The sequence below is a fragment of the Lepisosteus oculatus genome, chromosome 27 (assembly GCF_040954835.1).
Source record: "Lepisosteus oculatus isolate fLepOcu1 chromosome 27, fLepOcu1.hap2, whole genome shotgun sequence".
NCBI lineage: Eukaryota > Metazoa > Chordata > Actinopteri > Semionotiformes > Lepisosteidae > Lepisosteus > Lepisosteus oculatus.
Window position 1 is genome coordinate 863019 of NC_090722.1, and position 72089 is coordinate 935107.

Genomic DNA, 72089 nt, shown 5'->3' on the forward strand with positions numbered 1-72089 from the left:
AGAACTGACTTAAGTTATTAACCCTTTTTACATCTTGTCTCTTACTTCATTCTCCCCTTATAAAATATGGCATACGTCAGGACTGCCTATTTTTACACATACAATGTCAGGGCAGATCTTTCCTTTTTAGATGTACAGGCATGCATTACCATGACATTGTGCGTTCCACGGTTACAACAAGATGTTATTGATGTTTTTGTACAAGTGATAGTTACAATTATACACATAAAACAATCCTAATCCTTCAAATACATAAAGTCCTACCCCAGGACCCAAACGCAGACCTCAGCCATGTGGAGATCTATCGTCAGGATCTTGGAGTAGCAATATTGACCCAATTCCGATTATAATTTTTCGGCTGATAGATATGCCAACAACCGGAATGTATTGATACCATATCCCCAGTAATGCTCCTCAGGCCTAACAAGCACACTGTTGGTCTTAGGAAGCATCAGACACAGAAACGGTAACAACATCCTTCTTTCTGTTCACTCAGTCTCTGGTGCCGTGGGTCGGTGAAAGTGCGATCCGCGGATCCAGCGATCTCATCCTCTCACTCAAATGGCACAATCAGTAGTTAGTGGCACTTGATATGGTCCTTCCCAGCAGGATTGCAACGTCTAGCAGGGTATCTCTTCTTCACCTACACCCACTCGCCAGGTATCCGGTCGTGTCTCCCCTCTACTGGAGGTCCCCAAGCGTCCGGCACCTGTTCACGAGCCCTGTGCACCGCTTCAGTTAACAAACCTACAATACTTTAATAGAGAGTTAGTAAATTCATCAGTGCGTTAGCCAAACTTGGCCTCCAGGGAGTTTCTTTGGCTGCCCGTGATGATCTCAAATGGGCTCAGTCTCACAGTTCTGTTTTCTCCAGCCCGCAAACCACACAGGACTGCAGGTAGAGCATCTACCCATGGTGTTCCTTCAGTTGATATTTCCTTAGTTGGTCTTTCAGACTGTGGGTGATGGGGTCAATGTGACTTCCAACTTACCCCTAGTGAGGCAATTACAGCCTGGCACACCTTCCCAGTGTAGTATGCCCCTAGATCAGTATCCAAGGGGCAGGGCATTCTGAACCACGGGATCATCTTTGTCATACACTTGGGTATGTGCCAGCCCACATCCCATCATCATACAACCCCACATTCTTTACACATTTGTTCTAACCACTATTAAACATCTATTAAAGGCCTCAACCTGAATTCTCCCTTTTCCCCAATAGAGGTTTCACAGGGGTCTCAAGACTCCCGCTCTCCCAGTGCCGCTCGTCTGGCATCTGCATCTGCATGGTTGTTACCTTGAGTTACTGGAATTCTTTATTTATTGTGTTATTTACACCTTACTCAAGCTGCTTCTGTCGGCAGCTGTAAAACTACAAATCAGTTCAGAGACAAGCCCAGTATTCTTAACTGGAGTCCCTGCCGTTGTGGGAGAATCCTATTTCTTCTTAGCCATCCAGAATTGTGGCCTACATGCAACAAATACATACATTATATACATATACAGTAACCCTTTAACATCTTTCTTTTTACAATCTTCCATCAGTGCTCTTATCTGGCTTGCTGCGCTGAGGCAGTGGAGGGGCATTTTTCCGATTGTTAGCACCTTGAATTCTGTTGTAACAGCTCAGCCTGTTCTCTGTTCTCCCTCATGCATCAGAGAGGACTCGGTAAACAGTTTTACATTTTCTTCAAATTTTCACGGTCCCCCACCTTTTGGCTACAGCATCTAATGGTATAATAGTGCCTACCTCCATGCTCCTGCATCAGCACAGCTGCCCAGAACCCTTTTTCCACACTTGTATACAAAGGAATGGTTGATCCATCTGAGGAAACCCCAGTCTCAGCACCTGTAAGAGAGCTTGTTTCAAATTATTACAGGCGACTTTTGCTGCTTGAACCAAGGCAATCTTGTCCTTGTACTGCACTCCCCCCTTAAGCAGATCTGTTAAGAGTTGTGCTCACCCCGTAAAAACATTGCACCCAGGCCCTGTTAAAATTTCACAATGCTAGACACAAAAGGGCCTCACATAACTGCTTCTATTAGACACTCTAAAGCTGAAGCAACTCAGACTTGTGGGTTTCCTCGTGAGGGGAAGCACTCAGAATACCATCAACATACTGAGTGATCACAGTCAGTTGAAGCCACGTGATACCCTGTTCTGGATAGTCATTCTTTGTAATGCATAATATTCCAACCCAATAGATCTGGGATAAAACCACCCATTAAAATCTGGTACTAGGCAAGTAAAACTTGCTGCCCCAATACTCCTGTGGCTTCCTGCTGTCTCCCCATATACATTACTCTATAGCACACTGTTGAACAGAGGAGTGAAACAAGCATGACAGTAGTGCTCCAGTATCCCCTAACAGAGAAACCAATACTCCATTAACAGTACATTTTTATCCATTGGACTGGGACAGACTTAGGGAGGCTACAAGGGATTTACAGGATCTAATCGTTAGGTAAACAGATCTTCTCACAAGACTATTTATTCTCCCCAGTCTCGATTCTAAACCTACAGCGTTTCAGCATGTCTGTTTTCGAGACATTCGAATAAATCCAAATTGTTTCCACTATTACAACTAATTGTATATACATACAAAAACTGTTTATCTAACTCCTTTTACGTCCACCTGTACTGTACTTATACGTTTCAGATGCTCTTATATTTTCCAATCTCCTTAAGTTGATTTTCATCGTCTTTTTAGTTACGTCTCTAGCCAGTCCCGCTGGCTAAACACACTCACACCGTCATTTCGTATACCAAAACTCACAGTTACACACATACATGCCGGCACACAAATTCATAAAACACACATACACATCGAGAATATATTTTTCTCTTCGTACTACAATGTGCTGTATTCTTGTTTTACTTCTACATGAATCCTTTAAATTCCTGAAGCGCACTCCGGGTTCGCTGCGTTCCTAATTTCGGGTGCGGTACTTTAGCCCACCGGTCAATATCTTCCGGTTTTGGTTTTGATCGTATGGGGGAATCAGGGAAGGTAGGTGCGAGTGCAGACCCCCTCAACGGGGTGCGAGACACTTAGAGTGACGCTGTCATCAACAGCGCCAGCCCCCGCTACATCAGGCCCTCTCCCACTTAGGGTGAGAGTACAGGTCTGCAGGCGCCCACTGTTTAAGAAGGGAGTTCCTGTTCCGTCTCTATCACACTCGTACCAGGTGTCATCCCACTCAGACCCCCTGTCTCCATATGGTCACTGTGGGAATTGATCCCAATTATTTTCATTTCCTGCCTGTCTGTTCCCCTATGGGAGAGCAGGATATAACACATTAACTAGTGCAGTGCGACCAGGAACTAATTCTTCCTTTAGTTTCTGATTCTCCTGCACTGCTTCTTTTCGCTTTTGTTCATACTCTTTCGTAGCGAGTAAAGTATCTTTTCTTCTGGGTTTTTGTTTTCCCTGTAAACACACTTTTAAGAAGTCACATCCCAATTTTTTTTTCTCTCATGTATCTGCCACCACTGGTGCCGGCCGTGCACCAGGGTGGGAGCTACATGCTTGTGCTTTTGCCAATCAATACGCATATGCTTTCTTTACAGGCGTCTTCGCCCCAAACTCCCTCTGACAAACTCAGCTTTTCCCGTATTTTTCTCCTCCTTTTCCGTCAACTTACACTTTTCCGATATATAAACGGACCCTTCCACCACTTTCTCAAACCATCAGTTTGTACACATGTTCGGTCTCTTTTACTTTTGTCGTGTGTGAGGTAACAGCTCATACAGTAGGGGGATGCTTTCACTTGAAAAACCTGTGCATTCCTGCACTCATTCAGCTAGGGGTGTCTGTTACCTCCAGATCTAAATGCCTCTCAGAGACTTTAGAGAGGACTTACACCGCACTGTTCACAGGTAAAGAACAAGACCTTGAAAACCCCCTTTCTTGATCAGTAATTCACCATCCCCAGAACGCCAGCATCGCTGCTTTTGCCCCAGGGTGGACTTACACACTGAGCTCAATCAGGGTGATTCTCGGGTCTCAACGTCCTTTAAATCCTGCTACTTAATGCTTTGCTCTTTTATTATGAGGTGTGTTTATGTTAGTGTCGTGCGTGTGTATATGTATTCACAAACAAGGAAAACACGAAAAACATACAGGTATATATCTTCTACTTCTGTTTCCTTTAAAACAAAAAACCACGCCATGCCAATCCGTGCATGATCAAGGCGTAGCTAATCTCAGGACCCCGGGCGCAATTAAGGCCCACACCAATCCTGGATTATACGTGCATTTAATGCACCACTCAGCTCCAGAACCTCGGGCGCAATTAAGGCCCACACCGATCCTGAGTCTCAGAACTCCGGGTGCAATTAAGGCCAACACCAGTCCTGAACTTCAGAACTCCGGGCGCAATTAAGGCCCACACCAGCTTCGAACGCCTGTACACAATACCGCGGACCACCTGCCAGACCAAATTCTGGGTTTACATCACACCTCCCATGACATACACCGGTGTCTTCCCCGGGTCAGAGGAATTCAGGAACTCACGTTTACTCTGTCATCTCGGGCGATTCTCGCAGGGAGTAGAGACTTCCCAATCGGTCAGAGAGAGTCGGGATTTTTTTTTTTTTAAAAAGAGGAGTCCTTACCTCTTAGTAATGTGAGCGCTGACCGTCTCTCCTGCCGATGGGAAGTTCTGTGCCTTCTGGACCATCCGCTGACTACGCCAAATTTGTTGTAACAGAAAGAATAAGGTTCTGGATCCCAAGATGAAGTAAAACAGATGAGTTTATTGCATGCAAGGAACAATAAAGCCGAAGTCTTGTTTCCCGCAAGAAACAACAAAACCGAAGTATTGTTCGATGTGCCGGTACAAACTTTTAGGTTATATAGTCCTTCCTTGCTGCTTCGGACGTCATACGGTGTTATGGTAAGGGGGGGGGCGGGTCATGGTATTTGGCCAGTTAAGAGGCCCTGGCCAAATGGTCAGTTTAAGATTATGCCCCCAGGGGGTTCCTTGCTCGCATCTGGAATCCTTATCAGTTAACCCCCTTTCCTGCCATAAACCCCTGTTGCTTAGAAGTCTAATTTTCAGGCAGAACTGACTTAAGTTATTAACTCTTTTTACATCTTGTCTCTTACTTCATACCCAACACTGATTGTACCCATCTGTCATGCTAATAAAGCACCTTGTATTGAATTGAGAGAGAGAGGGGGTGAGGGCGAGCGAGCGAGAGAGCACAGCCAGGACAGACAGGCAAATAAGATACACTCCACAGACATTCACAACAGCGACATATAATAAAACATTTGTACATATAGTTAAATTATTATTTGTTTTTCAGGAAGTTAAAAAAACACTTGAATTACTTATCCAGTCTCTCAAAATAAAATTATTTTTCAAGCAATGCAACTAACGTCGGGCAACGTGTTTTTTTTTAATCCAACATTGACAGCCACATCTTAAATCTTGTCAGTCAGCTCTTTTTTCTCTATTTGAATTGTGGCGATTCAAACAACTTGGGATAACAAGTGGTCTCAAAGTCACCGAGCTCACAGAGCTTCAAGAACAGATGACAATTCACTTAGTCCTTCCTTAGTCTTCCTGAAATTGTCAAATTATGAGTGAATGAAAGCATTTTATTAAAAACTTAATAAAAAATATTTTTTTAATTATTTGTTTAATTTAAAAACTCCCTTGCTTTTAACAGAGCATTTCATAATTTCTAAGTATGAAAATTATTTAAACTGCGACACTCATCATTCAACCAGAGCTCGAAATATCACAAGGATCCTCTAGAGCACAGCAAAGACTGTATCAAAAGTATTACGCCCAGGTTTTAGCTCTCTCTCTGCTGAATGAATAAAAGCATTTTATTAAAAATGCGTTTGCGTTTGTCTGGGTATTTACTTTGTAATCTGTGGTTTACATCTACTGTATTGCTTTGAGATGCCACTTTTAAAGGTGATATGTAAAATAAAGTTTTTTATTATTGTAATAGAGAAACATTATCAGATTTTCCCTGGTTCAGAAAAAAGACGATTAAAATCTGTAATCTTTCCACTTGTATGTCATCGGAAAATACAAGACGTTTCTGCTTTGTGTAAGGATGGTATCAAAAAGTAATCTAAGTGGTGAGAAATGGGCTCCTCAAAGCGCTTTACAGGATAAAAACAATAACAACAATACTGTTTGGCTGGGCAAACGATTATTTTATAGAAATACAAAATGAGATATAATGATGTGTTCCGGCTAAGACATTAACGAGTACAACCCCCCTCTCTGCGGGAGTGCTGGCTGTGACGAATTAAACCGGTTTCACGGGTATTTTCAAAGTAGAAATGGGCGAGATTTCCAGCGAAAGACACCTCCCCCCTCCAAAACCAAGGAAGGACAGTACTTACTAGTTAAGAAAGCTAGGCTCCTCAATGAAATCGCTTTAACATGCTAATGCCTTGGTGTAACAGTCTGGGCGTGGCAAGCTTCTAATGTCAACTTGACTACGGTGAAAGGAACCCTTCTTTCATTGGAAGACAATGAACATATTCTAGCCCTAAATGAATTAATAGCAAACATGGTTTACATAAAAGATTTTTCCAAGAAAGTTTAGCCTTTGTCACTAATGAAACCACTAAATAAAGACATAAATATAGAAATCTTATGATTTTTAAAATACATGCCTTTGCTAAAATTTATTTACAAATAAAAACGATTACAAACGCCAGGGGAGAGAGAGAGAACAGGGGAGGGATGAGGTCTATTTGGGATTGTGGAGTTACATGTTCTGGCTGTTTGTGAATAACCGTTGTTGAGTATAGAGTGTTGAGGTATTGATTTTGTGTAATGCTTTATGTTAAAAATTGAGCTGGATTTTATTTATGATAAAGAGGATAAACTGGGATGGGAGGAGGGTTTGGTTTTGCATAAGGGGCGGAATTATGATAATTGGAGGAATTTGAGAGAGTTTTTGGTTTGTATTACGAATAATTCGTACAAGATATTGAGATTTCTTGTTGTTTTGTTGAGATTTAATGCCGCAAGTCAGAGTTCTTGTGTCCGTCCTATCCGAACCAGAAAGTATTACAATATGTATCTTTATAGCAGGTAGTGTACAGCTTTTTAGTATAGATTACACTTTTCTAAAATGTATTTAAAAATAAAAACGATTACAATCTAATCTTTCCACGTTTGATCCCAAGATCCCAAGAAAAATAAATCTAAACGGGGAGAAAGCTATGCTGAAAGTTTATTAAGATACTTAGAAGACAAAGATATCAATTTATGTTGCATTTGTCTGATTGTGAATCAAAAAACACATATATTTAAACCCGCGTTTGCGATTTAAATCAAAACGCGGTTTAAATCAATATAAATGTTTATATTGTAACGCCTAAGTGACTATTCATTGTTATTAAAATGACTTAAATTCGATCATGTTGTGATATTTAGAAATATAAATTTGTTTGGTGCGAGTGAGGTTTTATTTAATCTCTGACCAAGGGAAACGTTTCATTTTTTCAAAGAAATATTTGTTAAAACAAAGGAGTCATGGCTCCAGTGGGATTCGATCACAGACTGTGTGAGGTGGGACTCAGGAACCTAACCCACAGCACCACCGGCAAGGTCACATGCAGAGTGCTGAAAAAGCACTACAGAAACATTATCAACAGACAATGTACAGCGTGTACTATTCTTGTGTTGCGGTACTTGAATATAATTATATCATTATTAATTTCTTTAGATACGCGATTCCATATTATATTCCCTTTTAATCAAATTCTAAAAGTATGCTTGTTGTCTCCGGTATCACGTTAGTTAAAGACTTCGATGCTTAATGTTTAGGGAGAAATGGATTACTGGTGTGTATGTTTTCTTTAAAGTACCGAGACCAGCCATATACTGTATGTTTCAAAAATTCCAAAATTCCAAGTTCCAAAATTAATATAGTTTATGGCCTTCACACGCGTTACAGTATGCTCCTATTCCTTTTATGCTCAGGTACTAAGATTTCCCTTCAGTGGTAAAATTCCATATGAATATTCAATGCTAAAACGGGCACAGTAAAGACATTTACTGTAAATCTTTCTACGACCGACCAACGGACCATGAGTGCCCCTGTCGGTCAACCAATCACGTACCGCGGTATTTTGCGTCACAATGCGCGACGCCGTAGCCAATTACATCCAGTACGTGTCTGTACCGTGCACTTTGAATAGCTGCATCTGTACCTGAGCAGTTGGTATGAGTAGTGGCACATGGATTCTTTGTTCTCTGGCACAGTTTTGGCTGAAAAGAGTAATATATCAGGCACACTTGTTTAGACAAATATTTATTAACAAAGAGAATACACACTCTAAATTACACAAACATTAACATACAACACACAAGTACAAATGTGCACTATGTACAAATTTACAAAGAAGGCATCCCAGAGGCCAACATCCTAGCTAACCAGAAAATCAAGTATTCAGATTCTATATAATACCTACAAAGGCCCAAAGTCAGAGAAAGCTTCCTTCTAAACTAACCTGAATACAACATGTGGTTAAATTTCTCTCTCCCTGTGAATCTTGATGCCACAAATTAAATGTGGCTCTCTAAATGCTCTTCAACTCCTGATTGAAGGTATTAGGGAGAGAGAAAGGGTGTGCCCACTGTAACCCTATACTGACAGTCACATCTCTCTAGTCGGATGTCTAAGTTAGGATTGAGCTTGTTGCGTCCCTGTGTGGCTGTGTTTTGGTGTGTTTTCCGCTTCCTGTATTCAAGTACCCCCCCCCCATTGGTCCATGACGACACCATCATAACAGATGTGACATCATCATCAATCAACTCCCGATCAATCAGCAACTAGATCTACAGTTTAAATATCGAAGAAGTTCTGACCTTGAGAGCTTTTTCGGCTTCAGTCAGCTTTCGGCTGAACTTCGGTTAACTTTTCGGCTCGTGTTCGCATTTGCTCATTAGTGTTCGTGTTTGTTGGTTGTTAGCTTCGGCTTCGTTTGTTTGTTTTGATTACCTGTGTTTTGTATTACCTTGCCCGCACTTGTCACTTTCCTTTTTACCTTGCTTGTGCTCATTCGTTATCCTATTCCTTGCTTGTGTGTTTTCTTCGGTATTACATGTTTTCACATAATCGTGCAGTGAGTTCACTCGTGTCGTGTTATTGTTAACTGTGAACTTGTTGTACACCACTGGAAAGGTATAGGTAAAGTTGTTGGGTTACATTGTGCACATGTAGGTTTGTTTTGTTTAGACACACTAGGTTAGGGGTGTGTGCTACTCGTATATTTTGGTTCTGGTCAGTTGAGTGTAGGGAAGTTAGGGCGCATGAAGACGCCAAAGACCCCTTTGATTTTTGTTTGTTTGGGTTAGGGTTCGGGTTAGGTTAGACCTCACTGTATTAGCTATATCCGTTTGGTTTTGTTATTTTCTTTTCTTTGGAACCGCTCAAGTTCCTTTTCCCTGTATGTTATTGTGTCCTGTATATCTACCAGTCACTTATTCACTTTTTAAAAATAAATCACTTTTACACCAAACATTTGTGGTCATGCTTCCTAAGTCCCTCACCAGAAACCACCTGCATCCAAACCCATCCTAAATGTTACACCCCTTTACCCCTAGACACCTGGGTCGTAACAGAGCTGAACTGGGACAAAGTGTGCACACAGAGTGACTGCTTGGTTAAGACGAATCACATAAAAAGGGAAACTTGGTTTGCTCCCAACTTAGTGGCTACTTTTGTATAATGAGATATTTAGATGTGTCTATAGAAATCCAACTATATTGCTCCAGGGATCAAAATGGATGCACTATGACAGCTAAAGTAGCTGGTCACAAGATACTGGCTGTAGGCTAGACCTCAGTCAGAATTCTGTCTTTATATACCAGATTACAAAGTTGTGGCAGTCATGTGGTTCTGTTGTCAGCCAGTGAAGTTGGTTCTGTGGAGAGAAGCAGAGTTCAAAGTGATGGGAACTGCTTTTAAACTAGGGAAAATACAGTTGGTGATCGGTTAAAATGTCACCGGGTGGGTCTATACACCAAACAAGTTTCTTGGTCAACTTGGTCAACTTTTTGGATGATTGTCAGCCTTCACAGCCTGTCCCATTACAGCTAATAATCCACTGTGTAACGTGTTCCATTCAAGTGAAGGCTGTGAATCTCATTTTCCACAGGCCAGCTCACCCCACAAAACTGAATTCAATTTGCACTACTGCACCTGTTTAGCTGAAAAAAAAATAGACACAAATTGATAAGCATTGCTCAACTACCATTATGTTGTGCATCATGGAAAATCAGCAATTAATAACAAAATTTACTTTTTATCTTTAAGGTAGGACAATGTACATTTGAGAAAAGAATTGTTCGGGCTAGTTGGAACTGCACAGTGTAGGGACAAGGCTTATTATTGCACTAAGAATTAAGTGTTATTTAAGAGTTCTAGTAATCATTATGTGCCATCTACATGGTCTTTTGATCCTTTTCCTATGGCTGTTCTGAACACAAGGGTTTTTGTCCAGATATACATAGGCATTATAATTGTATTTTTCTTAATGCTAATTATACAATCTAAATGATAGAAGGAAATAAGAAATGTATAAAAACATATAAACAAGATAGATTGTTCTTTCTTTTCATTTAAGAATTTATACATAATAGGAATTATATATATTTTCATATATATTATTCTGTATTTGCCCTTTTGTTTCTTAGTAGTTTATATAATTATTGTTTTTATAATCATTTGGTTTCACAAAAAATGTTGAAGAGCTTTCCCTCACAGTGCCTATTTCAGTGTAACATTTCTGATTTAACACAAGAGTGATGGCTGCATTGTCTACTTGCACTGGGGGTTTTGGGCGTGGGCCACACCTCTTTAATATTCTTTTGAGTGAAGAAGCATAACCAAAGGCTCTTTAGCTTTTAAAGCCAGCTATGCAGCTTCAGAGCAGTTTGAAACCATGTTAATTGTCTGTGTTGTGCCAAACAAAGGGCATCAGCCAAGAGTTTGTGTGTTGAAAGTCATCTTTATTTCATATGCACATGGGAGTCCTGCGTTTTTACACAAGACTCAAAAGACAACATTTACAGTGCTCTTTTATACAGAGAAACAAATTATACAAAATACCCTCCCACATAACTGTCTGCTTGCATTGTGGCTATATATGGCCATTCTAGAAAGCTGACCAGTACACAGATTTTCTTTACTGCCGGCTTGCGTGACAAGCAGCCCCTTCTGCTGAATAGAGCATTTGTTCCAGGAGAGGTCACTCGGTCATTTCCTTGAGAACTATGCCAGCTATTCGTAAAGACACCATGTGGCAATGTTATCTTCTGAGACCAGACATCCTGAGAGAAGTTAGTAAAATATAAGTAAAGAAATACATAGTCAACAAGATATAATACAAAACCTTTAGTAGAACTTTTAGTTAATTCCCTCATCTTATAATGCCACTTTGGGGTGTTATGGCAATTGAAGCTTATTGTTAATAAAACAACCACTTAGTATGTTAGAATAAAAGAACAAAAGCTATCTTCAAACACTGGATTTTTCCCCAGGTGTTCCTAGTTCTTTTTGCCCTTTCTAGCTCCTCGGTATGAATATGTACAGTATGTGTGCTATACCACACATCATTGGAACAGCACACATACATTCTGCTGTGTATTTAAACACAGTTCATTCCACGCAATGCATTGTGCGTAGATATCTAATAGATTGCACTACACCTGATTTAGTTTTTGGTAGTAGGGACATATTTGTTTCCTGAATAATCTAATCTGTGTTTTAATCATGCTGTCCTTGTGCACTCCAGATGGCTGCATCTGGTTATGTTAATTTTACTTTATTTTTTTTTCTGTATGCAGTAATGAATATTTTCATTCATATCATGTTTTTTCTTACAGATCAACACAGATAATGTACTGCAAATGGCAGAAAAAACTCAGATTCTTACCTCCAAGCCTGAGAAAATAACTGCACAGAACATTTCTACAGCAGCAAACATTACTAAACAGATTCTACTCTTATCCTCTACAGAAAATATGGAGGTAACATAGTGATTAAATCAGGCTGTAGAAAGAGCATTGCACTATATATATCTTCTGACTCACATTGCAATACCATCTCTAAACAATCCCAGAGGCTTGGTAACAACTAAAGGGATTTATTCTGAATTCATGTGACAGCTTATGATTCAAATCTTCCTAGCTCTATGGAGCACCATGTCATTAGCCCTTTGGGACTGACCAGACAATTCTTGGATTGAATGAGTTTTAATTGGACAGAATTTCGGGGCACAAATAACCTCTGCTACCAGCAGGCTTGCAGTCATGTCAGCAGGAGATGTACAGATCCAGTCATTCAAAATGAGCGAGGTACGCTTATACCAACGTGCCACTTGATAACTTAGGCAGGCAAATATTTTCAATTAATCATGGGTGAATGAGTCAAATCAATGCAGATGTTTACAAAGAAAGTGGACTCCGGTAAATACTTTGAGTTATATGGAAATAAATAAATCCCTAAATATTGTTATTCATTTCTTTGGATACGCGATTCCATATTATATTCCCTCTTCATCAAATTCTAAAAATAATGTGTTTTTTACTGTGATAATGATCGTAAGTATTCATAGAAAAGTTTAAAACATTATAACTTTTTAGAAAGTATATAAACGTAATATAGTCAGAAGGAACATGTAAAAAGCTTTCTAAAATAACCACAGTAAGAAACCGAATTAAAGACTTTGATGCTTAAAATGTTTATGAAGAAAATGGAATACTGGTGTGTATTTGTTATTTAAACTACCAATACCAGCCATATACAGCTTACATAATATGTTTATATTCCTAAACTAATATTAGTTATGACCTTCAGACACGTTATGCTCCTCTTCTTTTTATGCTCGGTTACCAACATTTCCCTTTAGTTGTAAAATTCCATATTAATATTCAATATTAAGCAGATTTAAACATGCACAGTAAAGAGATTAAATTAAGCAATCGTTTCACTAACAACTAACAATGTACCACAAGTGCCAGCTGTCGGTCATTTTAGCCAGCCAATCACGAATTGCGGTATTCCCTGCTAAACTGCAGATTATCTCGCTCAGTTTACCGCACATTTTGAATGGCTGCATCTGTACATCTCCACTAACTGATACTAACTTTACTGCATTTCACTGTGTTCTATGAAGAATATGAAAAAGAATATGAAAAGCCGATGGATGGATCAGAGAAGGCAGATAATAGCATTAAAGAAGATTTTCAGCAAATATTTAGTTTATCCTTGATGTATGTATGATCATACCTTTTTCACCTATGCTGTTTGAATTTTGGTTATATTAGACTGTAGTTATTGCCAATAAGAACGTTTAAGACCTTTTCTGTGAATTATGTCATGGTTTGAACAAACCTAACTAAAACTGTAGAGAGTCTGTAGTTTTAAATCTGAAATATCATGTCACATAGTAAACAGTTTTCTTTTCTTTAGGCGATAGCTAATGTGGCAGTCACAACTATCAGTCAACTATTGAATGCCAATGATGATGAATTTTCTTCAGTCAATAGTGAAGTTACAGAAAGGTACATTACTGTGTTTTTTTCTTTATATTATGTTCCTGTTTGTGATGCTATATTTTTCATGATTGCAATATTTTGATTTCATAGCAATGCTTTTCAATTGGATGGAATGTTTTTGTTCTAAATGCAAGAAAAGAAAATCTAAAATAAAGTTCAAAGTGTTGTAGATGGAACATTCACCTACCCATTTGTCGATGGTTATGTGCTTTTGTCTGTTTGACATACATGTGGGAAGTAAGAGTAAAATTTGGGCAGTAAGAGTAAAGTTTTAAATCCTGCCTGCTTTGTGCTATTGTTATTGAACCTTAACTGTGTTACTGTAAAACATTTATGTTTGGATTTGTGAGGTTGAAATAGGTGGAGATGTTTGAAAAACCCTCTGTTTAAATGAGACATCACCACACCACAACATTTTACAATGCTGTGATGTTCGTATATTTTTTGTAAATTTCCTTTTAGTTTTTCGTTTTACCAACAGTTGTTCACACAGAAAGCAGATCAAACAATTATCATGTCACATACATGTAAGAAATCCTTGTATTTGTATATTATTTACACAAATATGAATGTCTGAAATATCAAATTTCACAATGTTATTGCATTAAGTAGACAACCCCATTTATCATTAAAAAAACAACCACATCTCTAAAATTGTGCCTACATTTAAAACAATCAGGGGGAAAGCCAAGAACAGATGTTTGGAGCAAAAATTAACTGTATGTGGTGTCACCATAATCCAAAGCTATTTTAGTAGCCTGACATTGTTTGCTTTTTGTTTTACCGTCAGTCTGACAGAAACCCTGGAGAATTTTTCCCGCAAACAAACAAGTAATTCTTCACAGATGGTTCAGCCCAACATAGCAATGCAGTCTGTAAGTTTGACAATGGGAAACGCTAAGGGTATTGAGTTCACTGTATTGGCAGGTATGTCTGACATCGTAGCATTTTGTGACAAAAGATACATGTTTTTACTGCTCCACATTTAATTGCAGTCATACAAATTAATTTTTTTTATTACCATTATTATGTTTCTCACAGGCTTTTCCAACAACTTGGTGGCTAGGAACATTCGACTCAACACCAGTGCATCCAAGCTAACTGTTGACAACACAAGTTTAGTAAAGATATTTATTGATTTCTCTAATGGTAAGTCAAGATAAACAGTATATATTTATCTGCGAAGTAATGAAGCTGTAGGTATGGAAAGTAATGACCTGCTTACAATTGTTTGTTCAAGAGTAATTGTATGTATTATTATTATTATTATTATTATTATTATTATTATTATTATTATTATTATTATTATTATTATTATTAAATAACACCTACTATAGAGGGGTATACTTTGCCACATCTGCACTTCTTCTCTTACAGTAGAACACTTAGTCTCTACAGTTCATATAGATATAAAGAGTTGTGCTATCTCTGATAGTCAGGCTGTTAATTACTTGTAGACTTAAGGCTTGGGTAATTTTACAAGTTTGTGCTGTTCTGAAGTGTGGTTGGTTGACTGACTTAAGAGTGTTTATTAATTAACTGCCCTATGACAGGTGATGGATTATTTTCAGTAGACTTTTGTTATCATGAAGCACCTCCCTTCACACCTTGGCCTGCATCTGTAAAGTGGGACCTACTTAGAGAGGGGAGTCTGCAAGGGCTTAAGGTGTCCCATTTCTAATTCATGTTCCATAGTGGTGTTCACAAGCATCCATAATGAGCCCTATATGCTTCCTTCTCACCAGTCTACATCAGACCAGACATTCCTGAAGACAATTCCTTGCAAAACTGTCACAATTCACAACCTAAACGGAGTGAAGTTGCCACAGAGCAGAAAATATTCATGTGTTGGTAAAATGTAACGTTTTTAGTTTTAAAACTCATAATATTTTATGTAGAAACAAATTTCATCAGGCTACTTCAGATTCATACTGTAGGTGAACTGTGAATCAGCTAAAACATTTTCTGTAGCCTTCTTGTGTCTAATTTCTACAGAGTAACACTAAAACAAAGTAACCAGCGCATCAGACCATGGTAAAGTTAGCCTGAAGTTTTGATATTCGTTTTGGAACATCAACAGCAGCTTAAATAAATAAACGAAAGATTTCAAACTGCTTGAATTTTGTTGAGGGTGATTTGGCATTATTTTCACAACCTAAACTTTCTCGTTAAAACTCCTGTGTATTTTTGAGACACAATGTTTCAGATGTACAGTAAATAACTTTGCAAGCATAACACACATAGCTATGGAAAACCAGGCACTGACACAGGTTATGCAGACATATGCTATTTATTGTGCATCTCTTAGTACTAATAGAAAATGGCAAAAACCCACCAAGGAACCTTAGTGCTATAACACAGTTACCAAAGCATAAGAGCAACAGTGTTGTAAACCCAAATGGGCATTGTGTGCCTGTAAGGTAATGTTGCTTATGTGAGTCCTTTGGCTGCTCCGTTTCCAAAAGGGGAAAAAAAATGGCCCAGCCACAAAGCACACCCAGAACTAACCCATCCGTGTAAATAACAAAACTATATTCAATAGCAAAAATGGACAAGCCATCACATTCCACAGACAACACTACTCTCAACATGGCTAACATTGTTCTACCACTAACTGTGCTGGTGGGGCTCCTTTTCAAACCAGACCATACCAAAAAGGTCTAAAACAATTAACGCATAAATACACAGGGATCAAATCAAAACATAGTTCATAACAGAAAATATATTCCTGTTTACACAATTAATTACATAATTATTAGAGAACACTAGTTGTAACTACAGTATACAATTTAATTAGGTAGCTGCATCAGCATGTGTAAGCTGCAAAGCAACAAGTAAAGGTTTATTCCACGTTGAAAAGAAAAATAAAGAAACACAACATTTCGGCTGTGGAGCCTTCTTTGAGTGTGTTGCACTTGTTCCATTTCAATATACAATTTAACTTAAATTCCTGGAATGGTTGCTTCCATATTTATGGTAATGCACGTGCACTCTGATTCAGGTTCGGCTTGGGTCCTAAACAAGAAAACAGGAAGTGTCTCAATACCAACATTTTTTTGGGGGGGTTGTTTTAAATGCTTTATTTTTAACCATTAACAAAAGCATACAATATTTATAAACATTGAACAAACTAATGTATACATACATAATAAGAATAGCCAATGGTACTACCTACTTTACAGAAACTTTAACCATAACTTTAAATGTCAATGGTTCATTTAGCTTTCTTATTTCTGATGTTTTGAATAGTTTTAACATGAAATCCATTTTTATTTTAAACAGGTTAATATTTGGAAAAGACTTTGTCCATTTCATTTTATCGATATTGTATCTTCCCATAATTAGTAATTGATTTATTATAAATATTAACTTTTGCTGTATATCCAGGCATGTTAAATAAAGTGTCAAAGCCATTAAAAGAAACCTTAACATTCTTAGTAATCTTAGTAAGAAATGTTCTAAGTTGCTCCAATACATTTTGGTTTGAATACATGATAAAACAAATGACATATAGTTTCTTTATTCATATTACAAAATAAACATTGATTATATAAGTCAAGTTTAAATCTGGATAATGTTTATTTAACAAGATAAATTTTATGAATAATGTTATAAGACACTTCTTAGAATTCCAATAATTCTTTGCAGGTGGAAAGTGTTAAACGTGTTTCTTATATAACTATTATTACATTTCATTTTATTACATTTCTTTTCTAAAATGTTAACACTTCCCAATAAGACAATAGGTTCTAATTGATTGGTTGAGTAATACAATTGCATATTCTTTGGGCGTAACGGGAATTTTTAAAGGTATCCAAAAATACTGCATAAGTTAATTTTTCATTCTCATTTAGTAATTGTCTCACTAATACAATACCATTATCTAACCGTCTTTGGAAAAAATGATTTATTTTTATAACGCATATCACTTTTATTCCAAATGCAGTGATGCAGGTCCCGACACCCAGGTACACCAGTAGAGTAAAACACTTCTTAATTGAATTGAACAAATGGCAAAAGCAAAACAACAAACTAAAAATAATACCTACTGTAGCTCCTTGTAGAGCTCCTGGCTAGAACTAAATAGTCCTATTTAGTCGTAAATAGCGGGCAGCTATACAGTGTACCATTTTGTTAAGATTTGTTGTTCATCACAGGAAGAACACCATTTTAAACAATCAAAGGACAAACGGCTTACAAAAATCAGAATCAAGATTCACAGTTCAAATTACGTAGGCTGCAAGAGGGCACACAGTTGTTTCTCGTTACAGTGATTGCTGGCAGACACCATTTTGTGAAGACTTTCCTCTGTCAGTCATCATGGTAAAGGAAATACTATCTGTCAAGTGTAGAATAGTTTGAGGAAAGTACCATTCTCAAGGTCTAAACCCCTTGTGGCATCACTCTATGTTATACTCCCTAACATCTGACGCAAGCTCTATTAACATATAAATAACATTTTTATAATTCACTACAGATTTTCACAATAAACCTCACGGGTGCTACAGTGCCATATTTAAGCCTCCCTTGTTCTTAAGCACAATTTATTTTTCAGTATTTTTAATTTAACACAAATAATGTGAGTATATTATTTTTTGCAAAAAATATTTTTTTTATAATAATATATTTTGCATACATAAAAGTATCCTTTTATGTATTAGTTCAAATAGGTGGCTGCGTCAGCATGCATAGGCTGCAAAGGTACAAGTATAGGTTTATTCCATGCTGAAAAGAGAAGAAAAAAAACACAACATTTCAGCTGCGGACACCTGAAGAAGGCTCCACAGCCAAAACATTGTATTTATTTTCTGCTCTTTTCAGCATGGAATAAAACTACTTGTTCTTTTATGTATTTATTGAATTTTCTGTTTTGCTGGATGTGTTCACGGTTTGTATAGGTTTTTTGTGTTTTTTGTGATTGTCATTAATGAGCTCTATCTCCTCTGTGTAGGTACAAAGATGAACAGACAGGCTGGCTTTGTACTTTACCAAAGTGACAAGTTTTTTAGGTCTAACATTTACAAAAGTACATTTAACACCAGTAGAAGAGTAATTTCGGCAAGTGTTGACAACGGATTAATTAACCATGTAGAACTTCTCTTCAAGCCCAATGTAAGTGTTTCCTATGACATTCGTTCTAACACAAAAGTATAACATATTTTGGCAAGGGGAGAAAGTCTATTTTTTAGTCTTTTTCTGATTTGTTCTTTTGGATATGAATATTAGATTTGCTCACCCAAATTATCATTATGTGCTTATTATTATTATTATCAGTATCTTGCTTTAAATGCACTCTGTTTAACTGTAATATAATTCAGTTTACAGTTCACAGTTCCCCATTCATTGTTACAGTTTATAGATCCTCCAAGCATAATGATGCTTTTTGTAGATGAATTTGCAGATTTAATTTCTCTTTTATGCTTCGGATTAAATTTCTTACTCCTTACCCTTGGTCACACCTTGGACTTAATCATTGTAAATGACTCTTTTGCTTCCAATTTATTTAATTTAGAATTCCCTGGTCTTTATACTCATGCTCAGTAAGTTTTCACAACTGGCAATCAGTTCACCAGTCTAGGTTTACGGACTCTGTTGTTGTGTTTTTCCAATTCTGAAGTCTGGAAAACAAGGTATAAGTGTTTAATAGCTCTCTTTTAACTACTCTTGATATCATAGCTCCTCCAAAAACTTGAACAATCTCCTTTACTCACTCTGCCCCATGGTACACTGACCAGTTACACTCAAGGAGCATTTGATTGAATAGATGCAGAGCCTAGCTAGATCCAGTTACTTCTCACATATCATTGAGACCAACCATAAGAATCCTAGATACCTCCACCATCGCTAAACTTCTAAAGCCAAACTGTTCCACTACATTACCTGCTTTATCCCAACTGCGATAACTTCTTAGAGTTTTTTACTTCCAAGATCCAGCATCATCATTGTTTCCACAACACATTTTTACACTCCACCCTCCCTAGTTTTGGTGGTCCCCTCCTTTCTAGTTTCTCTCAATTTGATGCTGCTTGGGAAATTGGTATTGGAGTAAAATTCACAACCTGTTTATTATATCCCATTCCTACTGCTATTAAAACAGCTGCAGTTATCTCTGTGCCACAAATACAACTATGGCTCAAGACAGAAGAAAATATTTAAACCCTACAGATGCAACCATTCAAAGCGCGCGGTACACACACGTACCGGAGGTAATTGGCTATGGCGTTGTGCATTGTGACGCACGATAACGTGCAGTACGTGATTGGTTGACCGACAGGGGCACTCGTGGTCCGTTGGTCTGTCGTAGAAAGATTTACAGTAAACGTCTTTACTGTGCCTGTTGTAGTATTGAATATTTATATGGAATTTTACCACTGAAGGGAAATCTTAGTAGCTGAGCATAAAAAGAATAGGAGCATACTGTAACGCGTGTGAAGGCCATAAACGAAATTAATTTTGGAACTTAAACATACAGTATATGGCTGGTCTCGGTACTTTAAAGAAAACATACACACCAGTATTCCATTTCTCACTAAACATTTTAAGCATCGAAGTCTTTAACTAACAAGCATACTTTTAGAATTTGATTAAAAGGGAATATAATATGGAATCGCGTATCTAAAGAAATTAATAATGATATAATTATATTCATGTACCGCAACACAAGAATAGTACATGCTGTACATTGTCTGTTGATAATGTTTCTGTAGTGCTTTTTCAGCACTCTGCATGCGACCTTGCTGGTGGTGCTGTGGGTTAGGTTCCTGACTCCCATGTCACATGGTCTGTGATCAAATCCCACTGTGGAACAATGACGTTTTTTTTAACAAACATTTCATTGAAAAAATGAAACGTTTCCCTTGGTCAGAGATTAAATAAAACCTCACTCGCACCAAACAAATTTATATTTCTAAATATCACAACATGATCAAATTTAAGTCATTTTAATAACAATGGATAGTCGCCTAGGCGTTACAATATAAACATTTATATTGATTTAAATCGCGTTTTGATTTAAATCGCAAACGCGGGTTTAAATATATGTGTTTTTTGATTCACAATCAGACAAATGCAACATAAATTGATATCTTTGTCTTCTAAGTATCTTAATAAACTTTCAGCATAGCTTTCTCCCAGTTTAGATTTATTTTTCTTGGGATCTTGGGATCAAACGTGGAAAGATTAGATTGTAATCGTTTTAATTTTTTAAATACATTGTGGAGTTAAAGCAAGTTAAAGCCTTGATTTTATATATCACCTTTAAAAGTGGAATCTCAAAGCAAAGTAAATACCCAACATCGATTGTACCCATCTGTCATGCTAATAAAGCACCTTGAATTGAATTGAATTGAGCGAGAGAGCCAGGACAGACAGGCAAATAAGATACACTCCACAGACATTCACAACAGCGACATATCATAAAACGTTTGCACATATAGTTAAGTTATTACTTGGTTTTCAAAGTGCAATGAAATACAATATTGTTGTTGTTGCTGTTATTGTTGTTTTTATCCTGTAAAGCGTTTTGAGAAGCCACCTTTAAAGGCGATATATAAAAGCGCTGAATCTTATGGAATGTGTTCCGCCGGGGATCTAACCCCAGCGTCTAAGCCCTCTGATTAGAGAAAAAATATGTGCTGGTTTGCTATACTGTACATACTGTACCAGGAAGATGATTTCTTTCTATTCGAAACGTGTATTTTAAAAGTTTAAGAAGTAAAAACCTTACAGCGTACACAGATTTCTAAACTGATTAGGATCGTTATCTTTGTCTTATCCATAATAATGTTCACCGCTCTGTCCAGCAAATTAATAATAAACTTTATTTTATATAGCGTTTTAAACGAATAAGTAATTAGATTGCTCATAAACCTAATCACTTTTTCTACATAAACACAGCGTGATTGCTCTCTGAAAATGCTTTTTCTTTATATTTAGGCTCAGATTTCAACTATAGATCGTATTATTATAAACTTTCTTGGAAAAATGTCTTTTATGTAAACCATGTTTGCTATTAATTCATTTAGGGCTAGAATATGTTAATTGTCTTCCAATCGAGTCGAGTTGACATTAGAAGCTTGCCACGCCCGGACTGTTACACCAACGCATTAGCATGTTAAAGTGATTTCATTGAGGAGCCTAGCTTTCTTAACTAGTAAGTACTGTACCTATGAAACCGGTTTAATTCGTCACAGCCAGCACTCCCGCAGAGAGGGGGGTTGTACTCGTTAATGTCTTAGCCGGAACACATCATTATAACTCATTTTGTATTTCTATAAAATAATCGTTTGCCCAGCTTAACACTATTGCTGTTGTTTTTATCCTGTTAAGCGCTTTGAGGAGCACAGCTTTCTCACCACTTAGATAACTTTTTGATACCATCCTTACACAAAGCAGAAACTTCTTGTATTTTCCGATGACATACAAGTGGAAAGATTACAGATTTTAATTGTCTTTTTTCTGAACCAGGGAAAATCTGATCACGTTTCTCTATAACAATAATAAAAAACTTTATTTTACATATCACCTTTAAAAGTGGCATCTCAAAGCAATACAGTAAATGTAAACCACAGATTACAAAGTAAATACCCAGACAAACGCAAACGCGTTTTTAATAAAATGCTTTTATTCATTCAGCAGAGAAAAGCTAAAACCTGGGCGTAACAGCTGTTCCTTTTTCTGATCACTCGCTCTCTGGATAAACGTCTCACCTCTCCTGTTTGTTGTAACAGAAACAATAAGGTTCTGGATCCCGAGATGAAGTAAAACAGATGAGTTTATTGCATGCATGGAACAATAAAGCCGAAGTCTTGTTTCCTGCAAGAAACAACAAAACCAAAGTATTGTTCGATGTGCCGGTACAAACTTTTAGGTTATATAGTCCTTGCTTGCTGCTTCAGATGTCATTCGGTGTTATGGTAAGGGGAGGGGGTCATGATATTTGGCCAGTTAAAAGACCCTGGCCAAATGGTCAGTTTAAGATTACGCCCCCAGGGGGTTCCTAGCTCGCATCTGGAATCCTTATCAGTTAACCCCCTTTCCTGCCATAAACCCCTGTTGCTTAGAAGTCTAATTTTCAGGCAGAACTGACTTAAGTTATTAACCCTTTTTACATCTTGTCTCTTACTTCATTCCCCCCTTATAAAATATAGCATACGTCAGGACTGCCTATTTTTACACATACAATGTCAGGGCAGATCTTTCCTTTTTAGATGTACAGGCATGCATTACCATGACATTGTGCGTTCCATGGTTACAACAAGATGTTATTGATGTTTTTGTACAAGTGATAGTTACAATTATACATATAAAACAGCCCTAATCCTACAAATACATAAAGTCCTACCCCAGGACCCAAACGCAGACCTCAGCCATGTGGAGATCTATCGTCAGGATCTTGGAGTAGCAATATTGACCCAACTCCGATTATAATTTTTTGGCTGATAGATATGCCAACACCCGGAATGTATTGATACCATATCCCCAGTAATGCTCCTCAGGCCTAACAAGCACACTGTTGGTCTTAGGAAGCATCAGACACGGAAACGGTAACAACATCCTTCTTTCTGTTCACTCAGTCTCTGGTGCCGTGGGTCGGTGAAAGTGCGATCCAGCGATCTCATCCTGTCACTCAGATGGCACAATCAGTAGTTAGTGGCACTTGATATGGTCCCTCCCAGCAGGATTGCAACGTCTGGCAGGGTATCTCTTCTTCACCTACACCCACTCGCCAGGTATCCGGTCGTGTCTCCCCTCTGCTGGAGGTCCCCAAGCGTCCGGCACCTGTTCACGAGCCCTGTGCACCGCTTCAGTTAACAAACCTGCAATACTTTAATAGAGAGTTAGTTAATTCATCAGTGCGTTAGCCAAACTTGGCCTCCAGGGAGATTCTTTGGCTGCCCAAGATGATCTGAAATGAGCTCAGTCTCACAGTTCCGTTTGCTCCAGCCCGCAAACCGCACAGGACTGCAGGTAGAGCATCTACCCATGGTGTTCCTTCAGTTGATATTTCCTTAGTTGGTCTTTCAGACTGTGGGTGATGGGGTCAATGTGACTTCCAACTTACCCCTAGTGAGGCAATTACAGCCTGGCACACCTTCCCAGTGTAGTATGCCCCTAGATCAGTATCCAAGGGGCAGGGCAGTCCGTACCACGGGATCATCTTTGTCATACACTTGGGTATGTGCCAGCCCACATCCCATCATCATACAACCCCACATTCTTTACACATTTGTTCTAACCACTATTAAACATCTATTAAAGGCCTCAACCTGAATTCTCCCTTTTCCCCAATAGAGGTTTCACAGGGGTCTCAAGACTCCCGCTCTCCCAGTGCCGCTCGTCTGGCATCTGCATCTGCATGGTTGTTACCTTGAGTTACTGGAATTCTTTATTTATTGTGTTATTTACACCTTACTCAAGCTGCTTCTGTCAGCAGCTGTAAAACTACAAATCAGTTCAGAGACAAGCCCAGTATTCTTAACTGGAGTCCCTGCCGTTGTGGGAGAATCCTATTTCTCCATAGCCATCCAGAATTGTGGCCTACATACAACAAATACATACATTATATACATATACAGTAACCCTTTAACATCTTTCTTTTTACAATCTCCCATCAGTGCTCTTAACTGGCTTGCTGCGCTAAGGCAGTGGAGGGGCATTTTTCCGATTGTTAGCACCTTGAATTCTGTTGTAACAGCTCAGCCTGTTCTCTGTTCTCCCTCATGCATCAGAGAGGACCCATCAGTAAACAGTATTACATTTTCTTAAATTTTCACAGTCCCCCACCTTTTGGCTACAGCATCTAATGGTATAATAGTGCCTACCTCCATGCTCCTGCATCAGCACAGCTGCCCAGAACCCTTTTTCCACACTTGTATACAAAGGAATGGTTGATCCATCTGAGGAAACCCCAGTCTCAGCACCTGTAAGAGAGCTTGTTTCAAATTATTACAGGCGACTTTTGCTGCTGGAACCAAGGCAATCTTGTCCTTGTACTGCACTCCCCCCTTAAGCAGATCTGTTAAGAGTTGTGCTCACCCCGTAAAAACATTGCACCCAGGCCCTGTTAAAATTTCACAATGCTAGACACAAAAGGGCCTTATCATAACTGCTTCTATTAGACACTCTAAAATGAAGCAACTCAGACTTGTGGGTTTCTTCATCAGGGGAAGCACTCAGAATACCATCAACATACTGAGTGATCACAGTCAGTTGAAGCCACGTGATACCCTGTTCTGGATAGTCATTCTTTGTAATGCATAATATTCCAACCCAATAGATCTGGGATAAAGCCACCCATTAAAATCTGGTACTCGGCAAGTAAAATTTGCTGCCCCAATACTCTTGTGGCTTCCTGCCGTCTCCCCATATACATTACTCTATAGCACACTGTTGAACAGAGGAGTGAAACAAGCGTGACAGTAGTGCTCCAGTATCCCCTAACAGAGAAACCAACACTCCATTAACAGTAAATTTTTATCCACTGGAATGGGACAGACTTAGGGAGGCTACAAGGGATTTACAGGATCTAATCGTTAGGTAAACAGATCTTCTCACAAGAATTTTATTCTCCCCAGTCTCGATTCTAAACCTACAGCGTTTCAGCATGTCTGGTTTCGAGACATTTGAATAAATCCAAATTGTTTCCACTATTGCAACTAATTGTATAAAAATACAAAAACTGTTTATCTAACTACTTTTACGTCCACCTGTACTGTACTTATACGTTTCAGACGTATAATTTCGGGTGCGGTACTTTAGCCAATCGGTCAATATCTTCCGGTTTTGGATTTGATCGTATGGGGGAATCAGGGAAGGTAGGTGCGAGTGCGGACCCCCCTCAACGGGGTGCGAGACACTTAGAGTGACACTGTCATCAACAGGGTCAGCCCCCCGCTACATCAAGTCCTTTCCCACTTCGGGTGAGAGTACAGTACAGATCCGCGGGGGCCCTCCCTTTAAGAAGGGAGTCCCTGTTCTGTCTTTATTACACTCGTACCAGGTGTCATCCCACTCGGACCCCCCGTCTCAGTATGGTCACTGTGGGAATTGATCCCAATTATTTTCATTTCCTGCCTGTCTGTTCCCCTATGGGAGAGCAAGATATAATTTAGTTGACGGTTGTAACACATTAACTAGTGCAGTGCGACCAGGAACTAATTCTTCCTTTAGTTTCTGATTCTCCTGCACTGCCTCTTTTCGCTTTTGTTCATACTCTTTCGTAGAGAGTAAAGTATCTTTTCTTTCAGGTTTTTGTTTTTCCCGTAAACACACTTTTAAGAAGTCACATTCCAATTTCTTTCTTTTCTTTTCTCTCATGTATCTGCCACCACTGGTGCCGGCCGTGCACCAGGGTGGGAGCTACATGCTTGCGCTTTTGCCAATCAATACTCATATGCTTTCTTTACAGGCATCTTCGCCCCAAACTCCCTCTGACAAACTCAACTTTTCGCATATTTTTCTCCTTTTTTTCCGTCAACTTACACTTTTCCGATCTATAAACGGGCCCTTCCACCACTTTCTCAAACAATGAGTTAGCACACATGTTCGGTCTCTTTAAGTTTACTTTTGTCGCGTGTGAGGTAACAGCTAATCGGTAGGGGGATGCTTTCACTTGAAAAACCTGTGCATTCCTGCACTCATTCAGCTAAGGGCGTCTGTTACCTCCAGATCTAAATGCCTCTCAGAGCCTTTAGAGAGGACTTACACAGCACTGTTCACAGGTAAGGAACGAGACCTCGAAAACCCCCTTTCTTGATCAGTAATTCACCATCCCCAGAACGCCAGCATCGCTGCTTTTGCCCCGGGGTGGACTTACACACTGAGCTCAATCAGGGCGATTCTCAGGTCTCAACGTCCTTTAAATCCTGCTACTTAATGCTATGCTCTTTTATTATGAGGTGTGTTTATGTTAGTGTCGTGCGTGTGTATATGTATTCACAAACAAGGAAAACACCAAAAACATACATATATATATATCTTCTACTTCTGTTTCCTTTAAAACAAAAAACCACGCCACGCCAATCTGTGCACGATCAAGGCGTAGCTAATCTCAGGACCCCGGGCGCAATTAAGGCCCACACCAATCCTGGAATATATGTGCATTTAATGCACCACTCAGCTCCAGAACCCCGGGCGCAATTAAGGCCCACACCGATCCTGAGCCTCAGAACTCCGGGCGCAATTAAGGCCCACACCAGTCCTGAACTTCGCGTTAAAGGTCCAAAACCCGTTCAAAAACTCCACGCGCAATTAAGGCATACACCAGCTTCGAATGCCTGTACACAATACCGCGGACCGCCTGCCAAACCAAATTCTGGGCTTACAGCAAACCACCCATTACATACACCGGTGTCTTCCCCGGGCCAGAGGAATTCAGGAACTCACGTTTACTCCGTCATCTCGGGCGATTCTCGCAGGGAGTAGAGACTTCCCAATCGGTCAGAGAGAGTCGGGACTTTTTTTTTAAAAAAAGAGGAGTCCTTACCTCTTAGTAATGTGAGCGCTGACCGTCTCTCCTGCCGATGGGAAGTTTTGAGCCTTCTGGAGCATCCGCCGACTACGCCAAATTTGTTGTAACAGAAAGAATAAGGTTTTGGATCCCGAGATGAAGTAAAACAGATGAGTTTATTGCATGCATGGAACAATAAAGCCGAAGTCTTGTTTCCCGCAAGAAACAACAAAACCGAAGTATTGTTCGATGTGCCGGTACAAACTTTTAGGTTATATAGTCCTTGCTTGCTGCTTCAGACGTCATTCGGTGTTATGGTAAGGGGGGGTCATGGTATTTGGCCAGTTAAAAGACCCTAGCCAAATGGTCAGTTTAAGATTACGCCCCCAGGGGGTTCCTAGCTCGCATCTGGAATCCTTATCAGTTAACCCCCTTTCCTGCCATAAACCCCTGTTGCTTAGAAGTCTAATTTTCAGGCAGAACTGACTTAAGTTAACCCTTTTTACATCTTGTCTCTTACTTCATGTTCTTTGTTTTCCTAATTTGCTGATTATGCCTTCTGCGATCTGCTCTTGCCCTCACACCTAAAGAAGACTATATTAAATTTCTTGGCGCGGTCCATTGTGCAATTAACCCTTGTATGTGCTGTCCTTAAGGTGATATCAGATAAAGGTGATATGTAAAATAATGTTTTTATTATTGTTATAGAGAAACATGATCAGATTTTCCCCGGTTCAGAAAAAAATATCTAAAGTATACTAGTTTGTCACTAGTATACTTTTAATACAGTCTTTGCTGTGCTCTAGAGGATCCTTGTGATATTTCGAGCTCTGGTTGAATGATAAGTGTCGCAGTTAAAATACATTTCGTAGTTGGCAATTATGAAACGCTCTGTTAAAAGCAAAGGAGTTTTTATGTCCGTTGCAGTTTTTTTTAAACTGAACTTGTTTGAATTGACTGAGCTCCGTTCTGTACCACACAATGTCTGTTTTTTTTTTTTAGTGCTGTCCTTTGACAAAACAAGGCTCACCAGATAATATGAATTGAAACCTGTTTTTCTGGCTTTTAAAGTCGTGCGATGTGTAAGCGGGAACACATCATTATATCTTACATATGAAAAATATATAATATAGCTCCCAAACAAATGCAAACGTGTTTTTAATAAGATGCTTTTATTCGTTTATAATCCGACGATTTCAGGAAGACTACTGGAGGTCTGTTTTTTTTTCTGGGAAACCATAACTCTGGTCTTGTCCAGATTGACTGTCAGCGCTCAGGTCTGACAGTGCTGCTCCAGCAGTTCTGCCGCAGCCTCTGTTTTGTGGGCGACAGCAGGACCAGGTCGTCTGCAAAGAGCAGGAACTCGATTTCTGTAATTAATGCAGATCAGTAAATCAAGGGACAAAACAGTTATTGCGCCCGGCTCCTCAATGGGCTTTGACATGCTACTGCGTTGGTTTAACGGTCCGGGTGTGGCAATGGTTTTTATTATTGTTTTTATTATTATTATTTTATTAATGTTTTAAAGTACTGTATACTAGTTTGTCACTCTTCTCATCCCCTCTTTGCTAAATGGCTTTTGAATAGATTCACATGAAGAGAGAGGTGAAACAGCCCTACCCAGCCCTGTCGCAGTACACAAATATAATTATATCTTATTAATTTCTTTAGATACGCGATTCTTTTAATACAGACTTAGCTGTGCTCTAGAGGATCCTTGTGATATTTCGAGCTCTGGTTGAATGATAAGTGTCGCAGTTTAAATAATTTTTGTAGTTAGAAGTTATGGAACGCTCTGTTAAAAGCAAGGGAGTTTTTATGTCCGTTGCAGTTTTTTTGCAACATGAATATAATTATATCGTTATTAATTTCTTTAGATACGCAATTCCATATTATATTCCCTTTTAATCAAATTCTAAAAGTATGCTTGTTGACTCCGGTATCACGTTAGTTAAAGACTTCGATGCTTAAAATGTTTAGGGAGAAATGGAATACTGGTGTGTATGTTTTCTTTAAAGTACCGAGACCAGCCATATACTGTATGTTTAAGTTCCAAAATTAATATCGTTTATGGCCTTCACACACGTTACAGTATGCTCCTATTCTTTTTATGCTCAGGCACTAAGATTTCCTTTCAGTGGTAAAATTCCATAAAAATATTCAATACTTAAACGGGCACAGTTAAGACATTAAATATACATATACATATTGTATACAGTACAGTTTGCATACAGTAATATGTTTATGTTCCTAAATCAATCTCTTTTATGAGCATGTGAAAGGCACGGTGAATCGATTCTCAAAAATTACTGTACTTTGCATGATTGGAAACAAATGCGTGATTGCGAAATGCTGTGGTGTTACTTTTACAAAGACGGTCAATGAAAAAAAGAATGTGGACCAGGGCAATACTTTGAGTTTACACTTACAGCTTGTCCAAGGTCATTCATTATTAATACTATTAGTAATATCTTCGTTAAAGACTTTGATGGCGACAGCTCAAACATGAGAGGTTGAGCTTTATTAGCTCCACCTTGCGGAAATTCCGGATACTATTATTTTGCTTGCGGTATTATAGAAGAATTGACAGTAACTAGCAGTATTTACTGGTAACTCGCGGTAGACTGCGTACAGCGCAGAGGAAAAAAATGCGGTATCGCCCGCGCATTTTGAATGGCTGCATCTGTATATCTTTTCTTGCTTAACTTTTGGAACATTACTGTTGCAACTCAATTAAACCTATCAAATTGCAAATAACCTAATAAAAAAACCCTCCAATCCGACTTCAGACAATTGCACTTAACAGAACAAAAACTGCCCTGGTTAAAGTCATTAATAATCTTCTGTCTTCTGAATCTGGTTTTCTCTCTATGCTTACTCTCCTACACTTCCCTGCTGACTTTCTTGTCTTGGGACTGTGTTTGTAGTTTCTGATATTGCTCTTAAATAGTTTCACGCTTACTTTACTGATTACCGAAAGTTTGTCGTTCTTGGGGGTTTCAGTTTGAGTTAATTAAGGCTTGTGCTCCTCAGGGAACGCTACTGGGTCCCCTACTATTCTGCATTTACATGTTCCTTACGAGGGAAGCTACTGTATTATCACATGGTCTGAATTATTATTTCTATACTGAAGACACTCAAATCTACATCCATACTAAACTTGAAATATGTGCCTTTTCCAGTATTGATTACTGCAATGCCATGCACAGTGGGGTATCTAAATCCACATTGAACAAATTACATTGGTCCTCAGTACCTATCTAACTTATTATCTTTCTCTCCACTTCACAGCCTTCGTTTATCTGACTCTGGTTTAATGTTTGTCCTCCAATCTCACCTTCATATTATGAGTGACAGGTCCTTCTCTTGCTATGATCCAAAGCTCTGGAATTCTATCTCCATGGATATCAGAGAGTCACCTTCCCCGCCCACTTTCAAATGCAGATATATAGGGGATGCTTATAAGATCATTTTGGGGTTCTTTCTCTCTGTTTATTTAACACAATTACAGTAATCAAAACTACAGTATTGATTTTAATTTACACAATATTATTGTGTATTATGTGTAAGTAATGCAATAATTTACCATTTTCCAAGAGAATAATATTTACTGAGTCTTTTTCATTCAAGCTGACAGCAATCTCTTTGAATTCTGTTGGTGAAGGAGATAAAATTGTGCTTTGTCTGCTTGTTTAGATTGTCCCCAATGCCACCATGTATGATTATTCCTGTGTATTCTGGAATTACACAGAAAGGGATTGGAGCACAAAAGGGTGCTCCAAGGCAGGTGATCAGTTTGGGAATTTGAGATGCATTTGCAATCATACCACCAACTTTGCTGTGCTCATGGTAAGATCTTTTTTTGCACTGTTTCAGCTTTTATGTTGTAAAAGGTTTTTAAACAGATTAAGCTATAGTATCAATATTTAGGGACCTAAATATTTGGCATTATTCTTTGTGACAAATAATCTGAATACAGTTTTACATTTCTAATAAAGTCTTCTCACACATTTTCTTTAGTCTTTTAAAAATGATTACAGGTACTCAGATCCACTGGAATGGATAACATATATTGGATGTGCACTGTCTATAACAGGGCTTTTTCTAACTGTAACATACCAGATAATATACAGGTAAGATTTCTCTTTGCTGAGTTATATTACATTAAGATTGCATTATTTGTTATATTAAACTGTTGTCTGATTAGTTACCTATTACAGTGGAGTCAATCTAAATTTACCACATAGCTCTAGTTATGAGTAGACTAGGGTAATTCACAATTTACAGTAGTGAAAAAATAAAATACAAATTAAACAACCAGAATTTTTATATCATGTTTTTTCCACCTAGGAATTCCTTGAAGAGCAACCACACTGAGCTCCTGATTAATATTTGCATATCCATGATGGTGTTTGACATAGTGTTTATTGGTGGAATCTCCAACCCAAAAGCTGAGGAAGAGACCATCATCTCAAATACGAGTGAAAACAACATGCTATCCTCTGACATACATGTTGATCCTGACAGTGGTCCTTGCACAGCTGTGGCAGTTCTGCTCCACTTCTTTCTACTGTCCACCTTCACATGGAGCTCATTGTTTGCGGTTCAGAACTATATGCTTATGGTCACTCGCTTCGTACAGACTCCCAGACGTTTTAGGTTGATCTCAACAACAGTTGGCTGGGGTAAGACAAAATTTATTTGACTTATGTAATGTTAAGAGTTTTTGAATATTTTATTTTTATGGTACAGCTTAAAATTAGGTTTAAATGTTATGTTCAGAAGCTTTGTTTTTATACATGGTTATCTTAAATTTGGAGAAGCATTTCTTTGCCTTTATTTGGCTTCCACAATATAAGTGAAAATAATATTATGTTACACATGAAAACACCCACAGGTCTCATTTACTGTGTTATAATGTTTGACTTGCCAATGTGTTTTCAAGGAGAAAGAAATAACTTCAAGAGTAAAGTACCTTTCTGCCTACCAGTTTAGCTCTTGCCTTACCTTTATTTTCTTTTTTTAAGTTTCCAATGTCAGACACTTTACTGTTAAATGTATTTCTCAAGACTTTAATAAAAGCATTTTTAATATTCATGTAGAAAAGTGACCAAATCTCCAGTTTTCCATAATTCATCACTTCACACTTTGCTCTTTTCAAACAGGATTCTGACACCCCAAAATCCTTTTCTTTCCCCAAAGTCTTCTTCATCAATATTGCATTAGAACATCACCCACTTACAACATCCATCCATTTCCTAATCGCATCCTTGACCACTACAGGGTCATGTGGGCGCCAGGGACTATCACAGCAAGCAATGAGTGCAAGGTGCGATGCAGCTGAACAAGACACCAGGACACATACAAACACACACACAGACACACTCACACTAGGTCAGTTTTTTACAATAGCCTTAACCAATTTAAATATCTTTGATGAAATTCCATTTTTACCAACACAGCAAACTGATTCATGCAGGATTCTTTCATAGGTCTTTTCTAAATTAAAATGAACTATTCTTTTAAAAGTTCAGGTGGGTAGCTGCGACAGCATGCGTAGGCTGCAAAGTAATAGGTTAATTCCATGCTGAAAAGAGAAGAAACACAATGTTTTGGTCGTGGAGCCTTCTTCAGGTGTGAGAAAAACAGGGCAGTGATAGGCCACTGCCCTGTCTTTCTCACACCTGAAGAAGGTTCCACAGCCGAAATGTTCTTTTAACAGTCTACATACCCTAAAGAATGAGTAAGTACAGAGCATACAGTGCATAACAGGTAGTGATTTCATAAAATGTTTTTTTTTGTTCACAAGCACAGGTATAGTTATTTTATTCCTTGTGACTCAAATTTAAAATTCTAATTTTCTAACACAGTCCTCCTATTTGTTCCACTTTTATACTAGATATCCTCCAGTATCATGGTTCTACTTTTCTGATCTTTCTCCTTTTCAACCATTTTCTAAAACCTGTTTTTATTATTTTATTTATTTATTTATTTATTATTAATAAAATGAAACACTCCGGAAATTAATTCAAAATCAGGTCAGTGTTGTGATAGTTACTGAATCACAAGAATCACAAGATCTGTTCTGTATGTTGTTTCTGTGCTTTATTTGATCCAACATGTCTGATTAGAGGAGATATGGGACAGGTTTTGCATTAGAAAGTGCTTAACAGGATCTAAGGTTTAGTCACGTGTTATATTCTCCTAGAACATGTACATGATTGATGGAAGGTTTACAAGGAAAACCATGCCTCCCAAAAACTAATTGTATATTTTTCTTAATCAACACAATTAAGATTTTATTTTTGGCCATCAGCTTGAAAATCAGAGCTTATTCAGTAACAGTTAAATAATAGTAATACTGAAATTCTATAACAGAAATAAGCAGTGTCCACTCCAGCCTACTTACTATTGGTCACACCTGAGTCAGATGCTGTGCATAGACTGTTGTAAATATCCAAGTTGTGCAGAATCCTAACTTCTTTGAGGACTTCTTACATTGTTGTCTTCAACAAAAAAATGACCATCATACTGTCAGCCTATAGTTCCAATACCTTTGATCACCACAATAATAAGATTCATTACTATCAGATTATAATAAAAAGGGTAGAACTAAATTGACTTTATTAAAAAATAAAAAGTAGGTCTTGTACTTAGTCATATTTTTATTACTTTATTAAAATATGACTTAGAGTGAATTGCAATTTAGACTTCACTGTTACAAAACGTTTGGAGGGCACTGTAATGCATTAAAATATTTTTTTCACAAGGTTTACCTACAGTTGTGGTGGCTATAACACTAGGATCTACATATCGAATGGACAATCCATTAAACTACCGGCAGGAGGAGTTGTGAGTATACTATTGGTTGTTTGTTCCAGTAAACTCTGAGTATCAGTTTGAAAATTTACACAGAGGAAATCAATGGATGTTAAGATGAATTAATTTTGTTTTAGTCATTTTATGTATTTCCTTGAAACAAATAAATGTAAAGTATTTTGTTTCAGAAACTTAACTGCCATTATTTTTAAATGCTATCCTATAAAATCAAGGGCAGTGTAAATATTTCATCTAAAATCTTAAATCTAAATATGTAAATATTTTTGTAAGATTGTTTTTTTTTTAATTTGATGATCACCTGTTTTCCAGCTGCTGGTTGGCTGCACTTGACAGAGAGGGGAGATTTGACATAAAAAAGCCAATGTTATGGGCATTTCTTTTTCCTGTGGGCATAATCCTCATTTTCAACATTCTGGTGGTTATATGCTTCATATACCAAGTATCCAAGAAAAGCAGTACTCAAGAAAGGTAATAAACATCGTAGTTGACAAAGAAGAAATCAGAAATAACCTACCGCAAATATTGTATATTGAGAAAAAAACGTTATCATTTGGACAGATGTGAAAAAATCATAGTTTATGAGAGACAACATCCAAGAATTAGATGCTTTGTGAATGCTTGAATTATTTTGGTAAAATAGGTTTGGCTTAATCCATTTGGTTAAGCGGCAGCTTCATCGCCACAAGATGAGAAGGCTTGAACCCCATTAAGAGGGAGATGTTAACAAGAGTAATAGTAAAAGTAAAAGTAATAATCATAACCCCCAACTTGTAAGGATTTCTCAGAGGAAATACCCAAGTGGAAATACCCATAGTTAGAGGCATGTTACTTGATAATGATGGAGGAATTTCATGATAAAATTAGAATATCTTCCTTCATTAATTATATGAACAATGTAGGTTATCAGAATGAATGAGAACAAGCTATTGTTTCCAGTTGTGACTCTAAAGAAATGTGGCAATGACGAATGGGTAGAATTCAAACAAGGTATTAGGGTATAAAGAAGAGATACATAAAAACAAGGATAATACATTAAGTTTACTGTTGGTTACACTCATTAACATAATCACTTTCAGGTGCTCATAAGTAAATACTGCTACTTAAATTAATTAAATTGATACCAACATGTGTTAAAATAACAACTGAATTCTCTAGAGCAGTAATAGCGAATATTGAGTTATACTAATCCACAACAGTGGATTCATAACTCTCGCGCAGAAGGATGGAAGAATATCTGACTAGATCTGTTGCAGTGCTGTCCAGGCTGTGCTCTACTGACTCGAGGCACCTTGAAGTATCAGGGTGAGAAGAGAAAAGGATCCTGTAGTGACCTCCCACTTACAGTCTTGCAAGTGGGGTGTCCTGGTAGGCCTTGAGCTAAACTGGGACAAAGTCAGTACACAGGGTGGAGACTGGTTAGTCGGTGCAAGTCACTCAAAAAGGGGAGAAACTCAGTTTGCTTCTGGTTTAGCAGCTGCTGAATTCAGTAGTTCAGTGGATGCACAGTTGTATGTAGCTGGTTGCAAGATAATGCTGCATGCAAGACCTCGAGCAGAATTCTGTCTTTACATTTGGGCTCACTCTTTAACTCGGTTTTCAGGGAAAAAGTGTAAATTCCAAAGTGTGGCAGACATGTGTTTTCTGTTCTCAGTCAGCCATGTTGGTTCAGCAGAGAAAAGCAGAATTAGAGGTGATGTGTTCTACTTATTATTGGGGAAAACACGGTTGGTGTTGCTGGTCAAAAAGTCACCAGGTGGAGTGGGTACTTACACCCTGCAAGTCCCTGATTGGTCAGTCATCTCTTGGATGATTGACCATGCCCTGTGACTTTTAGGATTAGGTCCAGAGGTGCCCATGGCTATCTGTTAGACATCCAGGCACCAGCAGTGGACATCCACATTAGGGAGTGTTGACACTGGATCTGGACTGTCCTATTAAAGTTCCTTATCCAGAAGACAAACTTATCTCCCTTACTTTCCCACACGCAAAGACCACTAGGTCATTCCATGGCTGAGATCACAGAGAGGGGCCTCAGTGGCATTTTATAACAACCTTTCTTTCTGTAGCTCATCAATATGCCTTGCTACTACAGTACCAAACCACTGACTAACAACAGCATGTGAATCCAATATTGGGTGCATTTTTGAAGATTTAGAGACCCTCTGGCAATGACGAAAATTTGTCTGGCAATGATGAAAAAGGTAGCCTATTCCATTTCTTCAAGAATAGATGCCAAAATCAAACCCCTGACTTGCAAGTTGATGTGAGCTTGGTTACATGACGATGAAGGAAAAAAACAGATGAGCCTAGATCTAAGAGATATTAAATAAATGCTTGATCATGAGGAATTATTCTTGTGGCATAATTAAGTGACCCAAAAAGGGGAAAAAGAAGTTACTTTTTTGTATACAATTTGGATCACAAATAGGTGGACATACAGTATATACAGTAGCTGAATGTGATCAAGCTTATCATAAGGTAAGGAAATGGAAAAGGTTTCCAAATTAAGAATAATTTCCAGAAATCTGATGACTGTAGAAGGCCAAGCCATTATATCTGTAGCAAGATTGATCCCTAGTTTATTGAAAAGTCAGATTAAATTGAACAAGTTTTTTTTGCGGGGGGAGGAAAAGAGGTTTCTGCAGTGTCTCCTGTTTTGTGTTGACATATGGAGTAAGGTTTAATGTTACAATGCTCACTGAACCAGAGGTAGGATGCCAGACAAACCAAAGATTGAGCGAATTGGCATCAGGAGCAGCAGGTGCCAAGAGGAAGAAAATCAGGAATGATGGCATCAGAAGTGTTGGGCCTTGTTGGAAATCAGTAATAAATGTTTGAGGAAATGTGGACATAAAACACTGTAGGACACCAGCTGACTGACCCAGAGGTAGAATGCTGGAGAGACCGAGGGCCAAGGAGATGGTGTCAAGACCAAAAGGGGCATAATTGAGCCATGTTGGACACTTGGGACAGAAGTAGAAAAAAGAATAGAAGAAAGTTTTGAGATTTAATCAAACAGCATGGAAGAAGGAGGAAGGGATGATTCTTGACATTCCAAGGACCGAGACGTTTGGACAGGAAGAATAGGAAAAGAAGAAGTAGGAAAAGTAGACAAGATATGAAGGTATGTTAAAAGAAGGAACAGAAATGGGGAAACAAGGTAGTATGGTGTTTTGCTGTGTGTTTAGTAAGCTGGATGACAGCAGTTTGTTTGTACATCAGATACATGGAAAGAAAAGCTTTCTTAGCACATTTCTTTTAAACACTATGCCATGATTTTAGAGTGTTCTTTGCAGCTTAGCCAATGTCCATTTTTTTATGTTAGGGCTGCAATATTACTGAAAGTAGAAGTAGTGATGCAAGCACTGCAGCAGGAATTTCGTTGGTTAATACCAGGTTTTGAGTGAGAAGCTGCAGGTGATGGTTGCACTGGTGACGTTTCCTAGTCTGAATCAGTTATTTCAAATTCTCTGGAAAGGACAAATTTGTTTTATTTTTTTTAATCACCAGTTCACCACTAGTTTGTTGAAAAACTAGTAAATGAAACATGGCCTGGGGTCATTATATTACATACTGCAAAAGACAATATTTCAGTTGGGAGAAATATAACGACTTAACAAAGGTACTGATATCTGTGTCTTCAGATGTCAAGGTGTGCCCTCATGCTTTATTCTATACCAAGGATTGACCAGAAACACAAATGTGGCCTTATCATGCTATGTTTGCACGTAAGAGCACTGTAAATACAAAGACATGGATAATAACTGTTTATTAAGACCTTAGATATATGTTCAGTTATTTTATCTGAAAAAAAAATCCATTATTTCCTGCAGTCTGCATGTGTGAGATGGTCAAGTTTCCAATGTTGTTTTGCAATTCTGTTATGAACAACCTGGGTCAACTTAGTACATAGTGCCCCCTTTAAATATCCTGGTTCTTTTTCACATTTACATTTTTTTGCATAAAAAAAGATATTAAAACAATGGTCTTGTAATGCAGGAAGGTGCTAAATCTAACCTTTTTAAATACACGGCTTGAAAAATGGGTTGAATCTTAAAATGTCACTTGATTTGCATATTTATTTAAGAAGGACAATGAGAAACTGGTTACCTTTTCAGATTTAAAAAGGACATAGCTACAAAGTATTAAGACGTGCAAGTTAAAGATTTTTTTGGTGGCTAATGTTTGCTTTTAAGGCTCAACCTGAAACTCTTCTAATTAGGGTATGATATTGGAAAACAAAATCTTGCTCACACAAATGCACAGAAGATACTGGTATTAAATGCAAAATCAACCGCTGCCATCCTCCCAGGCAGAGAAAAAAAATTGCAGACATTGTTGAACTAGCAATTCCTCATGTGATCACCCCAAAAAAGATGTTTTATCTCAGTAACAAAAGCAGCTGGGAGGCTACTTTCAATGACACAAATGAACACAAATGGAGCATTAACTAATGAGACCCATTAGGTTTTCCTGCGAATTTGTGGAGGGCTGAGTCACTTCATGCCCCCAAGGAAACAAGGCTCTATATCTTGGAAATGAAACCTGCACAAATGGTACTTTCAATGGCAAAAAATAGAACAATCACAGCACTAACGAATGAGGTGGGTTTCATCATTTGCGCTGTTTGTAGGGGGCCAACTTCACAGAGCTGCCTTAATAGGTGTGTAGCATTTGTTTCTGTTTTGGGTCATTGTCCTGCTGAAACGAAAAATGTTTATCCCAGTTTAAGGTCTTTAACAGACTGAAATAGGTGATGACTCTAAGATTTGCCTTTAATTTGCTCTAATTTTCCCTATAATTCTAACCTAGCAATTTAATATGTGGCATTAAGCATGATGGGATGTTACAGGTATTTGTTACAGTGCTTAATGAATGCATGTACAGTAGTCATGATTATGGGGACTAAACGGTACTGTGCAAAACATTTTGGGGATCCAACAAATGAAGCCATTCAGAATGCATGTCAAAACCCAGTAACGCGTTACAGGGGCTACACTTTACTGCAGCATGTGATTCACTGGCCACAGATGATTGACAGGTGACACTTGTTGTGCAACAAAAGGGAAATTTTTTTAAGCTGAGTATAAAATAAGAGGAGCATTAACATCGTTGTGAATGTCATAAACAATCTTAATTTAGGAATGTACTGTAAATATGTTACATATACTGTATATGGCTGGTAGTGGTAACTAAAAAAATGCAACAGTATTCCACTTTCATCATAAACATTTTATGCATAAAAGTCTTTAACTCGGTGACTATCTTGAGGTTATATACTTTATAAAACGCAAAAATGTTTTAACCCTATATATCTATGAATACTTGCTGTTGTTATTTCAGTAATAAATGTGTACTTTTTATAATCCACTTAATAGGGAATATAATATGCAATATTAATATATTATATTTAGATCCTTAAATTAATATTGTTGTTACAAATGTTGTTACAAATTGTTGTTACAAAAAAACTGGTGAAAATCAGGAATTGACTGAGCGATTTTCTAGCCATATACCAGAGTAGCTGGTATAACTAGAGGCACATGAATTCTTTATTCTCTGGCACAGCTTTGTTGAGAGGAGTAATAATCCAGGCACACTTGGCTAAAACAAATATTTATTTCAATAAGCTACACAAGACACAAAACATACAACACACCAAGTTACATTATAATGTTACAAATGGGGCTGGACAGATATTTTAAAACAATGATACAACACACAACAAAACATGTTACTTTATATACAGTATTTATAGACAAGGCATTTTAGAGGCCTAACATTCTGGTCACCCAGAAAACCCCAGACTGATACTAAGCACTAATCTCTTATATACCTACCGAAGCCACACAAGATGAACTGCCTTCTAACTAAATACAAAACAACCTGCAATTAAATCTCTCTCTCTGCACCCTGGATGCCACAAAAAATGGGAGCCTACAGTGCCTTGCGAAAGTATTCGGCCCCCTTGAACTTTTCAACCTTTTGCCACATTTCAGGCTTCAAACATAAAGATATAAATTTTTTATTTTATGTGAAGAATCACCAACAAGTGGGACACAATTGTGAAGTGGAACGAAATCTATTGGATTTTTGAAACTTTTTTAACTAATAAAAAAATGAAAAGTGGGGCGTGCAAAATTATTCGGCCCCTTTACTTTCAGTGCAGCAAACTCACTCCAGAAGTTCAGCGAGGATCTCTGAATGATCCAATGTTGTCCTAAATGACTGATGGTGATAAATAGAATCCACCTGTGTGTAATCAAGTCTCTGTATAAATGCACCTGCTCTGTGATAGTCTCAAGGTTCTGTTGAAAGCGCAGAGAGCATCATGAAGACCAAGGAACACACCAGGCAGGTCCGTAATACTGTTGTGGAGAAGTTTAAAGCCGGATTTGGATACAAAAAGATTTCCCAAGCTTCAAACATCCCAAGGAGCACTGTGCAAGCGATCATCTTGAAATGGAAGGAGTATCAGACCACTGCAAATCTACCAAGACCTGGCCGTCCCTCTAAACTTTCAGCTCAGACAAGGAGAAGACTGATCAGAGATGCAGCCAAGAGGCCCATGATCACTCTGGATGAACTGCAGAGAACTACAGCTGAGGTGGGAGAGTCTGTCCATAGGACAACAATCAGTCTTACACTGCACAAATCTGGCCTTTATGGAAGAGTGGCAAGAAGAAAGCCATTTCTCAAAGATATCCATAAAACGTCTCGTCTAAAGTTTGCCACAAGCCACCTGGGAGACACCCCAAACATGTGGAAGAAGGTGCTCTGGTCAGATGAAACCAAAATCGAACTTTTTGGCCACAATGCCAAACGTTATGTTTGGCGTAAAAGCAACACAGCTCATCACCCTCAACACACCATCCCCACTGTCAAACATGGTGGTGGCAGCATCATGGTTTGGGCCTGCTTTTCTTCAGCAGGGACAGGGAAGATGGTTAAAATTGAGGGGAAGATGGATGCAGCCAAATACAGGACCATTCTGGATGAAAACCTGTTGGAGTCTGCAAAAGACCTGAAACTGGGACGGAGATTTATCTTCCAACAAGACAATGATCCCAAACATACAGCAAAATCTACAAAGGAATGGTTCACAAATAAACGTATCCAGGTGTTTGAATGGCCAAGTCAAAGTCCAGACCTGAATCCAATCGAGAATCTGTGGAAAGAGCTGAAAACTGCTGTTCACAAACGCTCTCCATCCAACCTCACTGAGCTCGAGCTGTTTTGCAAGGAAGAATGGGCAAGAATTTCAGTATCTCGATGTGCAAAACTGATGGAGACATACAGCTGTATGTCTCTATCAGCGACTTGCAGCTGTAATCGCAGCAAAAGGTGGCTCTACAAAGTATTAACGCAAGGGGGCCGAATAATTTTGCACGCCCCACTTTTCATTTTTTTATTAGTTAAAAAAGTTTCAAAAATCCAATAGATTTCGTTCCACTTCACAATTGTGTCCCACTTGTTGGTGATTCTTCACATAAAATAAAAAATTTATATCTTTATGTTTGAAATGTGGCAAAAGGTTGAAAAGTTCAAGGGGGCCGAATACTTTCGCAAGGCACTGTATATCCCTATCCATGAAATGCACCCTAATCAGGAAAGACATTTCTAACTGAGGTATCTTTTACCCAGGAAACCCAAGTTCCCTCAAACCACAGAATAGCACACTCTAAATAGGTTCAAATACTTTTGTTTGGATGATCATGAAGTAAGAGCTCTCGCCTGACACAAGCTTCAAGTCCCAACTCCTCTGGACTCCTCTCTCTTCTTCCTCTATTCTCCTTGTTTCTTCTTTCTTCCTCTCCTCCCGCTTCTCCTTCTCTTTCCTCCTGTGCTCCTCCTCTTCCACACTCTGGTCCTCCTGTTTGTGTGGAACAGGCTGGAGTGACTCATCCGTGAAGAGGACCTGATGCCAGAGCTGATGGCCCAAGCCAGTCAGGTGTGACGTCTAGGAGGTGTGAGCGAAGGGCCTCTGATAGGTCGTCTTGCTCTAAGGCCAGGAGCATAGAGCCTCACTGTCCTGTCACTGATGCGGGCATTGTGTCTGCCGGCAGTTTCAGCAGCAGTACAGGTGGCAGATCTGAAATGATCTATCAGATGGACCAGTCTGATGTGGCGGTCCTGCTCTGGTGTAGTCACTCGAGGGAAACCGGATCTTGGACGGTCAGCTGTCCTGCCGGTCTGCTGAAATGTTCTCTGCAGTCAGGACACATTGGAGTAGCTTACTCCATTGTGTCTGGCAACACCAGCACATGACATGCCTGCCTGCAGCATGCCAATGGTCCTCTCCCTTGCTCTGGTTACATTCAAGGCATTATGGAATGCACAGAAAGACTAAGTGGCCTTTTTCTTGCAGTGACCTAATCTTTGAATTAAGGCCTTTTTAAAGGTCACCTGATCAGGCATTTTTCCACCTGGACCTCGTTGGTAAAAAGTGCACCTAACAAGCTTTCGTGTGATTGGCAAGTTGCAATGCCTCACTGCACAAGCTGTTTTGCTGGTCAGAGGGCTTAAAACAAATTAACAACTTTTTGTGAACGTACATAAGCTATAACTATAGTATTCTCATTCCAGAAAATGTTGCATTTCTTTTTTCCATCAGTACACTATATTGACTTTTTTTATTATTTTTATATATCACAATGTGTTCAATGTTAAATGATATTAATAAAAACATGAATGAGCAAATGTGAGTACAGTCAACAGTGGGAGTAAAAACCAGTTCAACTAGTTGAATTCAATTCAAAATAATGTATTCATCACAGTAGGGCAATTTAACACAAGCCTTTACAACAAGCTTTAAAACGAAATTGTATATATTATAATTATAATCGATAATAACAAAGTGGTATAAAAAACACTGAAACCATATACTTCAGGTATTTCAGATGTCAATAACTTTGCAAACAAATGACAGAGAGCCTTCAAACTTTTCACTTTTATTTAAACAATATCTAGTACCTGGTTGCAGAAAATCAAAAATAAGAAATAATGACGTATCCCTGCCTAACTTAGAAATTGCATGACTTTAAGAGCTATAGAAAATGGATTTTGATAGTTAAAAAACACTTTTTATGCGCAGAAACTGGGTGATTTTTCGTCCTAGTGATCAGTTTAGAATCTTTGTGTAGGCTGTCTCCCTGAGAGAGGAGGCATGGAGCTCACCAATACAAAGTGTCCTGCAGCCTGTATGTATGGCATGTATGGCACTGAGCATGTCTGCCTTTAAGTGTAAACCATCAGATTTCTAATATATCTCACCAGACAAAAATATCCAGAAAAAAACAACAAACTGATATTTTAATGTCTTCAAAGATGTGGCCTTATCAGAAATCTGAAAATACTTGTAGGCCTATATGTCTACTAGCTTGTTTAAAAAACTGAGACAAATTGAACAAATATAAAGAAAATTCTACATAAATTTACCCAGTAAATATATGAAAAGTATATAATAAAGAGGTATAATATAGAAAGCCTCTAGGTACTGCTAGAGAGGCTTTTTATGGGCTTTGACTGATAAGAATCTGAGTAGTCATTAAATGATAGATAAAGAATATTGAAGAACAACAGCAAAGGCTCAGTACCCTCCTTATGCTTCTGAATGGTCAAGAACACACTTAATGGTTCTCAAACTGTGGTACGCGTACCACTGCTGGTATGGGGAATGCCATCAGGTGGTATGCCAGATGACCCTGGAAATTTGTTGTGTACACTGAAAAATTGGGACCATTTTTCATATTTTCTCTTTTAATAAAATGAGTTTATGTGTCAAATATGCAGCCTACATACTTCAATACAGTGTGCGCTAATACTTGAGTGGTACACAAGAGCTACTATGTAATTTTATACCATTGTATAGCAATGCGTGTTACGAATGTAAGTGACCAATTGTATTTAAAAAAGTTATCTTCAGCAAATAGGGAGGTAGGAGAATGTGCATGATTTTAGAACAATGCCAATCTTGTGAGCACAGGAAAGCGTGATAGATAACAGAAAAATATTGCTCCCATGCACATGAAATAAAATCTTCTTTTAACTTCTGAGACGGTACCCTGAAATGGAAACAGGGGAAAATGCAAGCTTGTGGATTGCTATAGCAGGTAAGCCCCACACTACTTGTGAACAACTTTGTTTACCATTGGCAAAAGACCTGACAAGAATTATGTGTGGAGAAAAAGCTGCTAAACAGCTCGACCTGCTCCCCCTTTCGAATGACACAGTCACTTGTAGAATTATCGATAATGCAAATGACAACGTTACGTTGAGCAGATGCTTTTCACTGCAATTAGATGAGTCTGTAGATGCTATTGATTTGGCCAATTTGCTCGTTTACGTCACATATGAGTTTGAGGGCACATCCCATGAGGACTTTCTGTTCAGTAAGCCGCTACCAATAAAAACTACAGGAGAGCACATATTTCAGCTTCTGAATGAATTTATCGAAGAGAATGGCATCGACTGGAAAAATATGTCCGAGTTTGTACAGACGGTGCAAGAGTGATAACAGGCAGACACAGTGGTGTAGATGCACAAATTAGAGAGGTTGCTCCAGATATGAAGTGGACACACTGCAGCATCCACCGCCTGGCACTGGCAGTCAAGAAAATGCCTGAAGATTTGAAATCTGTTAGACTCTGCTGTCAAATTTGTAAATTGGATCAAGGTTCAACTAATGAATTAACATCTGCTTTGCTAGACTAAACAGGCTCACCCCTCTCACTGAAATGGTAAGTGCTCAGTGCTATTTTTATTATATGTGTACTGTATGCGCACGCTCATGTTGGTCATTGAGATTTTCTGTGATTCCTATGAGAAGGTGACTTGTACGTACTGTAGTACTTGGATGGTTTGGTTTGATCAGGTGTGGTACTTGGTCCAAAAAGTTTGAGAACCACTGCCATAGATCATCTAGCAATATCTTGGAAAGCATAGTCAGTAGAAGCCTGGCTGAGGGCTTGAATGTAGCTTAAAAAATTCTGCATGAAGTTTTTATAAAATGATTATAAAATGATAATCAAATTATATAAATAAGGACAAAAGTTTAATTCGTTCTCTTATTATTGAGATTCACACAGTGCTAGAGGACTATTTTACGGTGTTTGAGGCTGTAAAAACAACCTTCCTAGCTTGCAGGAGGATAGCTGACAACAGGGATAGATATACAGCAAGTGTTTGTTTACAATTCACAACATTGACAGGAATATACATTTACCCATTTTACAACCAGGCAGTAATAATAGCAATGTGTAAACCTCTCTGAAAGGTCAGAATTCACTGAATGACAGCTTGTTTTGCCTATCAGGAAGCCAAATTTACAGCAGGTTAGTCTGAGTCTTACAAGAGGGAAGTGCACCACAACTATGTGATTTCCAGTCTTTTGTCAGAAATCACAGAGGAAAATTAAGAAATGAAGAATTTAAATGAAGAAATGGTGAGAAAATTATATTTTTTCTGCATTTTGGCAAGGTTCTGTGATTATATCTTTCACAATTTTTACACATTTATTGGTAAAATGTGAAGTGCAGAATGTATGAGATATATCTTTCTCTGAAGTAAGATGATATTTCCCCGTTTCACACAAAAGGCCTTTTCTAATTCTGTTTTTTTCACTGTAAACAGGGCAAATGTTTCATTTTGCGGTTTTGATGCCTGCGTCGTAGTAGATATGCAGGGAGAGATCAACATTATATGTAAGTTGCGTGACAGCCCAGGGGTAGGAGCCACAAGTTGGGTGTAGACAGGGTATCACTCACTCTCGTTCTGCCTTTTTTGCCTATCGGGGAACTTTTCCGCTCTTTCCTGCCTCCAAAAGTAGTGCTAATACTGGCCCTCTAGTTGGGTCAACAGGATGTTAACAGGATGTGGAACCACGTAAATGCAGAACTTTGGGCCCTTTGCACGTCGACTCCCAGTCCCAGAGTCTCCACCACAACTATGCCATGGTCCCGTTTTTGGTTCCTTGCCTCGCTGAGTGGTTCTCCGTGCTTGATGAGCTTTACCTAATGATACTTGCAAGGGACCTCTGGCTTCCAGACACCAACACAGAGTATCTTGCTACCACTCCACAAGGTCATTGGCTCCCTCACAACCAGTGCCTCAGACTTCCAGGGTGCCCACATCTGACTCCATCCGAAGGGTCTCACACACACACAGAGTCTGCAGCACCTCACTCTTGCGCCGAGAACTCCCTAACACCGAGCCTCTTCAACATGGAAGCTGTTTCAGACTGCTTTTACTTGTTAAAGTTTTATAAAAGGGACAGCTAGACTTCACCGATCAAAACACTTCAAAAGGCACAGGATGAGCTCTGTGGTGTCCATTGCTGTTCTTCCCCTTCCTCTTCATTGGCGCTCTTGATAAGCTCCACAAGGTCCTCCTCTGTTAACTCATCTTTGGACTCCTCCAGCATCTCTTTTACCTCCATTTCAAACTGCATACTGCAGTATTTTAAATGTTAAATTAATTAAAAAAGAGAGTAGGGCTATTTTACAAAAGCAACATTACTCAGTTCAATTTATGAAAAATAGTTTATTATTCTACTGTGGCTTGTTGTGAACCGAAGTGCTTCTTTCAGGCTTGCATCTGCATTAAGATGTTAATCTATGCCTTAATGCAAATTTCAGCAATGGGTAATCAGGATAATTTAACTTTTAATTGTGAAAAATATATTTCACACATATTGTACTGTAGATGGTAGTGGAAGTTAAATATAAAAAAATACAAAGTATACACAGTATTCCACCAACTGAACATTTTATTTATCAAAGTCTTTAACTTGGTAACTTGCGGTGGTTATTTTGGAAAATTTTTGATGTGCTTGTTCTAAGTATATAGGTTTTTATGAAGTATATAAACTTTATAATGTTTTATTCTTTTCGAAGAATACGTAATAAGAACACTTGCCATTATTGTTGTAAAAAAAAAGGTGTGATGTTGATTTAATACCACACGATAGGGAATATTAATTTAAGCTAAGATCCTGTTTTTATTTTATTTTGTTCAGTTGAGCAGTTTGAAATGTTTTTGAGTTGTGTGGAGTTCTCTGGTTCAGTTGCAGGTTTATGGGGAGAACGTGACTAGGACAGGGGGAGATCAGGAAGAGAGCGGGAGAGAATGCAAAGTAGTAAGGATATATATATCTGTCTCCATCCAGTTCCCATCAGTATCAGTATCCCATACACTATCATACTGTATATGGAGTATATTTATACAGTACATGATCACACTGCAGTTCATTAATGTGTACGCTACTGTTTTGGTATATCTGTGTATCTGACTTCATGATTCACTGGTTTGGTTTCAGTGGTTTGTTACTACCACTTTGTTATTCTGAATTATAATTATAATATATCCGATTTTGTTTTAAGGCTTATTTAAGGCTTAGCTGAACTGGTTTTTACTCCCACTGTTGACAGTATTCATGTTTTCTCATTTGTGTTTTAATATTATTTAACATCGAACACGCTGTGATATATAAAAATAATGAAATAATAAAGGCAATACACTGTACATACAACATACTACAGATGTACCCATGTACCCGTGTAAAGATGTAGCCATTCAAAATGTACTGTAAAACCCCATTCCGCAGGAAAACATCTACAGCCTACAGCAGAAATTATCTACAGAATACCACAATACGTGATTGGCTAGACAAAATGACTGACAGGTGGCACTTGTGGTGCATTAGTTGTCAGTGAAACTATGATTTCTCTTTACTGTGCATGTTTTAAACCCGCTTTATATGGAATATTTATATGGATTTTTACAACTAAAGAGAAATTTTAGTAGCTGAGCATAAACAGAAGAGGAGCAAAACGCGTCTGAAGGTCATAAACTATATTAATTTAGGAACATAAACATATTATGTAAACTGTATATGGCTGGTTTTGGTAGTTTAAATAAAAAATGCACACCAGTATTCCACCTTCTTCCTAAACATTTTAAGCATCAAAGTCTTTCATTCAGTTACATACTGTGGTTATTTTGGAAAACTTGTTACGTTTTCTTTCTGACTATATTAAGTTTATATACTTCAGAAAAAGTTATAATGTCTTAACCTTTTCTATGAATATTTGTGGTCGTTATCATAGTAAAAAAGCGCATACTTTTTAGAGTTTGATTAATATGGAATATGATATGGAATCGTGTATCTAAAGAAATTAATAACGACATAATTATATTTATATACAGATGCAGTCATTCAAAATGCACAAATTATGCTGCGGTAAATCGCGGTAGGCATGGCGCGTCATAATGCCTAATACCGCAGTTCTGATAATAGTATCCGGAATCACCTTGTAAAACCGCCAGGTGGAGCTAATAAAGCTTATCCTCTCATGTAGAGCATTTGAGCTGTTGTCAGAAAACACCTGGTTTGTAGACTTGTAATAATTTTAAACTGTGTATTACAGCATGTTAACCATTAAACCTTAAAAAGTCCGTTTATTTTATAAAAACAAGATTGCTCAGTTGGACAAAAGTACACAACCTTCCACCTTCATCATAAATATTTCAATTATGCAGAAATATTTTATGCATCAAAGTCTTTACAGAAGATATTACTAATAGTATTAATAATGAATGACCTTGGACAGGCTGTAAGCTCAAAGTATTACCGTGGTCCATTTTCTTTGTAACCGTCTGCATCAATTTAACTGTTGCCACAAGAAAATACTTTTTTTCATTGACAAAAAGTAACACCACAGCATTTCATTGATCCGATCATGTATTAGTTTCCAATCATACAAAGTAAGTTTTGAGAATCTCCAATTCAACATGCCTTTCACATGCTCATAAACTATATTAAATCAGGAACATAAACAAATTACAGATGCAGCCATTCAAAATGCGCCCGGTACAAACCCGTACCGCACACAATTACCCACAAGTCACTGCGCCGTACCGCGGTACGTGATGGCTGGCCAAAATGGCCAAAATGACCGACGGGGGTACTCGTGGTGCATTGGTCGTTAGTGAAAAGATTTAATCATTTAATCTAATGCATGTTTTAATCCACTTAATATTGAATATTTATAGGGAATTTTACAACTAAAGGGAAATTTTAGTAGCTGAGCATAAAATGAAGAGGAGCATAACGCGTCTGATGATCATAAACGATATTAATTTAGGAACATAAACGTATAATGTAAACTGTATATGGCTGGTATTGGTATTTTAAAGAAAAAATATAGTATTCCAGTATCTCCCTAAACATTTTAAGCATCAAAGTCTTACATGTGGTTATTTTGGAAATGTTTTTACTTGCTCCTTCTGAACATATTAAGATTATATACTTTGTGAAAAGTGATAGTCTTTCAACCTTTTCTGTGAATTTGCTCGTTATCGGCTTAAGCAATTACACAGCGATTACAAACATTAAAAAAAAACATACGTGCTTTATACTGTTATACTGTACAGTGTATTAAAACACTCTATGGTCACTACACTGCCCACTAAATCTCTTTCCCACAATTTCACGGGGGTAAGGTCACGTATCTGATTCACAGCTGGATACAGTTTCATCTTGCAAAAATTCAGATATTTGTCAACATATTTACTAAAACTATCCATCTCAGTAATCTCACTGTGTTAGTCTCAATGCACTCCCCAGTGCTCACTCAATGTTCACACTCCCAGTAAAATAAAAAAAACAGTTTCCCGCATTGTCACCTCACACCAGGGGAGAAGGAAAAGTGCCCGCGGTCATTTTTTTCACTGACAGACAAAGTCGATTAAAACTCATTCAAAGGGGGTGTTGTGTTAACACTAAATCTGCTTACCAGAGCCGCTTGTATGAGCAAGGTGAATTTCTGATATCTAAACCATTTTTTACAGCTTTTAAAGTCATGCAATGTTTGAGTTAGGCAGGAACACGTCATTGTATCTTATATTTTATTTCATTTAAAAAAATAAATATGAGGCAACCATCAATCAAACCTCCTGTTTTTTCTTAACACTCATTTTTCCATACTGTAGTTTTAAAACTTGAACAAAGATGTGCCACATGCAAACAGTGCAATGTTGTATAGTGTTAAAGCCACTATAGTATAGCTTGTGGGAAATACATTTATTTGTACTGCATCAAAGCTTAACTCGTTCAGAGCACCCGAAATTACAAATTCTGAGTTAAAAGGAATGTCAAAATATTTCCAAAATAATCACGTGAACGAGTTGATGGATTCAAAAATAATAGAGAAATCACAACAATAATCATGCAATACAACTGAAAGAAGGACACTTACATGTAAATCAACATGAGAAGACTGTATATAAATCAGTTAAAACACGTTTCATGCACAGAGTCTTTGAGTTTTTGTGTAAGCTGTAAGTTCTTTTTACTTCTTAATTAAACATTTGAAACACTTTAATTTTATAAACGCAACAGAAATAAAATCAGGTTTTCTACAGGTGTTAAGCTGATTAGCAAGTTGCTGACAAACTAGCGCACCATCCACTAACCGTCCAGCACTGCCCAGTGCAGTTTTTTTTAAACTTTTTTTGAATTAATCAAATCCCAGGTGTGAGTTCATAAAGCCAGAATTACGTACTATCTCTACGTCTGCAAAACACCTGATCATCTACTCTAAAGATTTCAGTGCTTTGTGTATATTCCAATCGCGGGGGGGCAGAGTGTGTGGGGAAAGGTTAAGGCTGCAATTGAATTGGGGATCTGTATTCTTCACACCTGAAACATTGTTTTCTCTGAAAGCGTTTTCTTCCCTCTTTAGCTGATCTTTTGCTGCCTACACATGCTTACACAGCTCCCTACGTGAATTCTCATTCTTGACTGAGAAAGCTTTACAGAACTTTCCATTTTTATTTTCAACAAATTGTAAATATGACGTTTACATTGGTGTTTTTATAAATTTTCCACTTAAGCATATGGAGGAGTGTCACTGTTAAGGAGCGCTCCCCCCTTCCCCCCACAGACAGACTAATATTTTGAAGTGTTAACTATCCAGCCATTGCAAGCCACTGCAGCACTCACAAATAAATAAAAAATAAACTTTTTTTTCTCCTGATGATAACTGAAACAAATTGTCATGTTTCACATCCTTGCGAAATAATCATGATGTTCTCATCCATTCAAAGGTTTGATGTTTTTTTTTTGAAACCGTGATCTTGACATGCAGGTGTGAAGTAAAGCTAACAGCTTCAGATTTAAAGGGTAATTAATATTATCTTCCGTGTTGCACTAACATTGGAATGTTCTTACAAGTGTAAAAAGAGGCGATACACAACATGTCTTCTCTATAACTCTTCAGTTTACAGAGCAATTCCACCAGAGCCACACAACATTGTCCAATAATACTCTTCTGGTGTCTAATTTCTAGTTTAGCAGGATTTGTGCAATAAACACATTGTTTAATGGGGATGACATTTCCCACGTCTACATCACTGTACAACACAGGTTTGAGTCGGAGTGTCTGTTAATAAAACAGAGCGCCTTCCAATACATATAACTACTGCATGATTTCCTTATTCGTTTCAGCTAAATGAGGGGAATTAAATCAGTCTGAATCTCAGAGTGCCAATTGTAATAATAGCCCTTCTTCCCTCCTTTGTTTAACTTAAAGAATTCTGCGAAGAACTCCTAATCACAATACCATCACTTAACTTATCCAGATGCACAAATTCACACCAGAGCCAAAAACAAGCTATAATAGTGGACTATTTTTATGTATTCACTAAATAAACAAACCTTTTTTAAAAGAAACGAATGTCAAAATGTTTCCAAAATGTCCACTTGTGATACTTTAGCTGCTTAGTTATGTGATTCCATATTCATATAACTATCAAGTGATGTTAAATTACTACAACGTTTATCTTTTTACAATAACAGCAAGTGGTGTTCTTTCTAAGTATTCTCAGAAAAAGATAAAACGTTATAACATTTTATGAAGTACAGAATATAAGCTTAATAATGTTAGAACAAGCACGTTAAAACCAGAACCTATGTAAGTTACCAAGTGAAATACTTTGATGCATAAAATATTTATGCATAATTAAACTATTTATGATGAAGGTGGAAGGTTGTGTACATTTGTCCAACTGAGCAATCTTGCTTTCATAAACTTTGCTGACTTTTTAATATTTAGTGATTAACATGCTGTAATAGACAGTTTAAAATTAATAAAAAATCTAAAGAGCATACAACTTAAATTCTTAATTGGAAAAAGATTTTCCTCTCAGCAGTGACCGGGATTCGAAACTGGGTGTTTTCTGGGGACAGCTCAAATGCTGTACATGTGACGTTAAGCTTTATTAGCTCCACCCGGTGGTTTTACAAGGTGCTTCCGGATACTATTATTATATTTCAATTTGCATGCAGTTTAATGCCCTAAGATGCGCCACACCTACCACGTTTTGATGCAGCGTATTTCGTGCATTTTGAATGGATCGATCTGTATATCTATCTTGTCTTCTCAAATGTCTCAGTAAATATCGTGTTACAATTTATTTATTTTTCCAGTATTTACATGCTGCTGCATTGTCAGCATTGTAGAATTTAATGACTGAAGTCAGAGTGGTTGTTGATTTGGACTGATAATTGGAGGTTAAATATTTAGCTATTTTGGTAAGCCAGCTTAACTCCAGAAATGTATAGGGAGTTGGAGTGATGACACACCCTGGGCTGACTACTGTCCAGATTTCAAAGGTATCTGTAGAGCTGATCAGAGGCTGTATCATATGGCATTATCTCTTTAAAGAACTGTATAATAAGTCATAATGTAGTGTTGGTTCCTGTACATTTTGCCTAACATTTTAGCAATAATTCTTCTCAAGTTGTTTTGCTGTTTTTAACTTATCAAACGCTTTCATTGATGATTTCATTTCAGATACCAAATCCATGAAATGTCATGGAATTTGATTGATAGATACTTCCATGTTCCTTGAGGTGGTCGTTTCTTGAATGTTGATTTCACCAAGGGTGATATTAATATCAGGGTTCCATACAGAGCTCTCTACCCATAAAGGCTGTATGATGTTCTGGACAGTAATTGTGTGAACAGTCCATGAGCATCCTGGCATTCCAAGTTTTTGTTTATCAGCAGTGGAAAAATGATTCCTCTGGACATATCCATCCAGTCAGGAGTAATGAGGCAGACTATTTTTAGGCCACCTTTTTTCTCCCTCCAAAAAGAGTAAATGAAAGGATCCTGAAAAGTGTTACTCAGTCTTAGTTACAGCTGAAGAAAGGTAACCACGTGATAAAATAAATCTTGATGCCAGAGCTTGACTAGCAGCTTGCAAATATCACTATTCTGCTGTTCTAGCCGGTTGAAGAAGGACTTCAGGAATGTTTTGTAATGATTAATTCTTGGAAAATGAAAGAAAACTTTTTTACTGTGGAGAAGCAATTGCACATGCAGCATGCCATCAATAGATACAACAGATCCACTGCATGCATTTTAAGGTGTTGCACAAAAACAAAAGAAATATTTTAAAATAGTATAATTACTAAACTATTAAAATGTCCTAAATGTATTTGATATTGTATGTTTTCCTTGGAAAATAAATTATAATACTGGAACTCAATATGTTCTAAAGGCATGTACCACATACAAAACATTATTTCAATTTGGTGAATGAAGCCATGTACTTTCATGATAACTATTTAACAGTTACATTTAATATTAAGCTTCTTTTTATATACAAAGCAGGATTAGCTGATTTAACATGTGAATGTTAACTGTGAATATTATTTTTTTAATAAAAATGTTATTATTTTTATAACATTTCTAATTAATATAAATTTAACATTTAATAATAGCAGCCTCTGTTATTTTCTATTAGGAACCGGAAAACCTTTTTGAAGAACTTCTTTGGCAGCCTGTCTCTGTCTGTGGTGCTTGGTGTAACCTGGTTGCTGGGCTATTTAATGCTGATAGATGACAACCAGAGCAAGGAAGTCTTCAGTTACATCTTTTGCATTCTTAACACCACCCAGGTCTGTTGAAAACCATTTATATGTTTTAAACTATGAAAGATTATATTATTTTATATGATTAATGTTTAAATGAACATATCAATAAATCAATGCCTTTAATGATGTACATTTGAGGAAGAGTTATCAAAATGCATTCAGTTTTAACGGTCTAAAAAGCTTTGAGGAATAATGACTTCCAAGAATCAATGCTGAATCATGCTTTGTGAATGAATTTTTACTTCACATTTAAGTTAATAAGTTTTGGTTTAACCTGCCTGGTTGAGTTGAGCTTCCCAGACAAGGAGGAAGCGTGGGGTGAATGTAACAAAGAAGCATTGTCTGCAAGATATACAGTATTATAGTTAATGTTAGTAATGATTGAGATTTAAAATGGGCTGCAAAGGAACAGGTTATTTCCATATTTAAAAGCACAAAAAAGAACAAGCTGTTAACTGTTAAGCCTGCTCACATCTGCGCCAAAATCCCGAAATGCTTTCTCTTTCTACTTTTAAGTGAGGAATTAACCTTTTGTTCTTTTGTGATAGCATGTGAATATATGTGTCATGCAGAATATTGTTCATGTTATACTGTAATTGAAAGTTTCATTTTGTTGTTTTATAACAGGGACTACAAATATTCATTTTGTTCGTGGCAAAAACGCAATTGTTTAAGGAGAAATTTTCTAATCTTCGCAGCTCAATCTCCACTCCTGAAACCTACCTCCATTCAAAGACATACAACGTGAGGAAGTTCGCAAAGAGGAATACCAAAAAAACATTCACAGAGACTGAAAATTTTTCAACTTGTAGTTTATAAAGCTCTTCGTCAGTTTAAGTGTTTCCCCATTTTACTCTTTGTCTCAGATATAATCCAAATAATTTAGCAATACTTATTGTTGTTATCATTCTGTAAAGTGCTTTTAGAAGCCACCTTTAAAGGTGCTATATAAAATAATGTTTATTATTATTAATACATAACTATCCCCTAGATTAAAAGACAAACAATGTTTAACATATATTGAATATGATAGAGCTTTTCAGACAAAAATGTTTATAAAGAAAATATAGCATAATAGTAGATATAGTAGGTTTAGAGGAGTCAACCTATATAAATGGCTTCTCCTATTTTAAAATGTATGGCATCTAATTAACAGCAATTTTATCTATTCTTTAAATATTTTTTTCTGGCCTATGTTACTCTGTCTATAGAAAATGTAGTCTGTATTCAAATTATTTTGAAAATTTTGGAATGCTCTGCATGAAAAACCTAATTATATTTTAAAACAATTTTCACCTGAAAATAATGGTGTGTTTTATCAAAAGTAAAAATAAAATACTGGTAAAGTAAAAATACTCAATACTTTTAATGTTCCTGAGATATATTTTTCATGAGGTTATTTTCCTATATGGACAATTACTTCTTGTAATTGGTGACTGAAAGCAAAATGATGAAAATCCAATACCGACTAAAACTGTGAAATCCTAAACTAATTTTTAATTTATGTAACTCTATATATATATGAATACATATGTATGAATAAAAGAGTTTGAAAATTATTTTGGAGATTTTAGCAGCCAGTAGTCATATAATTCTATAGTTCACAACTGGCAACCCACTGAAGCTCAGCAGGAATGAGCCTGGATAGGAGACTCATGGGAAAAACCAAGGATGCTGCTAGTGTAAGTGGGGCCTGTAGGGGGCGCTCACCCTGCAGTCTATGTGGGTCCTAATGCCCCAGTATAGTGATGGGGATACTAAACTGTAAAAAGGTGCCGTCCTTCGGATGAGACATAAAACTGAGGTACTGACTCTCTGTCTTAATGTATTTGATTAAGATAAAGAGCTAAAAATGCCACTGTTTAGAGCAGTGTTGCCATAATTTGCTTGCATTTGAAAATGTTTGTTTTGTATTTGTAGTACTTGTTTTGAGAACAATTACACGTAAGAAATTTCTATCCAAGTGACAAATATAGTACACCAATTGTGATTTCATGAAAGTTTCCAAAGCTATCAAAATAGTTAATTAAAATGTAATGTTGTGTGAGGTTGATATCAGGGATAACCATGGATGTTCTCATGTTTAATTTGATACCCTTTTACAACATTACTCTTCTACCAGCTAAGAGATTGGTTTAGAAATGGGTTTCCTGACTTTATCTAGCCTAATACAAACTTACTTTATGTGGAAGATCTCCAAATGTGGCAGTATGGCCCCAGAGACTTTAAAATATCCTGAAAATGCTTCTTTAAAAAAAAGTTTTAAAGAAAAAGAAACCACCTCAAAACTAAATTTTAAACTGCTCTTACTACCAATTACATTCCAACTCCAATATAAACTTCAACAATAAGTACTCCAGTCTGACTCCTTCTCCCAGACTATTGTGGTATCCTCACACTGCCCCCTTATGTACAACAATCCATGTGACAACCCCAATATTGAAACAGAACAACAATAAAAATTTCTGTCTCTAGTGCAAGGCTCATGGTTTCTGCAGTCCCTCAGAAGACAGCTTGTTATACATCTCCTGCTCAGCCTTTTCCAATAGTAATAACTTCAACCTGAGAAGTTTACCTTTTTGCAATGTGTCAATACTTGGGAGAAATGGTGAAAACTGGTCCAGAACATAGACTATAAAGTAAGGCACTCAGCACCTACTTATGATCATTTAGCATATCATTTGTTTTTATTATTACAAACAACTTAACTTGTTTGTTGAGTGTGTGAGTGTCAGAGAACACTTTCTCATACAATGCATGTAATTGCATAAGGACAAAAAGATATTAGACAAAACCATAATAATAAATATTATATTATATAACACCTTTAAAAGTAGCTGCTCAAAACTGCTTTACACAAAAATGAAGACCAGAAAGTTAAAGTTCAGCAGTTAATGGCAAATAATTTCATTATCTTGCACAAACACTGGCTTAGAAATTTTTTTTTTGACTGTACATATTTAATAACATTTTGTAAGGACCTTGTGACATTACTCTACTCTTCACAGAGCCATCTATTCATCTGTTAACCTATTCAAAGCCTAGGTCATCTAGAAGATAGACATAGGCATCAGTAGGAGTTGAAAACATTAAAACAACTTAACTTGATGGACCGAAATTCAAACTCTCAAAACGTTTGGTAAGGCAACTTAGAATCATACAGAACTTGTTATGTGTATTCAAACATTAAAAGAATGAAAGGACACATTTTATTAGAAATAATAAAATATAAATGCACATCAGTCACACGACTGATTAAACACACAGGTGTAGAAATCTGACTCTTGCAGATTGAATTGTCCAGAGTGAATTTTTAAGACACCTGTTGTTGTACATGATATCTGAGAAATAGCTGAAAGGCTGGGATAAAATTATCAGGAATAACCACTGGGCCATACGTAGAAGCATTTTTGGTAATGGCAGTCAACCCTATCTTTCTTACACCCAAAGAAGGCTCCAGCCAAAACGTTGTGTTTTCTTTCTTCTCTTTTCAGCCTGGAATAAACCTTTACTTGTTCTATTGATATATGGTATCATATGAAAAGAAATGTACTAAATGTTAAATATCAAAACCTGCATAAAATAACATCAGAAATACTTGTAACAACATATTTGTAAAAATATTAATATAAATATTATATAATATAATAGCCACGGAAAACAACGGAGAGTGAATTCAACCTCCTGCAGGATGGAGGAAGACTAGAAGAACACTAGTCAGTTTGAATTTACAGGGGATAAGGGATAGGAAATAGCAGGTGACAAACTGAAGAAAGGAAATGTGAATTGAAACAGGCACAGGCAATATCAATACCCTTACTTACAGATGCAGCCATTCAAAGTGCGCGGTACAGACACGTACCGGAAGTAATTGGCTACGGTGTCGCGCATTGTGATGCACGATGACGCGTGGTACCGCGGTACGTGATTGGTTGACCGACAGGGGCACTCGTGGTCCGTTGGTCTGTCATAGAAAGATTTACAGTAACATCTTTACTGTGCCCGTTGTAGTATTGAATATTTATATGGAATTTTACCACTGAAGGGAACTCTTAGTAGCTGAGCATAAAAAAAATAGGAGCATACTGTAACGCGTGTGAAGGCCATAAACGATATTAATTTTGGAACATAAACATACAGTATATGGCTGGTCTCGGTATTTTAAAGAAAAAATACACACCAGTATTCCATTTCTCCCTAAACATTTTAAGCATCGAAGTCTTTAACGAGATACCGGAGTCAACAAGCATACTTTTAGAATTTGATTAAAAGGGAATATAATATGGAATCGTGTATCTAAAGAAATTAATAACGATATAATCATATTCATGTACCGCAACAGAAGAATAGTACACGCTGTACATTGTCTGTTGATAATGTTTCTGTAGTGTTTTTTCAGCACACTGCATGTGACCTTGCCGGTGGTGCTGTGGGTTAGGTTCCTGACTCCCATGTCACATGGTCCGTGATCAAATCCCACTGTGGAACCATGACTTCTTTTTTTAACAAACATTTCTTTGAAAAAATGAAACGTTTCCCTTGGTCAGAGATTAAATAAAACCTCACTCGCACCAAACAAATTTATATTTTTAAATATCACAACATGATCGAATTTAAGTCATTTTAATAACAATGAATAGTCACCTAGGCATTACAATATAAACATTTATATTGATTTAAATCGCATTATGATTTAAATCGCAAACGCAGGTTTAAATATATGTGTTTTTTTATTCACAATCAGACAAATGCAACATAAATTGATATCTTTGTTCATGCACAAACAATGGCATGTTACATTATTAATTTGGGTGTCTCCTCTTGCCAGAAAGCTCTTAATTGCATTTTGAGTGCGGTTTTTGACTTTTTCCAAATTGCAACCCATAAATAAAGCTGATACAGTTTAGACTTATTTTAAACTGTATTACAGCAGCACAATGGACAATGCAACGTAAATTGCAAAAATGCACTTGGAATCTGTCCAAGCCCTACTTGTCAGGCATTTTCTGTTACTGTAACGGACATAAAAACTCCCTTGCTTTTAACAGAGCGTTAAACATTTTAAGCATGAAAGTTTTATGAAACGGTACCCAAATATGCGATTGCTGTATGGAATGAATTTTAATTTAAAAAAATTATTTAACACGAAAATTAAGCTGTTTACATCTTCCGCCTGAGAACAGTCACCCGTTGCTACCCAACGCAGAAACACAGCCACTAACTAGCAAAGAGAGGACATTAGTTAGCCAATATGATAAAGAAATAAATGATTATTTTATTTCTTTTGCACATTTATTTGAACATTTCCATCGATTGTACAAGCACTTGGAAACTGTCCAATCCCTAGTTCATCAGGCATTTTCTTTTACGCTGCGGGCATTCTCCTGGTCTGGCGCCGATCTGTGTCTTCTAGGATATAATGCCAGCGAACTCTTGTTTTTATGTCCACTATAACAGACAATCTCCTTTCCTTTTAACCGAGCATATAACCCCTCTGATTGGAGAAAAAAGACGTGCTGGTTTGCTATACATAGTGTACCAGGAAGATGATTTCTTTCTATTCGAAACGTGTATTTTAAAAGTTTAAGAAGTAAAAACCTTACAGCGTACACAGATTTCTAAACTGATCAGGATCGTTATCTTTGTCTTATCCATAATAATGTTCACCGCTCTGTCCAGCAAATTAATAATAAACTTTATTTTATATAGCGTTTTAAACGAATAAGTAATTAGATTGGTCATAAACCTAATCGCTTTTCTACATAAACACAGCGTGATTGCTCTCTGAAAATGCTTTTTCTTTTTATTAAGGCTCAGATTTCAACTATAGATCGTAATATTATAAACTTTCTTGGAAAAATGTCTTTTATGTAAACCATGTTTGCTATTAATTCATTTAGGGCTAGAATATGTTCATTGTCTTCCAATCGAGTCGAGTTGACATTAGAAGCTTGCCACGCCCGGACTGTTACACCAACGCATTAGCATGTTAAAGTGATTTCATTGAGGAGCCTAGCTTTCGTAACTAGTAAGTACTGAACTTCCTTGGCTTTGGAGGGGGAGGTGTCTTTCGCTGGAAATCTCGCCCCCTTTTACTTTGAAAATACCTGTGAAACCGGTTTAATTCGTCACAGCCAGCACTCCCGCAGAGAGGGGGGTTGTACTCGTTAATGTCTTAGCCAGAACACATCATTATATCTCATTTTGTATTTCTATAAAAAAATCGTTTGCCCAGCTTAACACTATTGCTGTTGTTTTTATCCTGTAAAGCGCTTTGAGGAGCACAGCTTTCTCACCACTTAGATTACTTTTTGATACCATCCTTACACAAAGCAGAAACTTCTTGTATTTTCCGATGATATACAAGTGGAAAGATTACAGATTGTAATCGTCTTTTTTCTGAACCAGGGAAAATCTGATCATGTTTCTCTATAACAATAATAAAAAAACTTTATTTTACATATCACCTATAAAAGTGGCATCTCAAAGCAATACAGTAGATGTAAACCACAGATAACAAAGTAAATACCCAGACAAACGCAAACGCGTTTTTAATAAAATGCTTTTATTCATTCAGCAGAGAGAGCGTAAAACCTGGGCATAACAGCTGTTCCTTTTTCTGATCACTCGCTCTCTGGATAAACGTCTCACCTGTCCTGTTCTTTGTTTTCCTAATTTGCTGATTATGCCTTCTGCGATCCACTCCTGCCCTCACACCTAAAGAAGACTATTTTAAATTTCTTGGCGTGGTCCATTGTGCAATTAACCCTTGTATGTGCTGTCCTTAAGGTGATATCACATAAAGGTGATATGTAAAATAATGTTTTTATTATTGTTATAAAGAAACATGATCAGATGTTCCCCGGTTCAGAAAAAAATATCTAAAGTATACTAGTTTGTCACTAGTATACTTTTAATACAGTCTTTGCTGTGCTCTAGAGGATCCTTGTGATATTTCGAGCTCTGGTTGAATGATAAGTGTTGCAGTTTAAATACATTTCGTAGTTGGAAATTATGAAACGCTCTGTTAAAAGCAAGGGAGTTTTTATGTCCGTTGCAGTTTTTTTTAAACTGAATCAGCGCTGAACTTGTTTGAATTGACTGAGCACACTGAGCTTGTGTGTGTACCACACAATGATCCCCCAGAGTCTCTGCCCCAGGTGATTTGTTTTTTTTTGACAGAGGGTAAAAAACCCTCCCCCTTGCCCTCCCCCCCTGTGTATGTCTGTTTTTTTTGTGCCATCCTTTGACAAAACAAGGCTCACCAGATAATGTGAATCGAAACCTGTTTTTCTACCTTTTAAAGTCGTGCGATGTGTAAGCAGGAACACATCATTATATCTTACATATGAAAAATACATAATATAGCTTCCAAACAAACGCAAACGTGTTTTTAATAAGATGCTTTTATTCGTTCATAATCCAACAATTTCAGGAAGACTAATGGAGGTCTGGCTTTTTTTCTGGAAAACCATAACTCTGGTCTTGTCCAGATTGACTGTCAGCGCTCAGGTCTGACAGTGCTGCTCCAGCAGTGCCAGGTTCTGCCGCAGCCTCTGTTCTGTGGGCGACAGCAGGACCAGGTCGTCTGCAAAGAGCAGGAACTCGATTTCTGTAATTAATGCAGATCAGTAAATCAAGGGACAAAACAGTTATTGCTCCTCAATGAGCTTTGACGTGCTAATGCGTTGGTTTAACAGTCCGGGTGTGGCAATGTTTTTTTATTATTGTTATAGAGAAACATGATCAGATTTTCCCCGGTTCAGAAAAAAAGATCTAAAGTACTGTATACTAGTTTGTCACTCTTTTCATCCCCTCTTTGCTAAATGGCTTTTGAATAGAGTCACATGAAGAGAGAGGTGAAACAGCCCTACACAGCCCTGTGGCAGTACACAAATATAATTATATCTTATTAATTTCTTTAGATACGCGATTCTTTTAATACAGTCTTTGCTGTGCTCTAGAGGATCCTTGTGATATTTCGAGCTCTGGTTGAATGATAAGTGTCGCAGTTTAAATAATTTTTGTAGTTAGAAATTATGGAACGCTCTGTTAAAAGCAAGGGAGTTTTTATGTCCGTTGCAGTTTTCTTGCAACATGAATATAATTATATTGTTATTAATTTCTTTGGATACGCAATTCCATATTATATTCCCTTTTAATCCAATTCTAAAAGTATGCTTGTTGACTCTGGTATCACGTTAGTTAAAGACTTCGATGCTTAAAAAATTAGGGAGAAATGGAATACTGGTGTGTATGTTTTTTTTAAAGTACCGAGACCAGCCATATACTGTATGTTTAAGTTCCAAAATTAATATTGTTTTGGCCTTCACACGTGTTACAGTATGCTCCTATTCTTTTTATGCTCAGGTACTAAGATTTCCCTTCAGTGGTAAATTTCCATATAAATATTCAATACTTAAACGGGCACAGTTAAGACATTAAATATACATACAGTATACATACTGTATACAGTACAGTTTGCATGTGGTAATATGTTTATGTTCCTAAATCAATCTCTTTTATGAGCATGTGAAAGGCATGGTGAATCACTGTACTTTGCATGATTGGAAACAAATGCGTGATTGCGAAATGCTGTGGTGTTACTTTTACAAAGACGGTCAATGAAAAAAAATAATGTGGAACAGGGCAATACTTTGAGTTTACAGCTTGTCCAAGGTCATTCATTATTAATACTATTTGTAATATCTTCGTTAAAGACTTTGATGGCGACAGCTCAAACATGAGAGGTTGAGCTTTATTAGCTCCACCTTGCGGAAATTCTGAATACTATTATTTTAGTTGCGGTATTATAGGAGAATTTACGGTAACTATTTACCGGTAACTCACGGTAGACTGCGTAAAGCGCACCGGAAAATAATGCGGTATCGCCCGCGCATTTTGAATGGCTGCATCTGTAAATATCCATCTACGGTAGCCACTTCACGTTGCAATCGCTCTACAAATGGACTTCCACAGTGACTGATTCTACTGCCGACTGCTCATTGCTGGAATTGCTCAACTGAGGACTTTTTTAACCACCTGGTACTGGCATGATTAAGTATTTCTTTCCCAGTTTTTGTTGCGACTTCCCAGATTCACCAAAATGTTTCTAAGGTACTGCTCACTGCAACTACTGCAACTAAAAAACCACGTATGATTATTGCAGGAATATTGGGATCCTGTGACCGATGAGTTACATTCACCGCAGCACAGGACACCATTTCTTTCCTTCGTCCACCTGCAGTCTCTATCCCCGCCTCTCGGCGCAAGGCTGCAAGAGCATTCCGCATTGGTGCAGACCTAAAAAATGTACTGTTTCTACCCTGCCTGGAACCCACTCCGCTGCCTCCTGGCTCTCTAAGACTAGCCAGATCAGCACTACTAAACACCCGCTCTGTAAACAATAAGGCTCTTCTCATACTGTAAGTGACATAAGTGAATGATCAATAAACTTGTCTTTCAGTGCTTAACCGAAACTTGGCACAGACAAAACGATGGTCTCCTGTTTAACCAACTAGTCCCTCATGGGTACGGGTTGTTTGACCTTCTGTGTCTCTCAGGCAGAGGTGGGGGCATCATTGTTATTTATAATCTTCTTTACAGTTTATGTCCTGTTACTAAACCTCTGCTCTACTCTCTTGAGTGTCTTGTTTCAAATGTCTCTGTTCCTGGTAAATGTCTCTACTATCATTGCCACAGTCTATAGACCCCCCAAACCTAATGAAGCCTTTTTAAGTGAGTTTGCCAATTTACTTTTGTTTTTATATCTCAAATTTAAGAGGATCCTTGTTCTTGGTGACTTTAATATACATATTGACTCATAGTCTTCCAGTTTAGGATTTTCTAGCTCTGTTGGGATGCTTTGATCTAACCCAGTTTCTTATCCCAACACATAATAAAGAACACACCCTAGATTTAATTATAGCTAATGACTCAATTCTCTTCAATCTGGAAGTTTTCACAACTAGCGATCAGTTGATTAGCCTAGGTTCATGAATTTAGTTTTATCATTCTTATTTTGTTATTTTGTTTCTCTACCTCTGGCTGTCCAGATGACAAAATACATTTGTTTAATATCGCTGTCTTATCCACTCTCAACACCTTTACACCTCTAAAAACTCGAACCATCTCTTTTTCTCATTCTGCCCCTTGGTTCACCGATAACCAAGGGTGAAGGTAGTCTCCCGCAAACTCGAGCGTAGGTGGTGTCTGGCTTAAACGTATATTATCAGGCAAAGAAAGCTTACTTGTCTAAAAATAAGGATAAGTAGTTCAGGTGGGTAGCTGTGTCAGCATGCGTAGGCTGCAAAGGAACAAATAATAGGTTTATTCCATGCTGAAAAGAAAATAAAGAAAACACGTTTTGGCCATGCAGCCTTCTCACACCTGAAGAAGGCTCCACAGCCGAAACGTTGTGTTTTCTTTCTTCTCTTTTCAGCAAGGAATAAATCTATTACTTGTAAATATAAGGATATGATAGTGTGCTAGATCCAGCAACTTCTCTCACATCATTGAAAATAACCATAACAACCCCAGACATCTTTTCTCCATCATCAACAGACTGCTAAAGCCAAACTGCCCCACCACATTACCTGCATCATCGCAACTTTGCATTACATTTTTAGATTTCTTTAGCTCCAAGATTGATAACATCCAGCATCATGTTCTCTCCACAACCAATGTCACTTCCACACCTCCTCTTAGCTTGCCTAACTTTACTGGTTCCCTTCTCTCTAACGTCTCTCTTCTTGACTCTGCATTCCTCAGTCAACTGGTTTCGCACATGAAATCCACCATCTGCCTATTAGATGGCATTCCCACCATTTTATTTCAATCCTGTTTCACTTCACTCTGCCCCATTGTCCTCAATATAATAAATGAATCCTTGAGCACTGGTGCCATACCAACGGTCCTCAAAACTTCTAGAACGTGCTGTGTAATCTTCATGTCATGTCATGTATAGCTTGTAACGGGACAACACACAGTATTAATGCCTCACTAATTTGTTCTTTCTCCATTTTTCCATTTCTTCATAGTCCTGCATATAATACTTCCCTAGTTCTAATCTCTTTTACTACTAATAATAATATAGCACCTTTTAATGTGGCTTCTCAAAGCGCTTTACAGATAAACAACTACAACACAAATATAAAAGATATACACAATAAAAATACACAATAAGGGGAGACAGTATATGGGGTACGGAATACACTAGGAGCAAAGGGATATATAACAGAACCAGTTAAGTAAAGGCTCTTCTAAAGAAGAAGGTTTAGAGTTTGGATTTGAAGAGTTTAGAGAAGGTGACTCTCTGATATCCTTAGGGATAGAGTTCCAGAGCTTTGGGGCTTAAATGGAGGAGATCCTGTCACCCATAGAGTGTAGACAGGCATGGGGGACAGACAGGAGGACCAGAATTAGAAGAGTGAAGGTTGCAAGGTGGGGAGTAGGACAATATTAGCTCAGATTTTGGACAAACTGGAGTTTGTTCAATGTGTACAGCATTGATGGCACAACAGTGGAAACTATCTGCTGCTTCAGGTTCCTCGGCCTGCAGATCTCCACCATCCACTGACTTGCTTGGTCTCACAACACTGTAGCCAGTCTGTAAAGAGGCACAATGGCGCCTGCACTTTCTGTGGTGCTTAAAGAAATGCGGTTTGGGGAAGCAGCTACTTGTGAACTTTTACCGCAGATCCATAGAAAGTGCCCTTACTAGTGACATCATTGTTGTGGTACACCAATACTACAATACATGACAGAGACGCACTACAAATGGTTGTGGCAACAGAACAGAGGATTATAGGATGTGATTTACCATCAATCAGCGAGATTCACACAATTTGCTGTTGCAATAAAGCCCAATCCATCATTCAAGATCCCAACCATCCCGGCCACAAACTGTCTCCCCCCTACCCTCTGGCAAGTGGTACCGCACTGTTAAAGCAAGGACCACTAGGCTTAAGAACAACTTCTACCCCGCTGCAGTACATATCCTCAACTGCTAACTGCAGGGCCTTAGACTCAATGCACGTCTACACTATGCACTTTTTGTGTGGTCTACTATGCTTTTTATCTTTCACTTCTACGTTTTTATTGTTCTAGTTGTATTATTTATTATGTTCTAATGTATACTCTGCATTGTGTGTTGTTGTCTGTTTTTTTCACTCTTTTTTGTGAAACATGTAGAACAGCAAAAAAATAACATCTACAAAGTCATATTAAGTTATATGAACATAAAATATTTTTTGCATACTCCTTATTGCTTGAAACCCACATGAAACAAGAGGTTAATACTTACTGTAGGTCAACTAGTGAAAGGGTATCATCAACCTGTCGCCAAAATAGTCCAGTGGCAATATTCTGTGCTGAATCACCGGATGCTGGAACAGGGGACTCTGGCATGTCCTTGCAGGGTCCAATCCAAGAGTTTAGACTGGGATGGGGAGTTGATGGTAAAAGGTCAGAATTTACATCAGAAACAAGTCTTCGGCGATGGCGATGATGGCGATGCCTCAGACTTAGGAAAGGCTTGTGCTCAGTAATGATGGTGGATGGATTGTGTTCAGTAATGATGGTGGATGGATGTAGTCCAAGATATTGCCTAAACTGATGCCCACAACATCCCTCTCATATGTTGACCATTTATGTTCTGCCATAGTCAGGGTCAGGCTGGCATAAGCTGCTAATTATTCTGTGCCCATGCCGGTGCTAGTACTGCCCCCCACAGCCTTAAGTGACACATCCATATAGAGAAGGAATGGAAGGTTGAAGTCAGGCATTGTGGTAAATGGCTGCTTCGCCAGTCACTGATGCAAATAGTCAAATGATGCCTGACACTTAGCTGTCAACTGAAAGGGAACGTTTTTTTCTGGTAAGGTAGTGCAGAGGGGCAGCATGATGAGCAAGGTTATTAACAAACCACCTAGAATATGAACAAGGAAAGCACAAACCTCAGCAGCAGACTTCTATGATGACACTTGAGCATTCTTGAACCCACACAAAATCTCCACTCCCCATTCTTCTTATTGAGCAACACCCTAACTCTCCTTTATGACCCTCTCAGATAACAGCTTTGAGACTTGCCTTTCAATTTCCTGCCGTTCAATGGGCATTGTGTGGTACACAAGCTGTCTCACAGGAGGGTTATTGCCGGTTCTGATGTGGTGTTCAATCATTTTGCAGCAGCTTGTATCCTTGGAGTCATGCTGAAGATGACTCCATCTTCACTAAACTGAAAGGGCACCTTATTGTTACTTCTGCTGGGTGGGAGAGCAGGAGAATCCAGGGCTGCAAATCACATTTGGGCAGATGTACTTAAAGTATTAGTAGAAACTACAACTAGATACTCCTCTGTGATATGGTCAAATTGACCCAATGGGGAAACTCAGTGTATGGTTATGTCCCCGTCAGTAAGATTAAGCCGGCGAGCTGCAACAACCCCCTTCTTCACAGATGTGAGTATGCATGCCAGAACCAGCTCCATGTTCTCCATGGTGAGCCTATGTGGTCATCAGGAGGAGGGGAGGAAGGAACAGGCGGCTCCACCTAGGTTGGCACAGTACTCTCTCTAAGTGGTGGTCACATTACAGCAGTGTGGCAACGTGTCTACCTTGCACAAAACTGGAACTGATTAATGTCACAATTTCAGCTCATATTTAACTATATCTATAACTGTATGATGTTTGGCTTAAAAGTCCCACCCTAACAGGAGAGGCTGAGTAGAATCTCATACAACATGCATTTTCTGCTGCCGGGTGTTTGAGCCAATCCGCATTGTCAAGTTGATCTAAGTCGAACTGTCCAATAACTGACCATTAACTGCTCAAAGAGATACTGTTTAGTCAGGGAACATTTTCTCAAAGCAGGGACGGTCATTTTAAAGTCAGCACTCATAAGTGACACGTGAGCTTGCGTCAATCAGAATGGCAACTACTGTACAGTTCCTTCGACAATGCCCAATGCAAATGAGATGGAGGTTTGAAAATCCTCAGAAGCAGCTGAGCACTCTGTCACCTCACCTACAATATCAGTTCCAGATTCAGTAAAGAGGCCTTGTGAATAGGGAACTGGCGTTTGGGCCACAACCCCAGTTAGTGGATGTTTCCCAACTGTGATGTAGTAGATGAAGGACTAGAGTTGTGGCAGCCTGGAGAAAGAAATCAAACACTCTATCTATCTTTCCTGCTGGTATACTCACTCCTTGATCGACAGCTTGGGCTTCGTCCCTTGTGTCTTTACGAAGATCCCTTTGCTCCCTTGGATGCCGGTCTCTGTCCATGTAGTCCTGTGAGCGATGAGCAGGTAAGTTCTCCCCTTTTTGTACTGACGACAAGATGATAGTGGCGTGCAGTGGACCTGCATTTACAAGTGCAACACTCCAATCTTCCAGAGCAGCTCTACTGGCCTTCAGAGTACAGCGGAGCATCAGCTGCTGTACTCCTCTCCAGGATCTATAATCCATCTGTTTGTATGTTTTGAACTGTTTCACCTAATTCTGTAAACTGTCCAGTTTGGCTTTTAGGTCAGTCACTGCTCTCAGAATCCAACTCTCCTCTGACACAGTGTTAACTAAAGACATTCTGTAGCATGTTGCAGTGGCTGAAGAGGTGTGGTAATTGATTTGTTCACATCAGCTGGCTATTATAGGAGCTTCTTCCATGTCCGTAGCACCTACTGTAGTTCATGGCACTTAGCTTGTAAAACAAATGCTAAACCTGCCACAAAGCACCTAAATTTCCCCATTCTGTGTGTTTATGTCATAGTCAGGAAAAGCTTCAAACACCAGTTTGTTTTTTTCAGCAGCAAAAACTTCTCAAAATCTCATTAACCCTGTATGGAAGGACATTAATACATGGAAATAAAAGTAGGAACTAAACTGCTCCTGCCCAAATTATGGGCTCCTGCCCATTATGACTCTTTTACACTGTCATAATTAAACTGTCATAATCATAATAAATGCAGCAACAAGGTTGATAATGTTTGTGTTATAGGTGATGCTGTTCTCACTCATGCCATAAAGTATTCATACCGCAATCTCAAAGCGTATAGCCCAGTGGAGAAAACACGGATCACCATCTCCTTTCAAGTGCGGAGGCACTCTAACACTTCCAAAATCAGAACTGTTTAAAACATTGTTCTTTTTAATAAAGTCTAGTCAAAACTCCAACACAGAAAAAAAGAGGCTTCTTTGATTTCCCTCTGAAGTACCAAAATGTGAAGGGGAACTGCAGTCCCAATTTCTCAGACCGGTTAATCTCGGTAACAAAATAAATTCATTGACATTATATAAAAATTTTGAATTCCGCACAAAATCATGAACTTTGTACTTTAAGTACTGTAAGTTGCCAATGTACCGCAAACTTGTATTCGAGTTGTATCTGAATCTGTTGCACAAACAAAGTGCAACAGATTCTGTTGTAACTTGTATCTGAATCAGGTTGCACAAACTGCAACGTGATTCAGCCTTTTCTGCTCACTAGTCTCCGTAATGACTAATGTAATGTGATTTATGAGTCAATAAAAACAGATTGTGCCGCAGACATTTCACTGCAGAAATTTTGCAATGTCATCTGGATTTAACAAGCAAGTAGCATTTATATGCAAAATAATGTTGAAGTCAAAAACAATATTTCTATTAGATTTTAAGAGATGTTGTTACGACCCCAAGTGTCTAGGGGTAAAGGGGTGGAACATTTAAGATGATTTGGATGCAGGTGGGTTTCTGGTGAGGGACTTAGGAGGCGTGACAACAAGTTTTGGTGCAAAAGTGATTTATTTTAAAGTGAATAAGTGACTGGTACGTAATAGGACACAATAACACACAGGGAAAAGGAACATGAGCGATGCCAAAGAAAATAAAATAACAAACAAAATGGAGCTGGCTAATAAAGTGAAGGGAAGGTGACCTAACTACAAAACAAAACCCAAAACACTCGGTCTTCAGCATCTTCTAACGCCCTGGCTAACCTTCACTGACTACCCAAAACCAAGACAAAAGGCACTCACCCATCCTAAACTAGCGTAACTAATACACAAACCAACTACTGTACGTGTGCAGAATGTACCCGAAAACCTAAACTAACCCTTTACACAAAACTTCACACAAATACACACGTGAACTATGAATACAAACCAGGGAAAACCAGAGTAGACAAGGAATAGGGTACAAAAGAACACAGAGGTTGATTTAACACGTTTGGGCAAGGTGATGGCGAAATAAAGGATAACACAAACAAACAAAAGTACAAGAAGACGAACACAAACCAACAACGCCGAAGATGTACAAAAAAACACACACACAAGCAGCAAAACAAAAGCTAAACAAAACTGAACCGAGCAAAACCGAAGACAAGCGAAAAGGCCTCTTCATTGTGAAAACCTCCAAGTTATATACTGAATAAGATGAGTCCTGATTGGCCGAGAAGCTGATGGATGATGACGTCAAAACGGTAAAGATGGGGTAGTGATGGACCAATAGGGGGGGTAGCTGAATATAGGAAGTGGAAAAAAAAACAAAACATACGGACACACACGAGGACGTAACAGATGTATTAAGCCTGCTTGCTTACAATTTCATAAGGCTGCACACATCACCAGAAGTTTTGTTGCCTTGTTCTGAATCACGGAACATGGCGCTATGCATACCTAGCAATTTTGTCTATTTTTGGGTGTCAGTGAAGGTTTTACAATTTACTGTGTACATTTTACTTTTATTGCGGTTTGGAAGGCATCAATGCTTATTATTTTTAACTCCAAAATATGAAAATAGCATTGCAGATCCCCTTTAAGTAGAGCTCCTGCAATGTTAAAGTAAATAACTTAAAGGGACAATACGGTGGATTACAGCAACAAAAAAACAAAGATGTCTGGCTCACATGCCACGTTTAATGGTTAAGTCCGTCAAGTCATGTGATTGTAGGGACGTTTCTGGGGTGGTTTTATCTTCCTCCTTTTCATCCTGGAGAAACGAGACACCGATGCCACCAATGTATGACCAACCTGAATCCACTCAGGACAGGAAGAGGGCAAAAACGATGAGGAGACTGATATGCCAAACAGACATGAACCTTTTTTGCGTCACCATCATAACACAATAACTTGAATTACCATTCTGAAGTAAAGTTGTTTCCTAATTATTTTTTGCGGAAATAAGCATTAAGACAAACTATAGATTATTTTAATGCAGATGTAAACATGAAAAAACATATTGCATTCACAACAAACTATAATAAACTATTTTTATATATGCAGTTGTGTAATTTTGCTTTGTATAACAGTAATATTCATATTCATAATACTAATAATATAATATAAAAGTATAACTTTTATACTGTAAATAACTTTTATATACAGTATACAATTATTGCATCGAAACAGTACACAAATTAAATTCTATAATTGGAAAAAGATTAACAATCTTAATAGAGTAATTAACCATGATTTAAAGCCAGATGCTATGAGAGAGCCCAGAATACTTCCACAAGCCATGTTAAGCATGCACTGCGTCACCTGTTGGTTTTACAAAGTAGTGCAGTCTTCCAACAGTTGATTTAAAAATGTGTCATAACACAGTAGGTACGCATTAAGGTGCATTGTTTGCCGTGCATTCTGCGTGGCTGGATCTTTAGTTAAGTATAAGTAATTTTTTATTAAAATACTGTGTGAGGTCCTACTGGGTGTGGTTGCTAAGAACTTCCCCAATAGTCAGAGACACCAATGATTAAGCCCAAAACAGAACACCTGTTTTTTTACTTCCTTAATACAAGGGACAGTGGTCGTTTATAGGCTTGTGAATGAAGCCTTAAGAACAAAATTAAAGCAAGCCAACAACAACAAAAAAATCACAGGCACTGTATCCTCATGATGAGTAGTCACCCTCTATTGCAGTCCGCCTCTCTTTTGAACTTGAATTGAATTTTAACGCCATTTATCTGTCCTCTTTGGGCGGCACTTCAGAAGCCTTCCTATGCCTCAACTGGTCAGCAGGCTTGCGTCTAATCCATACTTACACAGCTGCAACATAAAAAGGGTCTACGACATCTTCTCCTTATAAACAGAAGACTGGGGTTTTTTAGTCTCTCTCTCTTTTCTGAAGCTTTCTTTCTCCATGCTGGCATGAGCTGGATTTCAGTTCTTTAACACCCTCTGAGCTTATACACTCCTAAGTCAGAAAAAAGAAAAAGAATGTTAGTTTGTTTTCACTCTCCATGTGCCCTGCATTTTCCAACCACACCAATGACTTAACAGCCCAGTCTGCTACCTACCTTTCTCCTCTCCACCACAGGTACTGTCTTTATAAGG

The 72089-nt window shown here is 37.9% G+C and overlaps 2 long non-coding RNA genes across 2 annotated transcripts; both read left to right on the forward strand.

Moving 5' to 3' along the window:
• Positions 1-14360: 14360 nt before the first annotated feature.
• LOC138225256 (uncharacterized) lies at positions 14361-30844 on the forward strand. The gene is made up of 4 exons (XR_011183798.1): positions 14361-14478; positions 14593-14700; positions 18503-18663; positions 30698-30844. It is a non-coding gene; the product is annotated as an uncharacterized lncRNA (long non-coding RNA).
• A 185-nt stretch (positions 30845-31029) lies between these two features.
• LOC107075922 (uncharacterized) lies at positions 31030-54822 on the forward strand. Its single transcript, XR_011183797.1, has 6 exons — positions 31030-31134; positions 31352-31686; positions 33772-33853; positions 34151-34309; positions 53654-53807; positions 54411-54822. It is a non-coding gene; the product is annotated as an uncharacterized lncRNA (long non-coding RNA).
• Positions 54823-72089: the final 17267 nt, after the last annotated feature.